Raw genomic sequence first — 72,089 nt, 5'->3', positions numbered from 1 at the left:
TCTTCTCCTTCTCCTCCTCCTCCTCCTCCTCCTTGTTTTACTTCTTCTTCTCTTTCTCTTCTTCTACGTAGCTTAGACTCATCCAAGAAAGGCTAAATTGGCTAATTATCCTACGAAATGACATAATTAGCTTAGTTAGCTCCAAAATGACCTATTTAATAAAAAATGACCAATAGTTAGCTAAGTTCTCTCCTAAATGACATAATAAGGCTTACGTAGCTGCAAGATGACCTATTCCCCCTAACTTGGGTATTAAATGGCCTATAATTAGCCTAGCTAGATCCAAAATGGCTTAATAAGCATAGTTTGCTCCAGAATGACCTATTTTACCCAAGTTAGCTCCGAAACGACGTATAGTTAGCTACGGTTCCACCTAGATGACATAATTAGCTTAGTTAGCTCCTAAGTGGTCTATTTAATAAAACATGACCTATACTTATCTAATTATCCTCGAAATGACATAATTAGCTCCAAAAAGGCATTCTTAGCCAATTTAGCCCGAAGAAGGGGACAAGAGGACAAGTAAGAGGAAAAATGAAAGGAAGGAAGAAGAAGAAGAAGAGAAGAAGAAGAAGGAGAAGGAGGAGGATAAGGAGAAGGAGAAGAAGGAGGCGAAGAAGAAGGAGCTCTTCCTTCTCCTTCTTCTTCCTCCTTCCCCTTCTCCTTCTTCTTTTCTTCTTCCTCTCCTCTTCCTTCTCCCTCTCCTCCTCCTCCTCCTCCTTCTTTTACTTCTTCTCTTTCTGTTCTTCTACGTAGCTTAGTCTCATCCAAGAAAGGCTAAATTGGCTAATTATCCTACTAAATGACATAATTAGCTTAGCTAGCTCCAAAAAGACCTATTTAATAAAAAATGACCTACAATTAGCTAAGTTCTCTCCTAAATGACATAATAAGGCTTATGTAGCTACAAGATGACCTATTCCCCCTAACTTAGGTATTAAATGGCCTATAATTAGCCTAGCTAGATCGAAAATGGCTTAATAAGCATAGTTTGCTCCGGAATGACCTATTTTACCCAACTTAGCTCCGAAACGACGTATAGTTAGCTAGGGTTCCACCTAGATGACATAATTAGCTTAGTTAGCTCCTAAATGGTCTATTTAATAAAACATGACCTATAATTAGCTAATTATCCTCGAAATGACATAATTAGCTCCAAAAAGGCATTCTTAGCCAATTTAGCCCGAAGAAGGGGACAAGAGGAGAAGAAAGGGCAAAAATGAAAGGAAGGAAGAAGAAGAAGAAGAGAAGAAGAAGAAGGAGAAGGAGGAGGATAAGGAGAAGGAGAAGAAGGAGGAGAAGAAGGAGAAGGAGCTCCTCCTTCTCCTTCTTCTTCCTCCTTCTTCCTCCTTCTCCTTCTCCTTCTTCTTTTCTTCTTCTTCTCCTCTTCCTTCTCCTTCTCCTCCTCCTCCTCCTTCTTTTACTTCTTCTTCTCTTTCTCTTCTTCTACGTAACTTAGACTCATCCAAGAAAGGCTAAATTGGCTAATTATCCTACGAAATGACATAATTAGCTTAGTTAGCTCCAAAATGACCTATTTAATAAAAAAAATCCTACAATTAGCTAAGTTCTCTCCTAAATGACATAATAAGGCTTACGTAGCTGCAAGATGACCTATTCCCCCTAACTTAGGTATTGAATGGCCTATAATTAGCCTAGCTAGATCCAAAATGGCTTAATAAGCATAGTTTGCTCCGGAATGACCTATTTTACCCAAGTTAGCTCCGAAACGACATATAGTTAGCTAGGGTTCCACCTAGATGACATAATTAGCTTAGTTAGCTCCTGAATGTTCTATTTAATTAAACATGACCTATACTTAGTTAATTATCCTCGAAATGACATAATTCGCTCCAAAAAGGCATTCTTAGCCAATTTAGCCCGAAGAAGGGGACAAGAGGAGAAGAAAGGGGAAAAATGAAAGGAAGGAAGAAGAAGAAGAAGAGAAGAAGAAGAAGGAGAAGGAGGAGGATATGGAGGAGGAGAAGAAGGAGTAGAAGAAGGAGAAGGAGCTCCTCGTTCTCCTTCTTCTTCCTCCTTCTCCTTCTCCTTCTTCTTTTCTTCTTCTTCTCCTCTTCCTTCTCCTTCTCCTGCTCCTCCTTATTTTACTTCTTCTTCTCTATCTCTTCTTCTACGTATCTTGGACTCATCCAAGAAAGCCTAAATTGGCTAATTATCATACGAAATGACATAATTAGCATAGTTAGCTCCAAAATGACCTATTTAATAAAAAATGACCTACAGTTAGCTAAGTTCTCTCCTGAATGACATAATAAGGCTTACGTAGCTGCAAGATGACCTATTCCCCCTAGCTTACGTATTAAATGGCCTATAATTAGCCTAGCTAGATCTGAAATGGCTTAATAAGCATAGTTTGCTCCGGAATGACCTATTTTACCCAAGTTAGCTCCGAAACAACCTATAGTTAGCCAGGGTTCCACCTAGATGACATAATTAGCTTAGTTAGATCCTAAATGGTCTATACTTAGCTAATTTCTCTCCGAAATAACCTATATACACTTCTTAATCTAGTATTATTCTTCTAACTTTCTTATTTGTCATATTGCAGATTACCTTCACTTCACGGGAAGCTTGGATTATATTGACGGAATGCTTGAAGATAATTTCTTGTACCATGGCTTGTATTGAAACTATTATAGTATATGGATATATATGAAACTTTGTATGCATGTGGATGAAACTAGTGTAATATATGGTTTGGTACGGATGCAAATTGCATATGTGTGCACTATGAATGAGAGTTATTTTAATATGGTTATGAGTACGGAAAGAAATTTATTTGTGTCAAATATATATATATATATATATATATATATCCTGATTATTGTTAAAAATGCTGGATATAATAAAAAATAAATTAAAATGGGGCAGGTTCCCCTCTTTGCCGTCTGCCCCCACATGGCAAAGGGGGGTCGGCAGACGGCAAAGGGGGGAATCTGCTCCCTCTGTTTCCCCTCTTTGTCGTCTGCCCCCACATGGCAAAGGGGGGGGTGGGCAGACGGCAAAGGGTTGAATCTGCCCCCTCTGTTTCCCCTCTTTGCCGTCTACCCCCACATGGCAAAGGGGGGTGGGCAGACAGCAAAGGGGTGAATCAGCCCCCCTCTCTCCCCTCTTTGCCGTCTGCCCCCACATGGCAAAGGGGGGGACGACAGACGACAAAGAGAAGACGCCTGCCGTTAACACTTAACGGGGACGTTGCAGTATATGCCGTCCGAGTTAATCTGCCGTCTGCCCCCTCCTGGCAAATATTCTTTGCCGTCCGCTTTACAAAAGCAGACGGCAAAGAACCTCTTCATCGCATTTTTTTTACCGTCTAGTTTGCCGTCTGCTGACCGATGGCAAAGCCTTTGCTGTCCGTGGTTGCCCCCTTTGCCGTCTGCCATGGCAGACGGCAAATTTCTGAATTTTAGTAGTATATGTCTAGAGTTAAATTTGAGCAACTTTACATTGCTAAGTTTGTCCAATTGGCCCCAAAGTTTACTAGAGTGAACAAACCCCGAAATAAGGATGCTACACCAAGTTGTGCATTTATGGTAGTTGATTTGATCACTTTTGTTCATCGGAATAAGATTCTGTCCATTTCTAGGGATTTTCATGTTTACATTGCCAACTTTGCTCAAATGAGATCATGGTTGGTGATCCCTATTGATTCTACCCCAAATATAATCCTGTTAAGTTTCATATCATTTGGGCAAAGAAATCTTGCCCAAAACCCAATCAAACACCTTCTGATAGATTGCCAATTCTACTCCTAGAGCATTCAAAGCTTTTCCAATTTACCCTAAATATTTACCATAGCCCCATAGTGACCCCAGGCTTCTCCAGTAAGCTTCCTCGCGCCCAGCTCCATGAATGCAGGGGAGAAAACCCACCTGCAATCCCTTGGACAGGCACTTATTTCCTCTCTCTCTGCTCTCCTCCACTCCTAGCTTTACCAGAGCATCCCAAGCCTCTCCCCCTTTGTTTATTCTCTCATGCGACCACTGGACACTGTTGGATATGTCAGAGCATGACAAAGGCGCAATCATGCCAGCCAAAGTCGCGCTGTGGAGCACGCTACAATGATGGCTGAACACAGGTAAGCTCCGCGGCTTTCCCCAGCCTCCTCGAGCCTCCCCCTCGCGCGAGATGACACGCCTTGGCATCCGCGACAAGCCAAGTTGTCGGCCCTCTCCTATCTCCCCCTGCAGCAGCTCCCCTAGTCGCACACGTCGCTGCCCAAACCAGCCAATGCATGCACTCGCTCATGCGCACTCTCCTCTCTCCTCTCTCTTTCCCCTTCCGTCATGGACAACTGATAACTCACAAGTATAGGGGATCAATTGTAGTCTTTCTCTATAAGTAAGAGTGTCAAACCGAATGAGGAGCTAAAGGTAGGACAAATATTCCCTCAAGTTCTATCGACCACTGATACAACTCTATGCACACTTCACGTTCGCTTTACCTAGAACAAGTATGAAACTAGAAGTACTTTGTAGGAGTGAAAGGATAGGCTTGCAAGAAAGTAAAGAACATTTAGATAAAATTAGGGGCTGGTTAGATAATGAAACAACTACGAGTGTCTAATGAGTGTGGAAAAGTGGTGGTAGGAGTTGCGGAATTGTCCCTAAAAAATTGACTATGTTACTAGATCGATAGCAAGTGTCATGTGGGAGAGGCCTCTGCTAGCATGTCATCCCTTACTTGGAATTCTAGGCACTTATGATTGGAACTATTAGCAAGCGTCCGCAATTACTAATGTTCATTAAGGTAAAATCTAACCATAGCAATAAGATATATTGGTCCCCCTTCAATCCCATATGCATCAATTTGTATGCTAGGTTTGAAGCTTCTGTCACTCTAGCCTGCCAATACATAGTCCTATCAACATACAACTTACCCTATGGTGTGATCCACACGCGCTATCATATGATGGGCACCAAAGGACAACAACATAACCACAAGCAAATTAAAACAATCATAGCAATTCATCAATCACCCATAGGACAATGATAATCTACTCAGACATCATAGGATAGCAACACATCATTGGATAATAATATGTAGCATAAAGCACCATGTTCAAGTAGAGGGTACAGCGGGTTGCGGGAGAGTGGACCGCTGAATATAGAATGGGAAAGGTGATGGATATGTTGGTGAAGATGACGGAGGTGTTGGTGTAGATCGCCGTCACACGATGATGTCCCGGGCGGCGTTCCTGCATCTCCAGGAGAGAGGGGGAGAGAGCCCCCTCCGTCTTCTTCTTCCTTGACCTCATACATAGATGGGAGAAGGGTTTCCCCTCTGGTCCATGGTCTCCATGGCGGCGGAGAGGCGAGAGCCCCTTGGGATTGGATCTCTCTCTCTCTCTGTGTGTCCTTCTTTTTCCGCGCTCCCAGATTCCGCGTTACACCGTTTCTTAAATTCCTGGAGATCCGTAACTCCTACTGGGCTGAAATTTTAACATCATTTTCTTCCGGATATTATCTTTCTTGCGGCGAAAGAAGTGCTCCTACCTCCTGAAGCAGTGGCCACAAGCTTGCCAGCCGCCACCGTACCTCCTCGTGGTGGCTACAGGGCTTGTGGGCCCTCCGTGCATCGCCTCGCGTTGATTCTTCTTCCCAAAAATCATGAATATTCCAAAAAATCCCCGTAAGATTTTATTACGTTTGGACTTTGTTTGGTATGGATATTCTGCGAAACAAAAATCGTGCAACAAACAGGAACTGGCACTGGGCACTGCATCAATATGTTAGTCCCAAAAATTGTATAAAAAGTTGCCAAAAGTATATGAAAGTTGTAGAATATTGGCATGAAACAATCAAAAATGATAGGTATGACGGAGATGTATCAGCATCCCCAAGCTTAATTCGTGCTCGTCCTCGAGTAGGTAAATGATAAAAAAGATATTTTTTGATGTGGAATCTACCTAGCATAATCTTGATCATATAATCTAATCATGGCATGAATACTAAAACACGAGTGAATCGAAGCAATAGTCTATCATTTGACATAAAGACAATAATATTTCAAGCATACTAACAAAGCAATCATGTCTTCTCAAAATATCATGGCCAAAGAAACTTATCCCTAGAAAATCATATATTCTGGCTATGCTCCATCTTCCCCACACAACGTATTTAAATCATGCACAGCCCCGGTTTTAGCCAAGCAATTGTTTCATACTTTAGTGTTCTCAAACTTTTTCCACTTTCACGCAATACATGAGCGTGAGCCATGGACATAGCACTATAGGTGGAATAGAATATGGTGGTTGTGGAGAAGACAAAAAGGAGGAGATAGTCTCACATCAACTAGGTGTATCAACGGGCTATGGAGATGCCCATCAATAGATATCAATGTGAGTGAGTAGGGATTGCCATGCAACGGATGCACTAGAGCTTATAAGTGTATGAAAGCTCACAAAAGAAACTAGTGGGTGCGCACCCAACTTGCTTCTTCACGAAGACCTAGGGCAATTTTGAGGAAGACCATCATTGGAATATACAAGCCAAGTTATATAATGAAAGTGACAACATAGGAGACTCTCTCTCATGAATATCATAGTGCTATTTGAAGCACAAGTATGGAAAGAGGATAGTAGCAATTGTCCCTTCTCTCTTTTATCTCATTTTTTGTGGGCTCTTTGGCATCTTTTTTTATATTATTTTTTTATTTTGGTCGGCATCTTTGGCCTCTTTTTTATAAATGGGGTTCGCTGGCCTCTTTTATTTCCTCACATGGGACAATGCTCTATTAATAGTGATCATCACACTTACAACTGAATACTTAGAGCAATGATGACTCTATATGAAATGCCTTCGGTAGTGTACCGTGACAATGATCTAGCATAGCAATGACACCAAAAAATGGACAAGCCATGGAAACATCATGCTAGCTATCTTACGATCATGCAATGGCAATATGGAAGTGGTGGCACATGTCATGAGACGGAACGGTGGTAGTTGCATTGCAATATATCTCGGAATGGCTATGAAAATGCCATAATAGGTAGGTATGGTGTCTATTTTGAGGGAGGCTATATGGTGGGTGTAATGCACTGATGAAAGTTGTGCGGTACTAGAGAGGCTAGCAATTGTGGAAGGGTGAGAGTGCGTATAATCCATGGACTCAACATTAGTCATAAAGAGCTCACATACTTATTGCAAAATTCTATTAGTCATCGAAACAAGGTACTACACACATGCTCCTAGGGGAAAGGTTGGTAGGAGTTAACCATCGCGCGATCCCGACCTCCACACAAAGGATGACAATCAATAAACAAATCATGTTCCGACTTCATCACATAACGGTTCACCATACGTGCATGCTAGGGGAATCACAAACCTTAACACAAGTATTTCTATGAATACACAATTACTCACTAGCATGACTCTAATATCACATAATCATGTCGCAAAACTATTGCAAGGGATCAAACATATCATATTCAGTGATCTACAAGTTTTATGTAGGATTTTATGACTAACCATGTGAATGGCCAACTCCTGTTAACTCTCTAAATAGTTATAAGTGAAGCATGAGAGTTTAATTCTTTCTACAAAAGATATGCCCCGCTCTAACAAATATAAGTGAAGCAAAAAGAGCATTCTAGAAATGGCGTTTTCTATGTGTAGGGAAACAGGCAACCCAAACTTCAAAAGATATAAGTGAAGCACAAGAAGTATTCTATAAAGCCAACCAAGGACTATCTCATACCAGCATGGTGCATAAAAGAAAAAGGAAAAATAAACACAAAAGGCACTCCAAGCATTTGCACATATCATGTGACGAATTAAAATATAGCTCCGAGTAATATTACCGATAGATTGTAGACGAAATAGGGGATGCCTTCCGGGGCACCCCCAAGCTTAGACGCTTGAGTCTTCCTTGAATATTACCTTCGGGTGCCTCGGGCATCCCCAAGCTTAGGGTCTTGCCTCTCCTTATTCGTCCATCCATCATGCTCTCACCCAAAACTTGAAAACTTCAATCACACAAAACTCAACAAAACATCGTGAGATCCGTTAGTATAATAAAATAAATCAACACTTCAAGTACTGTGGTGAACTCATTTGAAATTCATATAAGCATTATATCTACTGTAATCCAACTTCACCATGGTTTATACCCCCCCGATACTACCCATAGATTCATCAAAATAAGAGAACAATGCATAGAAAACAGAATCTTTCAAAACAGAATAGTCTATAGCAATATGTATATTCCGTATACTTCTGATATCACAAAAAATCTGAAAAATTACGAACATCTGGAAAATTTGCATATCAATCAGAAGCAAAATGAATCAACTCAAAATCTCTTCCAGAATAAAAATGAAAATTAATTTCGTGAGAAGCAAGTTTCTGTCTTTTCTCAGCGTGATCAAACAACTATCACCCAAACTAATCGTAAAGGCTTTGCTTGGCACATTATTTTTAAAAACACAAAGCAATTGTAAAAGGGGATAATTAGTTTTGTGAGAAACTTCCATGAAAAGTTCTACATTGTTTCCATGAGCATGAACACAAGTGTTCAAGGTTGACCCTCACTTCCACAATGCATCACCTTTCAATCACTTCTCATTTTGAAAAAGTTTTAAGTCCCCCTCTATATTTTTTTGTTGTAAAACTAAATAAAAGCACTCAACAGAAATAAACGACTCTCTAAAACTGCCGGGTTGTCTCCCATGCAGCGCTTTCTTTAAGGCCATTAAGCTAGGCATAAAGTGCTCAAGTAATGGATCCACCCGGATCCCAAGGTATATCAAAGCCAATTTTAATTAGCAATGATTTGTAATTTAGTAGTGAGCACAAGGTAACATATACCATGCAATGACGAACTCTAACTCTCTTCATATGCATTGGCATGTCATAAAAGAACAATTCATGCACATCATGTAAAGGCCAATACATAGCATAAGCAGTTTCTTGCAATTTTATAGTATTGGAAACATAGAGAGGTGGAGATGTAGTTCCTCTCTCATAATAATTGCAAGTAGGAGCAGCAAGCACATGCATATTATATTCATAAAAATCATCATGTGTAACATAAGGAACTATAGCTAGCTCATCTTCATAAGCATCATTCATATAGGCATCATGGCCACAAGCATAGCAAGCATCAAGTTCATCAAAAAGGGATATTTCAAACGAATCCAAGGGATCATATTATTCATCCTTCGGTAAGAACGAAGGGAAATTAAATAATGTATGAGTAGAAGAGTTACTCTCATTAGAAGGTGGACACGGGTAGCTAGTCCCTTCTTCCTCCTTTTGTTCTTCGCTCTCCTCGTCATCTTTTTCATCTAATGAGCTCACAATTTCAGCATTTTCTTCTTCCATAGTTTCCTGCAAAATAATAGTCTCTTCTTGGGCAGCATAGGATTTCTCCTTAATTCGTTCAATATGGGCATTATATTCATAATTAGTATAACAATAACGAAGCATAACCAAATTTTTAGATCGGTAAGGAGCATCATCATTATCATCATACCTTTTAAACAGAGCCTCAATTTCATAAGCACCCATAAAAGCAACAAACTCTTCTATTTGATCCACGTCATAGTAATCATATATACCATTAGCATAAGAAGCCAAGGTTCTATGATCATTAAACTCACAAGAAAAGGGAAGGTGTGGAGCCTTAATCCTAGAGCAACAAGTAACACCATGTCTCTTGCATAGTTCCCAAGCATACCATTTCAACAAATGGATTTGATCCCATAAAAAGTTGCCTTTTTGAGTCAAGCGATAATCCCTAAAGTATTCACGTTGATCCAACGTGTATCCCATTATATAATTGAATGCGGCTTTCTCAGGATTATTAAAGAAGTATATAATATTTTCCACGTAACGAGCATCGAGGGTTTTAGGAGGTTCCCCATCTCCATGAGTAGCAAGTACACCTAATGTTTTTGGTATTTCGTGTTCCATATCCATAACTAAAGATAGAGAACAACTTAGAACAACAAATAATTCTACTTAGTGATAAAGCAAACAAGCACACACGAGAATATTCACCCCACGCTATTGCTCCCCGGCAACGGCGCCAGAAAAAGGTCTTGATAACCCACAAGTATAGGGGATCAATTGTAGCCTTTCTCGATAAGTAAGAGCGTCGAACCCAACAAGGAGCTAAAGGTAGGACAAATATTCCCTCAAGTTCTCTAGACCACCGATACAACTCTACGCACACTTTACGTTCGCTTTACCTAGTACAAGTATGAAACTAGAAGTACTTTGTAGGAGTGAAAGGATAGGCTTGCAAGAAAGTAAAGAACACGTAAATAAAACTAGGGTTGGTTAGATAAAGAAACAACTACGAGTGTCTAATGAGTGTGGAAAAGTGGTGGTAGGAGTTGCTAAATTGTCCCTAAGCAATTGACTACGTTACTAGATCCATATCAAGTATCATGTGGGCGAGGCCTCTGCTAGCATGTCATCCCTTACTTGGAATTCTATGCACTTATGATTGGAACTATTAGCAAGCGTCTGTAACTACTAATGTTCATTAAGGTAAAACCCAACCATAGCAATAAGATATATTGGTCCCCCTTCAATCCCATATGCATCAATTTCTATGCTAGGTTTGAAGCTTGTGTCAATCTGGCCTGCCAATACATAGTCCTATCATCATAGAACTTACCCTATGGTGTGATCCACGCGCGCTATCATATGATGGGCACCAAAGGACAGCAACATAACCCAAGCAAATTAAACCAATCATAGCAATTCATCAATCACTGATAGGACAACGATAATCTACTCAGACATCATAGGATAGCAACACATCATTGCATAATAATATGTATCATAAAGCACCATGTTTAAGTAAGGGTACAACGGGTTGCGGGAGAGTGGACCGCTGAATATAGATGTGGGAAGGTGATGGAGATGTTGGTGAAGATGACGGAGGTGTTGGTGTAGATCGCCATCACACGATGATGTCCCGGGCGGCGTTCCGGCTCCGCCACGAGAGAGGGGTGAGAGCCCCCCCCCCCTCCTTCTTATTCTTCCTTGACCTCCTCCCTAGATGGGAGAAGGGTTTCCCCTCTGGTCCATGGTCTGCATGGCGGCGGAGGGGCGAGAGCCCCTCCGAGATTGGATCTCTCTCTCTGTGTCCTTCTGTTTCTGCGCTCCCAGATTCTGTGTTTCACCGTTTCTTAAATTCCTGGAGATCCGTAACTCCGATTAGTTTCTTAACACGATTTCCTTACAGATATTATATTTCTTGCGGCGAAAGAAGGGATCCAACCGCCTTAAGAAGTGGCCACAAGCCTGCCAGCCGCCACCGTACCTCCTGGTGGCGGCTACACGGCTTGTGGGCCGTCCGTGCATCGCCTCGCGTTGATTCTTCTTCCCAAAAATCATAAATATTCCAAAAAATCCCCGTAAGTTTTTATTATGTTTGGACTTTGTTTGGTATGGATATTCTGCGAAACAAAAAACATGCAACAAACAGGAACTGGCAGTGGGCACTGGATCGATATGTTAGTCCCAAAAATAGTATAAAAAGCTGCCAAATGTATATGAAAGTTGTAGAATATTGGCATGAAACAATCAAAAATTATAGATACGACGAAGACGTATCAACGACCCCCACGAAGGCCCCCGGGCCATCCCTCTCTCCTCCTCTCGCCCGAGTGGTTGTTGCAGCCAGCTCCGACACATGGTTCCATGATGGTCTCGTTTCCTGCCTATATAAGGCTTCCCGAGACCCCCTCTCGAATATGGTCCGTCTCCTCTCCTCCTAATCAAGCTCAAGTTCCCCCGTTCACCCTCAAAGCTGCATGAGCTCGAGATCGAGCCAAAGCTCTGCTGCTTCTGCCTGCCGTCGATCTCGTGGTAGGCAGCCACTCCGACCCTCCTTCTTCCTCGTTCGGCTCCCCCCTGTACATGTGATGCGTTTCCCCCTCTCCCCATCCTTTTTGCTATAGGAAATGGCACCGACGACCATCTCCTGAAGAAGCTACACCGGGATCTCGTCGACGACGACTCCTCGCGCTCCAACGACCCTTTCCCCCTCCACTAGATCGTGGTCCCTATCGCCGCTGATGAGCCCCACTACCCTCTTGCGAGAGGTTGAGAACGGACCTAGCGGGTGGGGTCTAGCCGTCAGCATCCCACGCCTCTCCATCTCCCCTCTCTCTCGCTGGCCTCGGGGCCCTGCGAGTCAGGTTTGAACCCGGTGCGGCACTGTGGCCTCGCTCGCGTGGGCTGGACGGCCTCTCAGCTGGCCGAGTTGCTGGCAGACTCTGGCCCGGATAATGTAACCTTTTTCTTTTTCTCTTCAGCTCTATTTTGCAAAAATTCGAGAAAGCTGAATATTTGTCTAAATCGAAATTTGCCTCCGCCGAAAACCTTGTAATATTATGTAGTATTTTATGGTGCCACTTGTGTAATTTTTATTGTAGGTTGCATGGATTGTTTTATTTTAAAACCTTTTTAGGGTATTTTAACACTTTGCTAAAATGAGTTTTACAACTTTTACACTCAAAAACTAAAACCCAACAATTTTGGCAGTACCTATGCCCACCCTAGTATTTTACAAAAATGTTATGTCATTTTTCTGAGTAGATTATTTTCTTTGATTTTAGTTTGAGTTCTTATTTTTTCCCGTTGTTATTGTGATGATTGATTGCGTGGTTGATGATTAACTTGGACCAGAAGACTTTGAAGACCTCGGAGACTTTGTTGATCAAGGCAATCAGCCCCTTGATCATGTCGAAGAAATTATTTACATGCATGTCATATTTAGCATTTCGTTCATGTTGAATCAGTAACTGCCTCAATGGTATGTTTCCGATAGGCTCCTCGTTGACACTTACACATGAGCATAACCTTACCTATCTATGGGGGTTGTGTGGGTGGAATATAGTTAGGTTGCTAGTAGTGCTACACGTTGGATTGTGAACATGCATGGTGATGATAAAGGGAAAATGTTTCAAAGGTTTTACAAAAAACCCGTCGGGTGCAATTAATGCCCGAGGGAGATGTGTGAGCTAGGTAGCCACTTGAGAAAGAAGTGGTGTACCCAGGCTAGTGAGTGTGTGGTTTTAGAAATTGGATTGGTTTAAGATGCAACCATTAGCCCAACCTTACATGCACGATGATACCCCTTATGAGACGTGGCTTCGCTGATTACTATGGTTTGTGCTAGTAAAGAGCCCACATTACTAATCGCGGGGGTGACATGGTCATTCTCGAGACAGGGTCATGCCAAGAAAAGGGCGACCATGGGCACATTGTTGCATGCTCTCGTGGATGATACATGTCAAGTACACCACAAGGGATTGTCACGAATGAGTGGTATCTTTTCTATTATCTTCAAGGGAAAGCTGATGTTCGGATACTTACCTCGGGTGTGAGAAATCCGCGAGTCTTGTCTTCACACGGAAGTTTCCCGAGTGTTATGGGTAAATTGGGCAACCTCTGTAGAGTGTAAAACTATTCGAATAGCCGTTTCCACGATCATGGACAGTTGGATGACCGCTCGTGGACTATGTCCATGTATACTAAATAGAGAGTGTGTGTGAGAAAGGTGGTTATTTGAGTAATATGATACCTGGGTCAATTCGGATAACTTGGCATGATGGGTAAACATGGGTTGTTCAATCCTCGGTTAATACTGATATTTGTAACCTGTTCATATGGTATCACTTACCTTATGATGCATGCTCGTATAATAAGTTGATCATGTTATTGCATGAGGGAAAAATCTGCTTTCCTCAAAAAAGAATTGCCTACTAGTGTTATATCATGCTTCATTATTGCCTTGTTCCAAATCATGGGTTGCTTGCGAGTACATTCAAAGTACACATTGGCTTGCCACTGATTATTTCATTGTCCACGCATTGAAGACCGGCAACTTGGAGAAGAGTTTGTCGGTGACAAACATGCGAACTAAGACACTTCCCAGTCAGAACGCATATAGGTTAGGTCAGATGGCATGGGTTCACGCTTTCGTTCAACATTTCTGATGGTAGTCCTATTTGTCTATCGGCCTTCCAGGCCCTATCTATGTAAGACTCGACCGTAATGGTCTTATTTGTATGAGACGATATGTAAGGATGTAAGACTCTTGCATTTTAGCTTCTGTGATCTCTAGGACCACTATACACGTGCATTTGGTGACCACGACTTATGAGTCGGGGTCCCCACAGGCGGACATACCAAGGCCGGCCTACCGGCGTTGCATAGTCCAACCCCCCACATGGGTGACGTGAGCCACGCTACGTGCCGCCAGGTTAGGTGCGAGCAGGCACGGACAGAGAAGCTTTTTCCCTTTCGTGTTAAGGGAGTCAAGCCAGCCACAGGTTTCCAAATCAACCCCCAAAGGTTTCCTTATCGGTGCAAGGGGGCCAAGGTTGGGGGCTCGGCAGGATGGAGGTCACCCTCGAGCCCACCAGCGCGTCATGGAGAAGGGCTTTTGCAGGAAAAGACCACCGTTGTCAGGGAGGCCCCCAGTCCTCTCCCCTTTCAAAATGGCCGTTGTGGAAACCCTTCCCGACAATTGTGTTTTCGGGGAAGAAGACCAACGTTAATATAAAAGAGGGGACCGACCTATGTAGTATGGATCCGAGGCTGACAGGATCCCCATTGTTCGTGACTAGGGCAAGAACCTGCCTTTGTACTCATCTTCCACCGCAAGTAATCTATACAAGTACGAGTAGGGTTTTACACCACAAGGTCGCCCGAACCTGGGTAAACTGCTCGCATGTTCTTGTTCGCTTTCCTTAGCTAGAGCCAATGGAGAGTCGCGGTAAAGTTGAGAGGTAGAATAGGGTAGGAGAGTGAGCGCACCCCAGAGTTTGAAACTTTTATGGGTCTGCGGAGCCCCTATTCTGACATTTGGCGCGCCAGGTAGGGGTGTGCAGCCGTTCATCATCTCCAGTTTCACCCTCGGCTTCACCAACCCCATTGACGACCCTCGCATGTGTGCACTGACCGCAGACTGCGCGGGTCGTGGTGACTCCGCCCGCAGGCCCAGGTACCCTCCATCACTCCACCGGGGCCAAGGCCGCGACCACTGATCCCACAGCCCGTGAGCAACAACCTTCATCCGTGGACCCTTCTATGCAGCGGGAGGGCCGCACTGCCACGGTTTCCACCTCCCACACCCGTCTAGAGTGGGTGAACACGCAAGCGGCACTGCTCTTGGCATGCGAGGTGCTTCTCTACCATCCGACAAACTCCAGCTACGACGTGTGGCCGGCCCGCATCACCCAGCCCGTCTCTGCCGCAGCAGAGGCCCACGCACCCTCTTGCTCACTTCGCCCACCTCCACCCCGCAACGCAGAGGAGTCTCACAGAGCACCGTCGCCTCCCCCCGCACATGGTGACTAGGTCAAGCCCAGGTGTGGCGCGCGCGTGGGGAACCTGCCCGCGAACCACCACCATGTGCCCAAGAAGAAGGAGACATCTGCGAGATCGTCCAGCGCAAGGCTCTGGTAAACACACGTGTGGTCTTCAAGCAGTAGCATTAGTGCATGGACTGGGTCATCCAGGATGTCGCGGCGGCTGGGCACCAGAACCGGTCTGCCCTCTCACGGAGGCCACTCAAGCACCGTGGGTTAGCGGGCCTTCACCCGTGAGCTCCGCAAAGTGGTTTGGTCGGTCAAGTTCAAGCCCGACTTGCCCCCGCGTTATGACGGATCCCTCAACCCTGCAGAGTTCCTTCAACTCTATGCCATGAGCGTCGAAGCGGCGGGTGGCGACCACAAGGTCATGGCGAACAGCCTTTCGATGTCACTCAAAGACGGTGCACGGTCCTAGCTCCTGAACTTCCCCGAAGACTCGGTCTCTTCATGGAGCAACCTCTGCCAGTTGTCCGTCGCCAACTTCAAGGACACGCACGACCGTCCCCTCTCTGTCAATGACCTACACCGCATGAAGCAGATCCTTGGCGAAATACTCCACAAATACATCCAGCGGTCCAGCCAGGTGCGCACGAAGATCCCGCGCGCCACACACGAGGCGGTCATCATGGCATTCACTCAATGGCGTCAAGGACCTCAAGATGTGCAATAAGCTCGTGGTCAACGACAGGCTGAGCACATCCATGGAACTATTCAACCTCGCGGACAAGTGCACCAAGGCCGAGGAAGGCCGCCTATTTGCCCGCGACAACCCAGACGACGCGCCGGAGGATGCCAAGGCCAAGGCCATGGACTTCAAGAGTGAAGGACCTGTCGTGCTTGTAGCTGAACCCGAGCAGAAGCGCGGCTGCGAGCGGGGCATGCCCGAGAAGTAACGCCGCTCGTTCTACATCTACAACTACGTGCACACCCAGAACACCGAAGACTACCACGAGCTCAGGGTCCTCTAGGACGAGCGGGTTGGTTTTCTCCCGGAGCACAACCACCACAGTATTGAACGCTAAGGTGACCGCGGCGGTTGCAGATGGGACAGTTGCAATGAGAACCCTCATTGGGTTTAGTATGAGCCGCCTCGCGATAACGGCTGTCGTGACCACCTCGTGAGATGCGCCCCCGTGACAACAAACTGCTCCCACCGCTGCCCCTCCGCCTACGAGGAGGAATGAGAACAACCATCACGACGAGGAGGTCGGGGCTGATCAGGGGCCTCCCGCAGTGGCTTTCTTTCTCGGCGGAGCCCATACCCATTCATCGAACCGCCAGTTCAAGCAGCTCTCTCGTGAGGCAAACGATGTCCTCCCGAGATCGGGAGATGCAAAGCTAAAAGCACAATTCCTCCCTAGGGTCGTTTTGGTAATTGACCACAACATATGCATCATTGGACTAATATGTTTTCTCAAGTATATTTCAGAAAAGTTCAAAAGATGCTTTGGCTAAAGGATTAGTGGAGATGCCCCTTGATGCAACAAAAGAATAAGATTAGCTCAAGCTTCAAGCTAGAAGACTCTTCTTTTTATATTTGTGAGAAATCAGTTTTGAGTCCATAGGAAAGCCAATACTATTAAAAGGGGGTGTGGTATTAAAATGAACTGATTGCTCAAGTGCTCAAAGTTAGCCACCAAAATACTCAGTCATTTTTCCCACATAACCATTCTGCCCAATTCCACATACTCAAATTTGGTGCCACCAACTTTCCTATTTCGGCCCCACCGAGTTTGATCTCACACAGAACCCTAGACATTCCTACCAAATAGGTGCAACCAAAACCATATTGGTGCTACCGAGTTCGGCGTGACCAACTTTTTGTTGCCTCGGTACAAAAAAATCAGAATTTCCGAGTTTGCGTATTGGTGTCACCGAGTTGTGTCATCTATCCGTTAGCCACCTTTTCGGTGCCACCAAGTTATATATATCAGTCCCACCGAGATTGAAAAGTTGTTGCCTTTTGTGCCTATCGGTACCATCGATTTTATGACTTTCGTGTCACCGAGTTTGCTACTTTAGGTGTAACGGTTGGATTTTTTGTGCTATCTATATATATCGCTTCACCCACCTCTCATTCGTGGGAGAAACAGTCGGAACACACACTTCATTGCCAGATCCATTATCTGAGAGAGAACCACCTACTCATGTGTTGAGACCTAGATATTCCAATCCAATCATTTGAAATTTGATCTCTAGCCTCCCCAAACTACTTTCCACCAAATCAATCTCTCGTACCCATGCCTATTCCATGAGAGAGTGATTTTCGTTGAGGAGACTATCTTTAGAAGCACAGAGCAAGGAGTTCATTGATCTACCATATTTATTACCTTTTGGAGGGTGGTGCCTTCTAGATTGGTTAGGTGTCGCTTCGGAGCCTCCTACTTCGTGTTGTGGAGTTGAACCAAGATGTTTGTAAGGTCAAGGATATCGCCCACTTCATGAAGATCTACCGTGAGTGAGGCTAGTCCTTCGTGGATGGAAGCCGTGGTGGAATAGACAAGGCTGCTTATTCATGGACCCCTTGTAGGTGGAGCCCTCCATGGACTCTCGCAGCCATTACCCTCCGTGGGTTGAAGTCTCCACTAACATGGACATACGATAGCGCCACCTATTGGAACCATCCAAAAAACTCAATATGTCAACATCATGCATTTGATCTCCCTACCTTACTCCTTTACTTTACACTTGCATGTTTTACATTCTGTTACTACACTCTTAGAACTGGATGTGTAGGGTGTACTTGACTTGCTATAACTGGCAAAACTGCCCCTCAACTGAAATTGGGAAAAGGCAAAAAAATTATCTTGTCAAGTATTCTAATCACCCCCCTCTACACATACTTTCGATCCTATGAGTGGTATGAGAGCTTTGGTCTCCATTGCATTGGTTTCACAACCTAGGAGAGTATGGCGTCTAGTGAGGGAAATTATCACCATAGAGGTCCATACTTCGATGGCACTAATTTTTCTAGTCGGAATCATAAGATGAAAATGCATATTCTTGGCTTTAATCCTCACGTATTGGATGTTATTCATGTTGGTGTGCAAGGTAACTTCCTTAGAGAAGGGCATGGACTGGATCGTGATGCGACAGCTGATGAACTGAGGATGTTCCAACTCAATGCTCAAGCATGTGACATCATCTTCAACTGTCTATGCCCCGAAGAATTCAGCAAAATCAGCCGCCTTGAGAATGCAAAATAAATTTGGGATACTTTGATCCATATGCACGGATGTACTCATTCTGTAAGAGAATCTAAGTTGGATGTGCTTCAAAGTTAGCTTGACAAGTGCAAGATGAAGGATGGTGAAGCTGTCGCTGGAATGTACTCTAGGCTAGATCTCACTACCAGTGCGATTGCCGGCTTAGGAAGCGAAGAGATGACCGACAAATTCAACATCAAGAAGATACTTAGAGCTCTTGATGGAAAATAAGACACTGTTTGCACATTCATCCAAATATTGCCAAACTACAAATATCTCAAGCCAACTGAAGTCATTGGTGGGATTGTTGCTCGTGAGATGTCACTCAAGGACAAAGATGAGTTATACAACAAGTCAAGAGGTGCTTACAAAGCTTCATGTGATGATCCCGGTACTTCAAAGGACAATATTGTCACTGATGAGGAGATAAGCCCCATGGTCAGAAAATTCAACAAGTTCTGCAAGAGTAGAGGCAAACAGAGAAGCTCAAGCTCGAGGCATGATAAGAAGCGTTCATCCAGTAGTGACCGAAACTGATACAACTATGGGAAGCCTGGGCACTAATCCAATGAGTGCTCGTCACCCTACAAACGAAGAGAAGAGTCACCTCGAATACGAAGCTCAAGAGATGAGTCACCTCACAGAGAGAGGAGTAGAGAAGATCGTTATGAATGAAGACACTCACAGAGAGGCAAAGAACTGGAGAAGAAGGACAAATACACCAAGAGCAGCTCAAGAAGAATACATCAAGCTCATGTTGGTGAATGTGTCTCTGGCTCCGAGTGTGACAACCAATCCGAGAGAAGCTACCACTCCAACTCCGACTATAGTCAAGATGAAGATGTTTTGGGCATTGCACTTGTTTCCTCCAACTCCTATGACCTATTTGATTCACCAAATCAGGGGTTCGGAAACTGCTTCATGTCTAAAGGCCCCAAGGTATCACACCCCGAGTATCTTGGTTTTAATAGTGATTCAGATGACTTATTAGGAGAACATGACTTTCTCTTTGATAAAACAAGTGATTGCAATGAAAATGAACTTGTTAATTATCATGTTATTCAAGAGAAATCGAGTGATGATGATAATAAAGAAATTGAAAAACTAACTCAAGAATTAAAAACTCTTAAGTTAGCTCATGAAAATACTGTAGAAGATCATAGTGAGCTTGCAAGAACTCATGAGAAGCTACACTTCGAGAAGCTCAATTTGGAGCAAGAGCATGAGTTCCTAAAAGCGATCAACGATGATCTTCGAAAAAATAGTTCTTCTTATGTAGCCAAACGATTACTCTTGTCTAATTTTGTTCCACAAGTTAAACCTAAGAACATTAGTAAAAAGGCAAGAAAGTTTCTTCATCTAGTAACAACAACAATAAAGCTAATTCTAATGTTGTTGATGCTAGTAGATCTCTTGATTCCACTAATGATTCTCTTAGCCAAGTTACACTTGAGCGAGAAAACGATTTGTTGGAAGGGATTATAGAGAGAGGTGTCTTCAAGAGTCTTTCCGGAAGTAAGCAATTTGAGGAAATTGTGCGCAAGCAAGGAGGGCATCAGAAGAAACAAGGTGTTGGCTACTTCAATATTAATGAAGATGATTGGGAAGAATGACCATATCCTATTTCTAAGTTTGTTCCTCAAGAGTAGAAGGATGATCCTACTCTTCCTAAAGCAACAAGCTCACAAGATGGCCTTCTACCACTATCGGATTTCGGGCTTCGCAAAACCCTAAGGATTCGAACACTGGGGCGTGTACGAAGATCTCCCCTGCTTCGACTCGCATAACTCACTACTCGATGGAAACAATGAAGGACTCACTTGATGGCAAGGGGAACACAGAACACAACACTTTACCCAGGTTCGGGCTGCTGCGAAGCATAAAACCCTACTCTTGCTTTTGGTGGATTGCTTCTCACGGAGGTGATGGGTGCGTTAGTACAGTGTTCTTGAGCCTCCGGAGGCTGAGTGACTAAGTGTGATGTTCTGCTGTCCCAATGAACTCCCCTTCTCAAGTATCCTACCCTATCTATTTATAGCGAAGGCTCGAGTCCTCTTCCCTCATAGCTTCGGCGAAAAGGGATCCCACAACACCCAATTTTGAAGGGGGGCAGGGGAACATGCTCCCCTGCCCAAAGATGGTCTTTGCTTGCAAAGTAATTGTCCGCCCGCAGAGACGGGCCCGTGGGTGACGTTTGCCATACTGGTAGGAGGCTGCGGCTTTGTTGCACTAGAACGGAAACCTTTGGAGGATGCCTTGAGGAAGCCTGTGCGCCCCCGCCTTCTTTGCACCAAAAGGGAAATTGTCCCATCCTGCCATCTACTGCTCGCATGTCCTTTCCTGGCGTCACCCTTGACTCCTGAGGCCCAACCCTGCCTCGGAATATCCGCCGCAATGGAGGTGTCCTGTGGAGGCCCTCTGCGGGTCTTGACACTCCTCCCTTTCGTGAGGCTTGGCCCCTCAGGAGAACCTTGTTCATGATGGTGCTGCTCCTTGTCGATCCTGTGTTGATGAAATGGGCCAGCCCTGGGAGCAGGCAGGTAGGTCTGGGTACCCCCGTTCCCATAATGCCGACAATAGCCCCCGGGCCCGAGGCGGGCTTGGGTTGGCATCCCGGTGAAGCCTTCGAGGCAGCCCAAAACGTCGAGGGCCCCATTCGTGTGCGGACCAAGCGTTCAAAACGGAGAGCCGACTCCATCCACACTGTATCTCCTTATCTGAATCTGTTGCACGTCTCCGCCCCCTATCCATTCCTCTACTGGTTCTTCCTCCTGATCCGCGTGCGCCGCACCGCCTTTCCCTTGTCTTCTCTATCATGCCTCAGAAGGGATGAGCTGGTGGGGGCCCACGGGCAATCCTGGCGAGCTTCCCCAGGACAGCCAGCCGTTGTACCGCCTCAAAGATCTGAAGGATCTCACCATGGAGATGCCGCTCTTCAACGAATGGGGGCTCCCCGCTGAGAGGAGGTTACATTCCACGGGTCGTGCCTACTTTGGTTCAGCCCCGCGAGGATCCTGATCCTGCCGCTGCCTCTGGGATCGTGGGAGGCGACGCACCGGTGTATGTCCCTCTAGCTCTGGCTCCATGCCGGGATGGGGTTGGTGATGATGATTGGTCGACAACGGAGAGCGCTGCCCTCGCCACCGAGCCTTACTTGAGGGTTGCAGATCCCCTTTGTTGGGGAGCTCCTGTAAACCAGAAGAGTAAGTCGTCCAAGGGTGGTCGTCCCCTGGCGCGCGGGGCTCTGGCACAGAAGAGGTGGATGGCCATTGATGAGTAAGCACCCGCCCCCCTTTCCTACTTCATTTACGCGCTCGTCTTCTAAGCCTCAGCTCTTCACATCTCCGCTCGACAGCCAGGGGGCAGATCCGTGTTGCCCCTCCGGAGGCCGCTGGGCGTCCCGTGGATTCTTCCCTCGCACTCCGCCTAGCATGGCCCCAAAACTTCCTGCCCGCGAGCCCCCCGCAGTCTTCTTCACTCGAGGCCTTCTGTTCTTCAGGGGGTGCGTTTCCCCTCGCCCGTGGCACCTCCCGTGACCATGCCGCGTCCTACCCGTGGGCCCCTCAAGCGCGATGATGAGGGGCCTCATGGGGTTCCTCATGTTGAAGGAACGGGCCTAGGGAAGCCCCCAGCCCCCTTGAGTGCTTCTTTTGTCTACCGTTCGGGGAATGAGGACCCCCGCCTGCCTCTGGAGCCTGTTGCAGATTCGCCCGCCTCACCCTGGGGCCTGTTTCGCACTGTTGCGGATGCGCTTTAACGTCTGGGGGCAGAGCTTGCCAGTCACGAGGCCCACTACGAAGGTGAATGCTAGTAACTTGCCTCCGGGTGGCGCCATCTTAAAGTCGCCGTGAACCTCGGTCGTCTATAGCGGGAGCGCGCCCACGTCGTGGCAGAAGCATCACTTACTTTTGTGGTAGAAACCCGTGATCGCGCCCTTGCTGAGGCTCACGACGCTGATTGTCGTCGTAGGGCCTACGAGGAGCGCCACAAGGAGCTATGCGCCCTCATCACCCGTCTTGAGGCGCAAGCTCCACCGATGGCTCCCGGGGGGGCCCACCAGCGGAATTCTTCCTTGTCGGTCCTAGAGCTTTCATAGTCTCGCTGGCGCTTGAAGGGGTGGATCAGTGCTTGGAGCAGTAGCGGTTGGAGAGGCAGGAGCGCCTATTGTCGCTTGCCAAGGAGTCCCTTGCCTCTCATGAGGCGAACCTTGAGGAGGAGGTAGACAGGAGGGTGGCAGAGGCCCGACGTTCCCTTCTCCTTAATTATTGCGCGAAGTTGAAGCTCCAGGAATCCGCTTCGGAGGAGGTTAGATCAGGAAATGGAAAGCCGGAAGGCCGTGCTGGATGCGTAGGCCATCACCAAAGGTAAGGTCCCAAACATCTGCAAACAGGTGAAAGGAAGTCTTCCATGGTTGAAGATGCTTCTCAAGAGGCCGCCCGCGCTCGCAGCCTCCAACTTGAATGCTCCAAGATGTTCCAGTCCCTTGAGCATAGAGCTTCCTGCGCCCTTGGTGACAGCTGCGGGGAAGGCGTTTCAGGTCCCCCGATTCCCGATGACTCCGGGTACTTGGGCTATTTCTTCCGTGTTCTGGAGCGTCTTGAGGCGAGCACCGGGAAGGTCCTTGCGCTCGCGGAGGAGAAGAGCCGAGAATTTTTAGGCCAGGCTGCCTCGGACGTCTTTAGTCACCTTCTTCGCCATGACCCTGATTTTGACTTTGCTTCAGTGATGGATCAGGTGCCGGAGATGATCCGCGCCGCCCTGGCTGAGTGGGTCGAGGTTCATGTGGAATACTTGGTGGCAAGGCTTGCTCCGAAGGGCCGTGGCATGGACCCTGATGAACACGTGCCCTCTAATCCTCAACCCTGTCCTCGTGATAGGTTCCTGTGTTAAGTTCAACATTAGCTAGGTCGTGTTTGGTGGGTACCTTCTGACATGTTTCCTGGTGTCTAAGTAAGTGTGGCGCTTCTATTCTGGCCGCGGTCGTCATTAACCTGAGATGTTGAAATGCTAATGTTTTGTCCTGCGAGCGTGGGCTCGTTCGCATGTCTCCTTCCTGCTTTTGGGATGGCTTGAAGACCCTTTCAGCACTCTGTGTCTGCAGGTCCCGGTCCTGCACATCTCTCTGCCGCCATGCAGCGCAACCTGTTACCAGGGCTACTCCTTATGGGGCCAAGCCCCGACGCCCTGGGGGGCCTGGTGGCATTGTGACTGGTGAGGCTCCCGAGGCGCACTGCTCAGGAGCCCCCTTTGACTCCCAAGCCGCTCTGCATCATTAGGTCCCAGTCCTGTACATACCCCTGCCACCGTGAAGCTCGTGCTTCACTGCGCGGGCCTCTCCGCTCCCGACGTTGATCCAGTCTTCGCCGATAGCGGCGAGTGGCATTATGATCGGTAAGGCTGCTGAGGTGGGACCGAGGAGCCTCCTTTCTAGCGCTCGAGCGATTCCGCATTCCATCCCTTTTGCGATTTCCGCGGGAGTACCGAAGATCCCCGAGGTTCTCGCGAAACATCAATCACAGCAAATGGGAAAAGGGAAACGAGTTCGACAAGATGCGAGAACACAAAAACAAAATCCCCACCCTACTTTTTTTTCAAAACGTCAAACTGGGAAACTTGCAAGCCCTTAACAGCTCAGGATAGAACAGAAAGGAAAGGCCTTTAGAGGGCCTCAATTGAAAACACAAATGACGGAACAAAAAGAAGCCGCGTCCGGCATCCTAGCTATTCACCACCTGTGTCCCCACCCAACGCGGAGCTAAGGTCTTCCACTAGGCATGGGGTGGAACCCTTCCGCGTCCTCAAGGGCCCCTGGGTGAATACAACCTCGGCTCGTTATTACGTGAGAGTGTCATGGTAGGGGTGTATCTAGTAGGTCGCGAGGACGCTTTGGCCTCGCGAGTGTCCCTACCCCCGAGGCATTAGGCGCCTGATTCCGGAAGTCATTGGTGGACTGTGTTGATTTTCCGTCGTCTTCCCCACCAGCGTGGGATGGGCCCCTTCCGCGTCCTCGGGGGCCCCTCGGCATGTACCACCTTGGCTCGTTATTACGCGAGAGTGTCACGGGATGAAGTAGGTTCCGGAAGGATAGATGCGTTGGTGGCGCTGGGGCCTTGCGGAGCTGCGCCTAGGTGCTACGGGTTGATGCGGGACCCTGGGAAGCTTTGAGGGCTCCACAACTCATGAGCGTGGGCCCTGCTCGTGATCCCCAAGCTGGTGGCGTGACCCACCCTGAGCGAGCCCACGAGCATGTAGGGAGCCCGTTGCGCCCTCTGGCCGAAAGACTCGCCCTGGCGGTGGGTGTGGGACCCCCGGGGCGGTGCCCCAGTGTGCCTCGCTGGAACCCCCAGGGTTCCCTGGCCGATACCCTGGGTCGCGCCCCAAGGCCAGTCTGACCCAGCCTAAGGGCAGCGACGGTTATCCAAACACCTACTGGTAATCAAACGAAGCCTGCACCGATGACATGCGCGCGTGTTCCACCCTCCGTTGCCAAGTGAGCATCGCGCGCCGTGTGGGCGGGAGCAAGTATACCACCCCCGTCCGCCAGGTTGGGTTCGTCCGGCCAGGGAACATGGGCGTATGTTCCACCCTCCGTCCCCATCTGGGGCCTCTCGACCTGGACACGAGAGTGCGTCCACCATGTCCAAGGCGAGAGGTCCACGGTCCCCAGACCGAGATGCCTGCGTGAAGCAGTCCTAAGCCAGCACGTGTGCCCCACGAGCGTACCCGCGCTTGGCACCCTCATGGAGCCACCCCCTTGGATCACCCCCTCAATGTTGTTCATACTTGTTCGTGTGGGGGCGGTCCGTAGGGTCACGCTCGTGTCACCTTTTGTAGTGATGGACCGTGGGGTCTCCTCCGTGGCGCATAGACGGGCCGGTGTGGTTGTCGCCGGCTTGCGTGAGCCCTTGAGGGTTGATGTAGTCCGGCCTTTGATGCTCTCTCCCTGCTCTGGGAAGCACGTCGGTGAACGCTGGATGACGTTCCCAAAGCGTAACCCAGTCTTGCACCCCCATCTGCTTTCGCCGAATCCTCCACGGGGGTGCGCCCTGACGGAGGTTTGAGGCGCGCTCGTGGGCGCGTTCGCGCGGTCCTTCCGTTGCAGGTTTGGGCGGCACGGGCTGGTGGGGCTCGCGTGCAGATGACGTCGGGCTTCTCCGGTGGCGGAGAGCCCAAGGTGGCGTGCGTGACCTCTAACGAGGCGGTCACGCGCGGTGCGCTGGCGCGTGAGCTCGTATGCCACCAGCAAAGCGACATGTCGGTGCGTTGGGTGTTGACAAACTCGGACGAGGGTAGGTGCCAGCGGAACGCACGGAGGAGCATGGGCGATGTTGGGATGCCGCACGGCTCGCTACGACGGTAGACCCCGGCGCTTGTTTGGAGTCTGTCCAGCATGGCTGTCGGGCACCAGGGCGGAGGGGGGCAGCTGGGTGCCGTGGCCTGCCCACGCCGTCCGTGCCATGCGGGCGGCACGTTTCTTAGTGTGGACTCGCCATTCCCTCGCCATGGACGCGGTAAACCGCGGCGAGACGAACTTTGGGGAGGTACCTCGACACGCCCCTACCTTGTGCGCCAAATATCAGATTTCAAGCTCCGAAAACCCTAAGGATTCGAACTATGGGGCGTGTATGAAGATCTCCCCTCCTTCGCCTCTCCTAACTTCTACTCGATGGAAACGATGAAGGACTCACTCGATGGGAACACATAACACAATAGTTTACCCAGGTTTAGGCCACTATGAAGCATAAAACCCTACTCCTGCTTTTGGTGGATTGCCTCTGACGGAGGTCATGGGTGCGTTAGTATAGTGTTCTTGAGCCTCCTGAGGCTGAGTGACTAAGTGTGATGTTCTGCTGTCTGAATGAACTCCCGTTCTCAAGTATCCTATCCTATCTATTTATAGCGGAGGCCCGGGTCCTCTTCCCTCATACCTTCGGCGGGAAGGGATCCCTAGTGGCCAATTTTGAAGGGGAACAGGGGAACATGCTCCCCTACCCAAAGATGGTCTTCGTGTGCAAAGTAATTGTCCGCCCCGCAGAGACGGCCCCGTGGGTGACGTTTTCCGTACTGGCAGGAGACTGCGGCTTTGTTGCACTAGAAGGGAAACCTTTGGGGGATGACTTTGGGAAGCCTGTGCGCCCCCGCCTTCTTTGCACCAAAGGGGAAACTATCCCGTCGTGCCATCTGCTGCTCTCCTATCCTTTCCTGGTGTTACCCTTGACTCTTGAGGCCGAGCCCTGCCTCGGAATATCCGCCGCTACGGAGGGGTCCTGAGGAGGCCCCCTATGGGTCTTGACGCTGCTCCCTCTCGTGAGGTTTGGCCCCTCACGAGGGCCTTGTTCAAGGTGGTGCTGCTCCTTGCCTATCTTGTGTTCTCGGTGATGCAGGCAGGCAGGTCTGGGTGCCCCCATTCCCGGAACGCCAACAACCACAAGATCACAAGTGCAAGGGAAATCTTCAAGGTGACATTGACTTATATAAAGAAGAAGCCCAAGTCAAGTCCATGTGGATTCCCAAGGACACTCCTAGCACTACCTCGTCTAGTGCTACCACAACTCCAAGGATTCACATCAAGTTGATGTGGATCCCCAACAGGAAGAACTAGAAAGTTAATGAGGGTGACTCTGCCAATGAAATTCACTCTTATTCATTCTGGCAATAACTATATGCAGTCAACCTCAACCATATGCATTAGCTCAAGGAATCACATATTCCCTCAAAGGTAAGCAAGGAACAAGGTAATTAATGCATCTTTGGACATCATCCCATGTGTGTTTCACTTAATGTCCATAGATATTCTTACATATGTTCCTCTTTCTTTGGGACTAACCCATGTAGGTAAGAAGAGTAAGAAACAACAAGGATTGCTCCCAACTCAAGATGATCTTCATCAACATTGAGCATCCAACACTACTTCACCTACTTGAAGTCTTCTACGACAAAACCCAAGGTTAGTTTATCCCTCTTAGGGGGGATGTCATATCAAGGCGGAGTGTTACTCTAAATCTTTAGTATAAGCATCTACTAACGATATAAACACATTAATGCTTATGTAAAAGTGTTAACCCCACTTGTGCTTAACGATGAGTATGACCTATGTTCAAATATTCTTACTTGGCTCATAAGTCAATATACTCATATATAGATGACTTTGTCATCGCACAAGTGCTTGATAGATGCTAGGATGTTTGATCATGTTCACCATATTTTATCTATGATCTTATTGTGTGAGAATGTTGGTCTGCATTGTTTTGCTCAACCGAGGACATCCAATTGTTATTATTTGGCTCTTGATTTATCTTTTGCCAATTGGATGGACAAGAATTCCTAGGACCCTCCTCTAGCTATCTATGCTTTCTCATATCATGTTCTATTCATGCTTCATCACAAAATTTGAACAAGCACATGTCGATCCCTCTGTGTGAAGGAGCACTCGGAGTTCCATATCATCAAAGGCTGCCTTCCAAAACCTCTGTCTGAATCTCGATGAAACCAACTTCACAAACTCGATTCCATCGAATTTCCAAAGTTGATTTGGTTTTTCAATCTCGGTACCACCAAAATCACCAACTCGGTTACACCGAGTTTCCCTGCCTGCTCACAGTACAGGAACTCGGTGAAACTGATTTTGTAATCACGGTGACACCAACAACGAGGGGGTATATATTATGGCAGATGGGTCTTTAAAATCAGTTCCTCAAAAACCCGTCGTCTCAAACCCTAAGCTGCCTCGAAGGACCCCTGGTCATCGCCTTTGTCTCCCCGAGCGCCTCAACCGTTGGCAATCGCAGCCATAGATGGACCGCCACCAAGCTAGGGTATGGTTCCGATCTCTTTCTGCACTCCCTTAAGCCAACTCATGCGCATTAGGAAGTTTTGTCTACAAGCCACCGTGTGCAAACCCTTCCTTCCATCGAAGTATCTTGTAGCATAGAGAATGATGAGATTTTGGATCTGATCTACCACAGCATGCAACCCGGTGAGACCGAGTTACTAGAATCGGTTCCATCGATTTCACTATTCGAGTTCCTGAGAAGCAACTCGGTGATACCGAGTAGTTCTTTTCGGTGACACCGAAACAGACTGCCAAGTTTCTGTTATTCGAGTAGACATCCTCGGTGACTCCGAAGTTACCAACCAGTGGTACCGATTTACATCCCGCAAAAGATCATACCCTAAGTTTTTCAATTCAAAATTTGAAAAAGCCTTCTGTGTTTTGTGATGCTCAACCCTTCTACCTTTCATATATATCTGTTTAACAGGATTGTTGTTTGTTGTTTTTCTGCTGAGTTGTTGCTTTTCCTCCAAGATGTTTGGATCTGAGGATAGCTAGAATGATTTAAGGGAAAACAATGTTGAGATGGACTCGAGCACAAGTCCTGCGAAGACTAACTCTAACCCTGGATCTTACATCTCCCATGGCTTTCCCAAGACAGCCAGCAGAGAGAGGAAGAAGATGAACTCTGACGAAGAGGACTCAGATTTTGTGCCAGAGGAAACTTCAGCTCCTCCAAAGGCTCCTAAGAAGACTGTCAGGAAAGAGTATGCAGGACCTCCTGATCTTAGAGCTCCTGAGTCTACAAGGCAGGGCAGGACACTCTCCACTGATAAACATGCCAAGAAGGCTGGTGTGAAGAGAGCATGGAAGAGGATAGTTCTTGTTGTTGGAAGACCTACTTCTACGTATGAGGATCGGAGAAGATGTTGCTGGAGAAGATGAAATCCCAACTCCTACTAAGAAGAAGAAGCTCATGGCTGATGCCATGCCCAAGAAATCTTCTCCTAAGCCTCCTTCCAAGGCTAAAAAGGTTGTAGCTCATAGGAATACTACAAAGGATATTCATGGAGCTACCAAGGAGAAAGGCCCTGCTTCTAGTGACTTTGCTGCAGAGTAAGAAGATGAGAATGCACCAATTCTGAGAAAGCTCCAACCAAATCTGTGAGTCCACATTGCTGCTCACCCAGTAGGTGAAGATATGAAAAAGAGGAAAGATGCACGTTTGACGAAATGGAGAGTTGCACATCCATATGCCATAAGGAGAAGAATTGTTGTTGATCCAAGGTTTCACACCAAGGAACAACAAGATTTTTATGACACTGTCTTGTATGACAAAAGTCCATCTCTAAGTGACATGAGATATGTTGACTGGGCTTACATGAAAGCAAATGAAGATTTCTTTCCCCGTGTGCAAGAAAATTTCAAGTCTGTGGACATTGAAGATTTTGATGGAAAAGAGATGACCCCATGGAATGATGAACTAATCCTGAAATTTTACTCAACTGTTCATTTCTATGGAGATGGTTCTATTGTCTTCATGATTGATGGTCATAAGAATGAGTCTATGATTGATGAGTGGGACACTATCATTGGTGCCCCTAAATAGAAAGAGAGTGATGTTGATATGTATTCTGAAGCAAAGATTAGCCAGAACTCCATGGCCAACATGTACATGCCAATTCCTCACAAGTATTTGGCAAGTGACAAGATGGGCTCAGTACACTTATTGCAAGCAGGCATACCCACAACTAACCCCATTTCGAGACACACCTTGATGCCTAATTCAGGTGATGATCGGATGATTCGAGGACACTCCATCAATCTATTGCACCATTTGTACTCTCACACTAGTTTCAGTGTGATGGACATGATAGTAGAGACTGTCCACAGGACTGTTGCTTCTCAGAAAACATCTTGTGGATATGCCACGTACATTCAGATGCTTATCAGTGCCAAGCTAGGAAAGCATGCATATCTCCTTGATCGTCCCCATCTACCCCTTGAGCCAGAATTTGAAAACAATGTAGTTGTGATGGATGAAAATGATAGCAACTCAGTTGCAACTAGAATGGTAGCAGAGGCAGCAGAAGCTGAGGCTGCTAGAAATGAGACAGCACCAGTTCCACACCTCAGAACTCAAGCTGAGCAATTGGCATTTTTTATTAGCTTTGTCCAAGGTATGGAAAAGAACATTCGGGAGATGTTGCAAAATCAGAAAAGCCTTGAGAGAGTCGTGGAAACGAAGTTTCATGACATGGATGTGTGGGTAACGGAGTCAAACAACGTCAACATGAAGTTGACTCAGTGGAGATTCCACACTCAGATGATGACGACGATGAGTACGACTTATGATCAAGTATTCTTACTAGGCTCCTAAGTCAATATACTCATATATAGATGACTTCATCATCGCCAAAGTGCTTGATAGATGCTAGAACGTTTGTGCATGTTCACCATGTTTTATTTGACATCTTATCGTGTGAGCATGTTGGTACGCATATTTTGCTCATTCAAGGATATCCAATTGTTGTTATTTGGCCTTCTATTTATTTTGGCCAATTTGATATACAAGAAGTATCCTTCGCTAGCTATCTACGCTTTCTTGTCTCAAATTCTATTCATGCTACATCACAAAATTTGAGCAAGCACTTCAGGGACACTCTATGTGAGGAGCACTCGGAGATCCATCTCGACAAGGGCTCAATTCCAAAACCTACCAAAGCGCATATCGGTGTGACCAACCTCAAAATCTTGGTCCCACCGAATCCTAGGGTTGATCAGGTTTTATCATCTTGGTGCAACCAAGTTTTTCGTTTCGGCCTCACCGAGTTTCACTTTTAGCTGACAATTCTGGAACTGGTGGCACCGAAAATCTCGTCTCGGTGTCTTCACAGCAAAGGGATATATATATCCGCGAAACCCGACGGTTGAAAAATTTCTTCAAACGTCGAACAGCCGCACCCCTTTGCTGTTGCGCCCTAGTCCCCGAACGGCCACTTGATTCTCTCGTGTCCTTCACGAGGAGTCCTCGCTGCCGACGGATTCTTCATTGTCATCGCCGCTGTAGAGAATCCACGCCGAGTTAGGGTACAAATTTGATTTCCTTTTGCACTCCAATCTTATTCTTTGCGCAATTAGGTTCTGCCATTATCTATCCACTATTGCTACAAGTTATATCCAGCAGCGAACTCCATTAGTCTATCGAAATTTTTGGTTTAGTAGTCCGTGAGATTGAATCATGGTGTCACTAAGGTACAAAATCGGTCTTACTGATTTTGGTTTTAGGGTTACTGAGAATGTTCTCGGTGGAACCGAGTTATCCTTTTCGATGAAACCGGAAAGGTTGCCAAGTTTCTGTTAAAGAGAACATGTGCCTCGGTGGCTCTAAAATTTGTGACTCTGTGGAACCGAAATCCTATTTTGCTGAAAGTTAAAACTAAAGTTTTTAGAGTTCAAATTTGACAAAACTTTTACAATTTTGTGATGCTTATCCTTTCTTGCCCTTCTATATCTTTTCACAAGGTTAGCTTGACTGCTTGTGCGCTTGTCTACCAGTCTGCTTGTTTGTTTGGTCTTGCAAGATGTGAGGTTCAGAGGATAGTCAGAACAACTTCAGTGAGCCCGATGCTAAAACTGACTAAGGCAGTAGTCTTGAGACGACCCCTTCTAACCCAGGTACTCCCAACTTCCATGGCATGCCCAAGGCAACTACCAGGTCTAGAAGGAAGCTCAATTCCTTTGAAGAAGATGCGGAGTTCATCCATGAGGAATCTGCTCCCCAGAAGCAGAAGCAGAAGACCACAGTCAGGAAGACTATGAGGAAGGAGTATGGTAAAGCTTCTGAAGCTAGGATTTCCAAAAAGCGAGGTGTGAAGAGAGCCCGAAAGAGAACTATCCATGTTATTGCAAGGCAAACGTCAATGTATGAAGGTCCAGCAAAAGCTGATCATGAGGAAGAAATTCCAGTTCAGGTTCCCCCTGCAAAGAAGACAAAGCTGATGGTTGATGTTATGACAAAGAAGCCTTCTGCTCCTAAGAATCCTGTAGCTCCCAAGAGGACTAGAAAGGATTTTCCTGCACCTAATATAAACAAAGGCTCTGCGTCGTGAGATTTTTCTATAGAGGAAGATGACGATGCCCATGTGCTTATGAAGCTGAGACCTCATCTGCCAACCCATGGTGCATCTCACCCTACTGCTGAAAACACGAAGAAGAGGACAGATGCACGTCTGAGGAAGTGGAGACCTGTTCATCCATATGCTATGAGAAGGACAACTATTGTAGATCCCCGCTTTCACACAAGGGAACAACAAGATTTCTATGAGACAGTTCTACTTGACAAAAGTCATGCAGTTAGCGACATGAGATATGTCGATTGGGAATACATCAAAGCCAATGAACACTATTTTCCTCATGTGAGAGAAAATTTCAAGATGGATGATATTTAAGATTTTGTTGGGAAAGAGATGATTGCATGGAATGATGAGATGATCATGCAATTATATTCCACTCCTCATTTCTATTCAGATGGTAGAATTGTTTGGATGACTGAGCGTCACCGGTATGAAGTTATTATTGATGAACAAAGAATAATTGGATGTGTATTCACAGCTCAAGATGAATCACAACTCCATGGCCAACATATACAATGTTATGCCCGATGAGTTTCTGTCGTTTCACAAACTTGGTTCTGTCTACTTTTTTCAAGCAGGAATACCCACTACAAACACTATCATGAGACACACCATGATGCCCAAGTAAGGTGATGACAAGATGATTAGAGGTTATTCCATCAACATGCTGCATCATGTAGACACCCACACTCGGTTCCAAGTGATGGACTTGATAGTTGAGACTGTCAAGAGGATTGTTGTAGATCAAAAGAGGTCTTATGCTATGCTCCATACATTCAGATGCTCATCAATGCCAAGATTGGCAAGCATGTATATCTACTTGATCGTTACCACCTGCCACTCCAGCCTGATTTCGAAGACAATGAGGTCGTGATGGACGATACCCATCCCAGCTCAGCTACTGCTAGAGAGGCAGCACAGGCAGCAACTGCAGAGGCTGCAAGGAATGCTCCATCTCAACACCTACAACTCAAAACCAGAGATGAGAAGATGTCCTTCTTGGTTAGCACCATCCAAGGGATGGAGAAGAAAGTTCTTGATATTTTGCTGAACCAAAAGAGCCTAGAGAGGATCGTGGATACAAAATTCCATGACCTGTATGTTAAGGTGACAGAGTTGACAACCACTGTTCAGCAACTTCAGCATGAATTTGATTCAGTGAAAATTCCATGCTCCAGCAGTGATGATGATGATGAGTCGCCTCTTCCTACTACCACTCAGTTCACGACCCAGACTAGGTCAGCAGCTATGCCAATTCCGGAAACAAGACCATCTTCGTCACCTCAAGCATCAGCGCTTGCTCCTGCACATCCACTGTCTACACCACCTCTAGTGACACTTGCAGAAGTCTTCGTCTATGCTCTATTGTTCACTCCATCTTCAGCTATCGGAGGAGATCGTGCCCACAGAGATGCTTAGTTCTACACCTTTGAACTATTTGGTAACTTGTTGCCAAAGGGGGAAAAGTGTATACATCAAATAGGGCTTCGAGAGAGAGAGCTTTTCATTTTATTTGCTCTCTTTTGATTTTTCAAAACTTTTGGTATTTGGAAAAAAGAAGAAATGGTGAACGTACGCTATCCAATAGAAGTTCCGACCGATATGACTATTCCTATCCTTTCATCCTTAAGAGAATGCTGGAACGAAAGTAATCCCTCGATGTTCAATAAAAAGGGTATTGCAAATCAACTAATTGTTTGCAAAATACAACCTCCTCCTATATGTACTATTGGTTTCCTGAAAATCAACCAAAAGCAAGAGTATCCTTCGTTGCACATCTTCTGAAAAGATAACGACTCGGTATCGGCTCAATCGAACAAGCTGAGGTATATAGGGAATAGTAGAACATATTGATTATCTTATTGGATTGGTTCCGCTCAGTCGAGATATGATGACTCAATGGGCATTGAGAGTTGAGATGAAATGCAATATCGTTAATCTTTAAGTTGCAGAGATTTCAGTTTATATATTATTGATGCCCACCTCTTTATCCTTGTGAGCGAGGTCTTCCCTCTGGATGGGTAGAGCGAGAGGGATAGCAAGGACTTGAAAATGGAAGATTTTTTACGGTTAAGATGTTTAAGTTCACCCCGGCATGAAGCTACCACTTCTCTTCTATTGTTTCAAGTTGTTATCTCATTGCCCCCTTTTACTAGCACCTTTGACCTCCATCGCTCAGAGCAGAAATCGTTGTGCTCCTCACTGCTCAAGAGACTTCTTATTTTATTATTACCCTTCGAGAAAGAGGCCTTTATTTCGCACAAGAAGGAATGAATTGACTCGGGTAAGTAAGCCCTATTGGGGATTAAGGGCTCGAGTATGATTAGAGCGCCTTTTTTCTGCTGCGTAGGCTGACCATTTTAAATAGGGGTAAACAGGAGGCTATAGAAGATGAATATGGCTAGTCTACTACTACTGTTTGATTGGCAATCCTTAGACTATAGGGATGAAGCAAAGGAGCATAACCTACCTACAACTATGCTTTAAAGCAAAGAAATCTATCGAAATTCTTATTCCAGTCTGAGGGGATATCTGAAGCTACTGATCCGGGATCTCAGTCAAATCCAAACCTTGCACTTTTATATTTATTGCTTCTCCTTTTAGAAGGTCCGTAGCCGAGTAGAAGAGAAGAAAAGAGATTTCCTTATCTGCATGCTAGCTTTCATTCCTACTTTTGATGAAAGAAAGGTCAGTTGCTGCCGACAAGTCGACTAAACTTGGTTTTCACAACTGTCACCTATCTTTAAGCACCTTCTAGGCCGCTCCCCAACCTAATACATTCAAGTCTGCCTTTGGTACTAGTACTTCGGAATCAAGGGCCCACCAAGCGATATCAGGAGTCTTTGGCCGAAGAACTAGCGGATAAAAAGGTTATTCCATAACTATATAAAATCTATAGTCACATTCAGCATGCGAAAGCTTGTAAAAATGACATCCCCTGCGAAAACCAATAGGATTTGTTGGGCCATCGAACACTAGTTTCTCGTTTCTCAAGACCTTGAGGCAAGGGAAGTTATGCAACATTCTCTCAATATTGAATGTGCATTTTTCCCGCATTTTTTAATTCCACTTCTGTATCAGAAATTAGTGTCAAGCGATGGAGTTCCTGTTTCGTTAACTAAGTCTCGCGTTGTTTGCTTGAGGAAGGGACGGCTGTAGCTATATTTCCATTGCTAATCTTACATGTTCCCATGAAAAATAAAGAAAAGAAGAAAAGGATATTCCTTAGACACAGAGGTGGGATTAAGACGTCATGTGGAACTGCAACAACATAGACCAGATGACTTATTTATTGAAAATAGGTTTAGGAGCCTGATCCTGGAGCTGAGCAAGCATGGGCGCTATCCACATCGAGTGGCAGTACTATAACTATATCTGTGGAAGGAAGGTTGAACCTTCACTGAATCATAGTTAGGTGGCACCCATTCCGCAGTGGGCCAACGTCACACTACCGCTTCAATAGCTAGCGGGTAATAATCAGAAAGTGAATCATCAACCACTCATTTAGACGCTCATGCAACAACGTTTAAGTAAATCCTTTCGCCCTTATTTTCTTTAGTCTAGTTGTTGTAGGAAATGCGCCTTGAGCACATTACATATACTAGCCGAGCTTTGTCCCTAGTCGTGACTAATTGTTATTCGTTTCGATCAATTTTCCCCCCAGTCGGCAATGCGTCAACTTCTCAAAATCTAGGAAGCTCTAAAAAAAGTCATCATTATGAAAAGATACTAGCGGTATTAATAAGGGAAGCTACTTTTTTCTAAGAAAGGAATAAAGCAGAAAACTAAAGAACGAGATCTTAAGTGGGTCCCGCGAGTAGTTTATCTTGTTATAGTCCGTAGAAGAAGATACTTTCAGGGTTGCCCAAGAAGGGACGGGCCTATCTATTGGTGGTACTAGTTCCGCGGGAGGGGCAGGATTTCGGTGCCGTCAGCGTGGGTCTGTCTATTGATCACAAGGGTCTAGATATTGGTCTCGAACGGAAAAGTATGCTACATATTGCTCTGCTCCAGTTCCATCTACTTACACGTGGTCAATTCATTGATCGCCCCTTTTAGTTCTGATTTTTAAAAGGGCCCCACCCTCGTCTCTGCTGACGAAGCCTTTATCTGTGTTGCTGTTATCCTCGTACCTGCTGATCTCTTCGACTGATAGAGTCTATGTTATTGGTGAAGTTGGTTCTACCTCAACAACAGGATCTGCGAATGGATTTTCAACTAACAGCTTCTGCTTCAATTTGTGATGAAAGGTAGACTAGTTTTCACAGAAACTTCAATTACGCACCGGTAACTTTTTTCCATTTTTGAGGCCCACAGGGGAAGACTAAGTACAACCTAGTTCAGAGAGTCATGATTGAATCCAGGTCAATTCAGTAGCAGCTAGAGCAATACTCTGATATTGATTTGATTCTCCGCTACCCACCAAGGGAGAAGACTGCTTGATCCGCAAAACAAGTATGCTTTATTTGCTTATTGAACAAAAGTGTACGCTTTTTCAGGGAAAGATAGACAGTCTATCATATGGAATAGGGCATTTAGCAGTTTGAAGAGGTAGCCTTTTTTAGTAACAGTCTTATAAGCAAGCGTCGTATGTTCAATCTATACTGGTGAGAGTCTTTCCTCTTTTAATACAAAGACTAAGCGCATTGCATTACTTAATGCCAGCTCTTTATCATACATCTTCTGTAGAACCAATAAATATAAGGGATATGTGTTAGCACATCTTGTTCGTGCTCTACACCACGTTTTTCGTGTATACCGGCAGCTAGCATCCCATCAGTACCCTACGGGCGAGATTTCTTGTGGGCGGCTGGCCATGGTTTTTTAACCCACCCTTTCATTCACTTAAGACCCAAAGCAGAAAAGGTTTGCAATCCATATACTGGAATTTGGTTCCATCGAAGCACAAGGACTAAACTGGTCGACTCCACCACAGGGTGCGAGATGTTGAGCTTCCTCGATGCCCACTCTAGGTATCAGCAAGTCTATATGGATGCGGAAGACAAAGAAAAAACTAGTTTTATCGCCCCTTCCTTCTACTACAGGCGGATGCCCTTCGGTTTGATAAATGTTGGTGCCACATTTAAGCGCCTAATGAGCCTCTCCTCAGGTCTCAGTTGGGTCGTAATGCAGAAGTGTACGTTGACGACGCCATCATCAAAACCCGCCTGGCAGGGACTCACCCCAAAAACACCTATTTTTTGCATCTGCTGAGCATAACCAATTACCAGATCCTACTTCTAAGCTCTATGCTCTACTTTGGCCTTGCTCTCACTTATGGGTAGGAGGTACAATAAGCAAGAATTCATGTTGGCTAACTATTCTATCCAAGTGGAAGTAGTTTTTGTAGGAAAGATGGAAGGTTTTGCGCGTTGGTTGTATCAAATTTCCCTTTCTAATAGCATACACAAATAGATAAGAAAGTTACAATGATGATAAGGTAAATCAAAGGTTTTCATTTTCGATTGATATTTTCAGTCAGGGTAGCTCAGTTGCGGATTTCAATTCGTAAGCACGAGATCAAAAAGGATTCGTCGTACCTAGTTTATAAATCTCCAACCCTTTCCTTGGTTCTCCGAATCGTATGTTACTATCGGCCCAAAACCCTGGTTGGCTGCCGTGCCGGGCCTATTGGCACAGAGACAAGCTCTTGTGTGTTGAGCAAAAAGTATAGAGATTCCATGCCTTATACAAACAAATAGCATATAACCTAGAAGATTTTGTTACTATGAGTTGTGATCGATAAAGCGGCAGAGCCGGGGTAATGGCTATGGCTGTGTGCAACGGCCCAGTGGGGCTTGTAGGACCATATGTCACTGCATAATATCTATTTTAGGGCATGGGTTTGAAGTCGTGGGCGATTCCCCGAAAGGTGTGGAAAGTCAGTTATATGCTTGATTTGTTAACAAAAAGAGCTCTTCTCTCGAAAAAAAGAAATAGAAACGATCTTGGTCAAGAGTGAGTTGCGCTATACCCGTGCGAAGGACGGAACGAACTTCACTCATAAACAGCTTCCGCAATGGAACCGGTCCCAGACAATAGGTTCTCGTCTTGAACATAAAGAGGGCAGGCAAGAAGAACCTCCACCAAGTTTTTGATTCTTGGTGATTTGACGGTATCAATGTCCCTCTCCCTTTTGGGGACTGGGATAGCGTGATTTCCCCGGCAAGGTGTCTACTAGGGGGCCGAAGTCAACCCGTCTTCATTAATGTAGGCACAACATCATCATTTACGATATTATTGGAGCTTTTTCTGTTTCTTTCTGGGCCATGCACCGACCTACGTCCATCTTTTGTTTAGCAAGCCCTCTATATGTCTTTGTTACCTCCAAGCCTCCACGATATCAGAATAATTTTTCTTTGAAGTGTCAAATCCTAACTAGGCGGATAGATAAGTTTTATTTCGCACACGGGTGGGACGTACATGAACGCTTGCTTAGGCTTTGTGCGTATACCTCATAGCAATCTTTCGGAAGCAGCTCTAGAAACCTTTTTTAGTGCAACGGTTTAAGCAGCGCGACGACTAATAACAGTTAATGGAATGATCGCTCCATGGACCAGGAAGAACCTTGGTAATTGTAGCCACGAGTTATTTTGCATAATAAAACTCGAATTTCACCTGATGCTAAGGAGAAGATGTGCTAATAGAAAAAGATCGGGCTTACTACTCCTGGGGCTAGGGGACTGGTATCTACATCCGTGGCCACACGCAGTTGTTCTAGTTGTGGGTCCAGAATTTTTGTATAATGGCTTAGACTAAAACAGCACCGAGACTAACTAAGAGCTAAGAGTCCTAACTCAATAAAGTACTTATAGGATTTAAAACATTACCTATTACTGCATTATTTGTTGTTGCGAGTCAAGAAAAGAAAGTGTGGAGCCCCTGAAGAAGCAAGTTCAATTACTCAAACGTTGGAACTATTGTAAAACACATTCCTTCGCCCAAGTCAGATCATTGCCTACTGGCCACGAGGCTTATGAGGCCAGCGGAGGAGGTGGAGGGAAACGTATGAGATGAGGGATTTGGACTTCCTACACTTACCAGATGTGAGGTAGTTAAATTCTTTCCTTCCATAGCGAACTTTCTCATAGCCGTAGTTCCAGTCTGACTCTCCTACTCCTATGACCAAGAGTAAGGGCACTCAGCAGGCTGCACCGATTAGAGAGAGTACGTCATCTATTCTTTCCATTCATTCCTTAACGTCCAAAGCTCAGAATTCATAAAGTTAATAGGTGGGTAGGTGATCTTAGGTTCGTAACATGCCTTTCTTGCTCGGAAGCCTTGTTGAATTAATGGAAAGGGAGATATTAGCTTAATGTCTTGGGGTAAGATGCTATGCTTGAGTCAACGAAAATTATTTATGACGAAGAAAATAAATCATAGGGCTCTCCAGTAGCCAGGTATGAGAAGTCTAGTTCTGTGAGAATAGATAGGGAAAGCAAGACCATCCTGGTGCACATGCTATGGGTCTTATTGTTTGTTAGTAAAGCAAGGAAGACTAGCTTTGGCGTGGGAAGCTTACCAATTGATGCGATGGCTACTCGATCGAGAAGAAAGAGCAGTTGTTACCCGCCTCCACTATTAAGCAGCATGAGCCACTAGACTGACTCGATATCCGTGTGTGGATCTGCCTAAAGGTAGTCGATTGGAAAAGATGAAGACAAGGAAGAGCCATTCTTCATACATAGGAGCGAGTGGTCGAAATGAAAAGCGGATAAACAGAATTCTGTACAACTATAGGGTTCGGTTCTTTCTTCTGTCCCAGGTCCTTTCTTCTATTCCGGATCTTTCCTTGAGAGATATACGATGTTCTCCGCAATACGGTGGCTGTGCACTTTAGCACTTCTTCTTTCACTTGGTTTTTCTTCCTGAAGTTGGCTTGAAGACCTGTCCAGCCTTGATTTTCCCAGTTATTACTCGAGCGCGCTGAGGCAACTCTGAACTAAGCTCAGGGGAGGGGTAGTAGGTATGCTTCAAATCCTCCGGCACCTTGAAGAACAATTGCACTAGATCGGGAAAGATGAATGACCAATGAGAACATGACAATGGGTGATGTTGGTAATAGAGAATCCTCCCTTCTTTTTGCTTTCTTGCCTGAAAAAATCCAAAACTAACCATTGGAACATCATGGGCTACCGAGTTAGGAGATTCATTTTATTTATTACTTTGACTTTTTTTGACTAAGTTATTCTAAAAGATAAGAGCTAGCCGACCATCCTGATTGAATGTTTGAGTACTCGGAGTCTCTCATAAGTATGGAAAGAAAGTCTCTTCTTGCCACAACTCCTAAGTTTCCCATTAGCCTATCCAATCTAATTCCAGACATAGTCAGTAGACCTTACTTTAGTGTAGGTAGTGTCAGATAATTAGGAAGTCTTTATAGTCTTTCGTATAATCTCTTCTTCAATCCTAGGAGCAAAAAAGGAATGTCCTTTAGGGACCTTTGGATACCAAGATTTCCGACCTCTTACTTTCGTAGTAATGAATTGCGGAATAGAATCAATTATGAAATTAAGAAGGATATACCCCTCATCCCTATTGGTATTGGTATCGGTTTGGGCCACTACCCAGAACCCTGCGAGAGCCCCATTTTTAAGAAGAAATTGACAGTCTTTTTAGAACTAAAACTATGGTAAAATCCAGTATCGACAGGCCTAGTTGTTTTCCTTTGCTTATGCAGGGCAAGAATTTGTCGAGTTCAATCAGTACAATAAGAAATCCTAAGTATTTATTTGTTCAGGCGACACCCAGATATGAATTGGGGATAAAGGATTTGCAGTCCCCTGGCTTACCGCCTGGCCATGCCGCCAAATTCGATCCAAAATCGAGCAAAATCTTATTCATCCACATTATTTTACTAATTAATATTCATAGGATGGGATTACTAAACCCTTTTTTAGTTTTTTAGATCGTTGAATCCCTTTGTACTTATCCCTTTCCTATCCCGTAAAACAAATTCATTCCTGTTTTTTATTGGACCCGGTTTTATACTCTTTGATTGATTGTATCTCAAAGCATGCATTGCTTAAATAACTTCTGTTTCTATTGAAAAGAGAAAGGATTTCCAGTCACAAACTGCCAAATTTACGAAAAATTGGAACCATTAACTATATTATTTGCTATTATTTGTTATTTTGATATTTTCTATTTGTTAGTAGTGAACGGTTCTAAAATGGGTATTGTATCCCAAATAGTGTTTCCTTAATGGCATAACAAAATCAAATTGATTTACGGCTAATCAATATCAATTAAAAAAGAGAATTATGATATTGATATAGTGTGACCTGACCCCTGTTGCTCCAAGTGAAATTCTTTCTAGGGTTCTTAAAGATATTCTCCATTTTTCCCTTTCCCTACAATAAAGTATAGTCTGAAGGCTAGCACGCACCATTCCTTGCTTATGATAATCTAAGGGCAAAAAGAAAGAAGGCTGACACCATAATAATACATACCCTTTGTCCTCGATCGACAAGATTGTGGATTTGGATCGATTTTGGTTTTACGGGCTTCATACATTGTTAAGAAAAGTACTCGGCATTGGAAAGCATCATGTTCTGGCCACACACAAAAGAAGTCGGTGGAAGGTATGGAATTTCTCGGCTGAAGGTCAGAAAGAAAGCAATCGCCAGTGCTCGCGGTTCCAGCAACAAGTCTTTTCTGTGAGAATTGAGGAAAACTAACTAACCTTGTCTGTCTATGTTCCCCTTGACATGAAAGACTCTTTTCCTAACCTGACTGTTCTACCTGGCTAGTTCACTTTACTTTTCGAGGGATCCTGGATTGGAGTTCACTTGTCTATGAGTGTTCGAACAGCTTCACATCCTTCCAAGGCATAGGGGTTCTCTCTCCATTCACTTTGAGCTTGGTTTCTTGTGATCTTTGTAGTAGTTTTTCCATCCAATATTATGGTAAATTAAGTCTTACACAACTGTCCCCAAGGATGTCCATTCCATTCGGCACGGACTCCATCTCGCATTCGATCTCCCTCCTTTCCCTGAAAGAGTCGAGGTCTCTCTGGACTTCTCTTTTTCCTCTCTCCCAGATTCAGAAAAAGGGAGGAAGAGGGCCTCTTGACGGGAATGATTCCCTGAAAAGAGATCGTTCCCAGCATCCTCGAGCTCGTAGTCAAACTCACCTTCATCCACCTTTCATGGACTCGCGCGGGCAAGCGCTAATGTCTGGAGCAGGAGATGGAAGCTTGGGTTGAGGAGGCTGTCAATGAATCATCAAAGGCGATAGATTGGTTATATTCGGATACATTTGATTTTCTTTTTTCTTTTTTTGGTTGTGAGAGGTCTGAGTCCAGAGCTGGGGAAGAGTCGTCAGATGACAATTGAAGTAGGGGTCTGCCTCTTTGAAAGGGAAGCAAGAGTCTCATAGGGAAGGATATCCTGCATAGACCAATCCCAATCAGGAAGAGAGTCTTGTTGTCAATGAAAGCTATTTTTCTATGTCACATATCTGCCTATCTCGTGTTGTTAGCTATAAAGTACCCACCAAGGCGGGTGGACCAAGAAAGAGGCAGACGATTGGGTCCTTCCCATCCTTTGTGATGTCAGTCTCTTTCTCAATCTTTTACCCTTGCTAAGTAGCGAAGTGACCATACTCAAGATCTAATTCATCAATCATTTGAGTTGGTACGAACATAGGAATCCACACTCCGCTCGATTCGATCTTCAGTTTTTACCTTCATCAGTCAGGAAAAAGAAGAAGGACCCACTTCTTCCACTCGGAGAGACCGAACCAGGCAACAAAAAAATAAAAACTATAGGAAGTTATCTTTCCATTCCAACTAAACTAAGTGAAAAAAGGGGGAGAGCAAAACAGAAACACATGAACAAAGAAACTAAGTCCAAACCAACGAGTCCTTTCGTCGACTCTAAAGAATGTATCGGGAGTTGGGAGTTAGCCGTCTCATAGGAGTGATAGCTGGGTTTTTCATGGAGTTTCTTCGTACGATTGAGAAAAGAGTGCTCTAGGTCGGAGAAAACAAGAAGAAGATTGTTCCCCAGTGTATCTCCCAACCTCTTTAAAGCAGCTACCTACCGTGATCTGGTCTTGGGACAGCGTTGGCACCCCCGTTTGTTGGATCTTCTAGGCACTCTAAAGCGCTTCCACGAGAGATAGATAGACTTTGAGTTATAGACGGAGAAGAACCTTTAGAGGATCAAGAGTGATTCCTCAATAAAACAAATGGGATTTTGAGGGAGAGCTGAATGCGATGTACTGAAGGGTTCGATTTCGCTGATCGGCGCTAGTCTTTCCTGCTGTGAATTTCCTAGGTCGGGAAGGGCCCTTTCCTTCTACCTTACTGAACCCATTCATCAATGATTGGATCACTCAAAGCTAAAGACCAATTCTTTCCTTTTAGGTGGTCTAGGTGGCTGGGATACTATGCCCTTCTTTTTAGAGGCTCAAAGACGAGTTCTTTGAAGGAAGCAAAAGAACCCATGTGTCTCGGATGAAGTCTACCCTCTTTTTGTGCCGTGAAGAAGAATGAGATCCAACACAAAGTCAAGGAAAGCGGCCTAGACCACTAACTTTTGATGGAAGGCTTCTGAACTTGGATTGGTCTCATAAAGACAATTTTCCGGCGAATCAAATATTTTCTGAGAGAACTAGACCTTCTCTCTTTCAGGATTGATTCCCACTCACTGCCTGATAGCAGGTTTGACCCATGAGACCTATTGTCTTATTGTACTGGCTCACTTCACTACTTTGGAGGATGGGTTTTCCCCTTTTTGGTTCGCAAACGCTCTAACCCATCGAGAAGCTCCATCCAAATTGGAGTTGATTTGAGCATTTCCCTAGAGGCAGAGGCTTTTTCTACAAAAGGGTGGGAGCATGGAAGGTAGGTGAGTCAATTGCATGTGGCCTTCAAGTATTTCGTACTGTAACAATATTAGATACGGCATTCAAACAATGGAGCATGTACGGTTCCTAAGGGATACAATTTTGTCCTAATCATCGAGAAAGAGTAAATAAGTTGATACTGCGATCTCGTACTAACACATACTCTCTAAATATTGAAGAACTTGCATGCGGCCTTCAAACCACAACTGCGGTATGAGTTCTGATCTCGAACTTTGGTTTGGGGGCTGCTGGCCCCTTCGTGTCGACAAGAAAATTGTGGACGAGAATGGGTTTAGAATTAGTAGAAAACTAAGTCCCTATTGAACAAATAGAGGAAAGGCCGAAAGGGGAAAATGTAAAGTCTAAGAGACATATGGCACGAAAAGGAAATCCAATTTCGGTAAGACTTGATCTGAATCGTAGTTAAGATCCAAGTCGGTTCGGTGAGGGTGACCGCAAAAGTCACCGAATGGGTTCGGTCCGTCTTTTCCTAATTTTCGTTTGTCCCCCCAAAAAAGGCGTGAGAGGACGTTGCACATGTCCGGGACGGACACGACTTTTTCTAACGCTAGAAGACCACAGAAAGAAACTCGGGACTAGAGCATGTCGTGAAAGACGCACACGGCGCGAGGGTGCTTCGTCCGTGTCTCCGGGGCACAGTTGAATGTAGATATCATAAAGGAGAGGATAAGGATACCAGGCCGAGAAACCCGGGAAAGTACTCCCCTAATGTGCCAATCACTAGCGCATCCAGGGCCCCGACGCCCAGCTCTACTGGAGAGGCCGTCACTGATCTGAAAAGTGCGTCTGCGGTTCAGATAGACTGATTCTGCAAACGCCTAGCCCCAGGAATCAATAAAAAACAAGTGCTAAGTTTCATTTCAGATCAGTGAATAAACCAAAAAAGAGACCTTTCTCGCTCGACGCCACTCTATGCTCCGCTTCAAAAAATGAGAGTTTTTGGTGGAACCGGTGAACCACGCGAGCTGGTTAGATGCGTGGGACAGAGGGCTCGTAGTACGTGATAGCGCAGCTATGCAGTGGAAGGGAAGGAGCCTAAATCGACCCCTTTCTTTATTTTTTATTTAAAGATACAAAAGCAAGCACAATACAAATAGATTGGACTCTCGCCACTAAGCAGCTACCGTTCCGACGCGCCCCTCACCCTATCTTGATTCAAACAGAAAACCCTCTCTAAGGTGGAGCCTAGTTGAAGCTGTCATTCAAAGAAAAAATGGGAATCCAAATCCACTTTTAGGGATATAGTTGAAGTCTTGCTCAGTAAAGAGAGTTGTAGATTCGTAGAAGAGGATCAGAGTACGCGCGCTATAAAAGGCAGCTAGCCAATGAAAGTAAGTGGAAAGGATATAGTACTTTTGTACTAACCCCTCCGTAGCCCCGAATTGTTTTGGCGTGCCCTACCCCAACGTTAGACTATTGCCTTTTTAGCCTACGCTTGCTGCTTGCAACATGGATTTGATAGATCTATCGAATACATGCTTCCCCCGCCCCGAAGCAAGACTCTATCCAGATATCAAATAATAACGAGCTAGGCGGCGGGCGGGCAAAGAAAGGGGGCGGCGTGTTTACTTTAAAATGAAAACTGCATGTTCCAGCAGCGGGGCCTTGCATGAAAGCTAACCTACGATTAAGTAGAAGTTGCGTTTGCTGTTAGGCCCATTGAGGGGGGCATTGTCCCTCAGTTCTTACCAACCTCAGGTGTGTACATCTAAGTTATTATCTTATTTTTCATGCAAGCCTGACCTCAGTTGTCCATTTCTTATTCATTAAGGGCGCCCCTAGTGGACTTGGTAGTGCTCCTTTCTCAAACCAGAACAACTCTGAACGTTAGGGAAAATAAGGGAAGACCACTTGAGCGAACCGACCGAAGGGACTTTACTTATCTGAACCGAACGTTAGCGGCTTAAGCTAAGCCTATCACGAGTTGTGTTGCTGCTTGATCGGTGGGGAGGAACATCTCAAAGTATGGGGCAAACGATCAAGCGCTTTGACTTTTCTTTGTCCCCCGGGATCCACCACAGGTTGGGTTTGACAGCCGTGTGATGGGTGACTATCTAGCACGGTTCAGAGAGCACGTGTATGTAGTCTGTGCTGGTGAATGGAAGCCCCCGCCCCAAAAAAGAAGCAGCTCTTCCCACGGCTCTATCACCATTGACTCTATTTATTATTATGGTAAATCATTGTATCAAGATGTCAAACTTATATCTTATTTTAGTTCGATACGTCCACCTATGAAACTCGCCTTTGGCTTTCGTCTCGGTAGGTGTATTATTCTACATTTTCCCAAAAGGACATTCATTCATTTCTTTCTTCCCGGGCGATCACCACGACTAAAACAAAAACAAGACAAGAAATCAAGACCCGTACTACAAGAAAAGGGCTGGTGGCCGACATTTGGGAAATTTGGGACGATCGGGTGTCTTCATTCAAGCGAGGGCACACACAAAGAACGGAAGGAAATGAGAGGCCGGGGGCAGGGAAAAGAGTCGAGTCGATCGACCGGGAGAAGCAAAACGAAATCCGAATTTGGCCGAAAAAGATGCAACGTTACGGATACCATGACCAATCACCATCAAGAAAGAAGAATTTTGATAAATCACTTCGGGTGAGCGGGGCCTTCAAGCGGCCTCAGTACGTCGGGGTTGTAAATGATGTACCTTTCCTTATGGGAAATGTCGCCTCCTTACTAAAAAGGAATAGAATCAAGTTATTTTTACCAAAGAAGTCCCGCTCTGATGGCCCGACGAGTCATCTACTAAAAAGGACCCTCCCCGCTGTGCGCCCCTCCTTGAATTATTCGGCAATGCAATATATTTTTAATACTAAGAATAAAATGCATTTCGACCCCGTCCTAATTCTCAATCATTTCATGGCACCGTGTGTGGGTGAACCATCTACGATGGGGGGAGCAAAGGGAGGAAGCTTAGATAAGAGAATACACTCTCGCATCGCTTTTTTAGAAAGCTCTACCAGTGAGAAAAGTATTTGGCCCGAGCCAAAAACAGGTTGATCCAATTCATTCGCCAAGAAAATGATCTTCGCTTCGCGGGAACAACAAAAACCACCATATCGCTCTTTCCTTCCTTCGGTGCTACCTTATTTTTTCCAAGGGATGGGGTTTGGGTGTATAATAACCCTTTTTTGAGTATGCCCGGGAACTACTCCTAGCTCAATTTAAGATCAAATATAGGAACCTCATGGGTAAGGATAAGGTAATGGAATTGATAGAGAAATTCATAGACCTAGGTAGGATAGGCAAATTGATAAAGGGAATAGAGATGATGATATAGATCATACGTAGAATCGTTGTTGTATCGGGCAGCGGGACGTTATGAAGGGCAGCCAAAACATGACTCTTGCGATGCTAATCATCGATTGATAGAGTTGCTGAGAGGGTTGTGACTACAGTAGCCTCACTTCACTTTTTTCCACCATCACTAGTACGTGGGGTCCCGAAAACCAAACAAAGAAGAAAATGCACGCACTGGTAGGTGGATTGGGTTAAGCATCTAACTAACTAGATTCCTTACTCCGAGCGATGACCTATAATAGAATATGAAAAGCAATGTTTCCCTTAATCTCTCCCATCTTGATAGATAAATCAAGGTCATGTGTAGCTCATATAAAAAACTAGAAATCAATTATTGCCCTCTGGCGAAAGGAAAAGATTGTTGGTACGAAAGCCGCTATTACACCACTTGAGGGCTGAACCAACCTCATGCTCCATCAGATACAAGAAACAACCCAACTCTGAGCTTATCGATCTGAAATGCACTTTGAAACCAATGTCTTAGCGAGAGAATTGAGGAGTAGACACCTCTTCTTATAGATGGACTATGTTTTCTCTTTTTATATGATTATTCGAGTGAGGTGGTTGAGATGCTTCTACAGGGTGGTTCTTGATAGGGCAGCTTCTAATACAATCAGTTAAAGACGTAGTTCAAGTTTGGTATCTACTTGAAATCGATTGAAAAGGAATGCACTCCCTTTGATGCCTCAACCAAAGGGATTATTGGAGTTGGTAGTATGAGCCAAGATAGTCGTGAGATACGTTAAGCTGTTAATATGTCCATCTTTGTATCCATACAGAGAGAGAAGGGAAGTCCCATTGATCCTCTTATGAGTCACTTAACTGAAGCTCGAACCATGTCCCTTCTGGTTCGCCCGAGATTCCTGTAATAATGCTTGATCCATAGTAACGTAAGTAGAAATAGGGAGGTTGAAGCTAGCGATCAAGCTGCTCCATTAGTCCCGAAGCTTTCTTCTTATCCCTTTTGTCTTCTTACGTAGGATGATTTCATCCGAGTGTGTGTAAGGGGGGTGGCATTCTTAGCCATAAGCTCTAAGCAACCACCTACTTGTAATATGGTATCCTTTCTCTCTTCCTCGGACTTGAGGGGAGGTTAGTACCGCGAATAAAGTAGTACACGCTATCCAACCAGTCATCTACTTGACAAGTTTGGAAAGAATCTCTCGGAAAAGAGAGCGCAATCCGTCGGAAGATATATATGAGTCGAGCTCGTCGAAGAAGAAACATCTACCGACATCGAGGGATGAGGGCTCAGATCAGAGTGAACAAACAGTGCGAAAGAGACTGAGAAGGGGAAGCATGCGCCCGAAAGGGGGGCCATTTCTCCATGTATAATATAACTCGGGATGTTTCACTATATTATATCCCCATTTATAAACAAAATAGGAAGGGCAAGAAACGTTTCTCCTTCTACACATTTATTAAAATGTCTTCCCGTCGCTCACCGCAGCTTCTCTAGTTTCATTATCGCGAAAAACAAAGGAAATCAACTTAGTCGCTCGCGTGTACCTCCATTTCCAATGGCCAATTCACGCATGTTGTACTTCTCCATAGTTTTCTCGAATCGAACTTGTCCGTATCGACATAATCAGTATCTCTCGGACTACCAAGGTAAAAAACCTAGTAAACTAGTCACTTGAATCATACTTCCTTCCTCTTTGATTGAGGAAACCTAACTACATGAACTACTTCAGTCAAGAACAAACAGATGGAGTATTTCTTCCTTTCGAACTAGAAAAAGTTAGTCTACAACAAGCGCAAGGCATCCCCTTGCGAAGTGCAAAAACAAGGGAAATCTCACTTCATAGAAACAAGTTGAGCTATCGTTCCATTCATTGACCTACTAACTCGAATACAGCGCGCGTTTCTTCCTCAGAATCTCATTTCAAAAGGCTTGAACTATCCCCTAACTTTAAAGGGGATAGGAATAGAAGACACATGACAAGCCTTGTTTCCTACTTGCTGACCCTAGAACAACCAGAGGCAACAGGCTTGCTTAACACTCGAACAAGACGAAGTCGCTTCGTATTTTTGCCCTTGGTGTGCCTTCTACTTCTGTCGGCACAACTTCGTATTTATTAGAATAGTGCTTTGGTCAGTCCTTCTTTGGACCTACGATCAACTGGTGATTAATCAACATCTAAACCTTTCGCTTTGGGTCGGGAATTTGGAGAGATTGGGTCTATAGAAAGGGAAGTGAGTATTTCAACTATGTTAGCGCCGAGGGTTCACTAAATCTACTGTCCTTCTGACTTTCGTGTTTCGTAACTCATTAGATTCCTAGCTTCTTAGCGGGGGCTTTGGCACAGAAATAGGTAGATCTGTAACAATCAAAATAACTTGGTGCTCAGTTCATTACAGCAAGGAGAAAGTGCAATAGATAGACAGGTTGGACAATGAGGGCTTTTACTCTCCCTATCTCGAGTAGGACCATTTAAAAAAACAAAACTAATGGTTACTCGGCATGGTTTCCTCAACTGGCTTGTGCCACAACTCATAGCTTGAATCGGGATTGAAAAACGGAAGGAAAGTAAGGTTCTAGAGCCTCTAATGAGGAAGACCTCGGATCTTTCAGAAGGAATAGGCCTACCTGCTTTAGCTTTTATGGTTTACCGTGGTCTTCTTCTTCCTAGCCCAAGGCGGTTTCTCTCTCAAACTGAGTCAAATCCGTAAAATTGTAATGAAGAGGAAAGCAGCGACTTTGACTCTCTCACCTAACAGGTCGGTATTCATGTCCACCAGAATTGTCTACTAATTGGCTGTAGTTTACTTCCCGATCAGAAGGATCCGAATCCTGTTTAATAAAGACCCATTGCCACCTAGGTATTCTTTATCTTCTCTCATTCCTCTTTTGACAAAGCTTTCAAACCACCAACTCTTGAGAAATCTCTGAGGAGTATGCATCTGGGTAAATCAATGAGTAGGATGTAGATGAAGCATGGTATGACTCAACGTTTTAACTTTTTGCAAGGTCTGATGATCAACGAGCTAAAAAAGGAGGGCGGTGTGCACGCGGGTACCAGTGCAGTTAATAATTGGGGTCAATCGACTAGAATCTTTTTATTCTTCTCCCATTCAAACTAAACAGATTAGAGGATTCTAGCGATCCAGGCGGGTAAAATGAAGCAGACGTGGCAGCCGCATGCAATGATCCAATACCTTTCGTTCTCTTTAGCACTCATTTCTAATGCGTTTAGCTTGGATCTTTTGAATCTGGATAGTTATGAGCGCAAAACTCAATAATCTTTCCTAGGATCCCCTAAGGAAGAAACAAAAGCAGATGTCGACGATGCTGGAGGCAAGCCTGCAATGTGGGATTATGAAGCGTACTTAGTTCAGAACTTTTGTGATGATGAGCAATCACATGCATACGCAGAACCAAAAATCTTAGGTGGTGTGACCAGATCAAATCCGTTTGGCAAAAGAAAGACATGCTGATACAAATGATCGAGCGAAGGATTACGTACAAAGATTTCACCATGCTTTTCGGTGGTTGCTGAATCCTACTGGGTAGACCAAGATGTTTGACTTGAGGACTCTTCCTACTATTCCAGATTCCATTTCAATGGTACCTTCTTGGTAGACTTACTTTCTATGGTACACAATCCAGTCAATAAGCCTGGCTCATAGGACTTTACAAGTGACCGTGCATCTCCCACTCCTATGCCTTCTTTTCCTCGTCCCGATTTGCACTATGTTAATGATTTTGTTACATTGGACCATAAAATGGAATTCAGCACGCATCCCTTCGTCCAATAGATATTTCCTTATGTGTGATAGAACTTAGGTGCACCCCAACTTGGGGCTAGCGAGCATGTCTCTCATCTTCCTAGTAAGAGCGTCCTAGGTGCATTAACGACTGAACACCCAACTGAATCTCAATTAATTGCATCTGATGCGTTTGCCTTTGCTCTTCCACATTGATAAAGAAATTGATAACAATAGAAATTGGGCTTAGAATCACCTCCGTTAGGAGTTTGCTTCCTTTCTATTAATGGCGGGTGATACGTCTCAAACGTATCTATAATTTTTTATGGTTTCATGTTGTTATCTTGTCAACTTTGGATGTTTTATATACCTTTTATATCTTTTTGGGACTAACTTATTAATTCAGTGCAAGTTCCTGTTTTTTCTGTGTTTTTGACTATTTTCAGATCTGATTTTGGAACGGAGTCCAAACGGAATAAAATCCCAGAAATAAACTTTTCCAGAACAAAAGAAGATCCGGGGACTTGAGGGCCAAGGCAGGAGGCCCACAGGGAGCCCACAAGCCCTAACGCCGCGTCCAGGGGGGCCCGTGGCGACCAGGCTTGTGGCATCCCTGCCACTCTCCTGCCCTATCTCTATGGCCTATATATTCCCTAAAATCCCAAAAAAAATCAGGGCACCCACGAAACCACTTTTCCGCCGCCGCAACCTTCCGTTTCAGCGAGATCTCATCTGGAGATCCTTCCCGGTGCCCTGGTGTAGGGGACTTTGGAGCTGGAGGGCTTCTACATCAACATCATCGCCTCTCCAATGACTCGTGAGTAGTCTACTTCACACCTACGGGTCCGTAGTTAGTAGCTAGATGGCTTCTTCTCTCTCTTGGATCTTCAATACAAAGTTCTCCATGATCTTTATGGATATCTATCCGATTTAATCCTCTTTGGCGGTGTGTTTGTCGAGATCCGATGAATTGTTGATTTGTTATCAAATTATCTATGAATTATATTTGAGTCTTTGCTGATTTCTTATTTGCATGATTTGATATCCGTGTAAGTCTCTCCGAGTCTTGGGTTTTGTTTCGCCAACTAGATCTATGATTCTTGCAATGGTAGAAGTGCTTGGTTTTGGGTTCATACCGTGTGGTGACCTTTCCCAGTGACAGAAGGGGCAGCAAGGCACGCATCATGTTGTTGCCATCAAGGGTAACAAGATGGGCTTTCATCATATATTTGAGATTGTCCATCTACATCGTGTCATCTTTCTTAAGGCGTTACTCTGTTCTTATGAACTCAATACACTAGATGCATGCTGGATAGAGGTCGATGTGTGGAGTAATAGTAGTAGATGTAGAAAGTATCGGTCTACTTGTTTTGGACGTGATGCCTATAGATATGATCATTGCCATAGACAACATCATGACTTTGCGCGGTTCTATCAACTGCTCGACGGTAATTCGTTCACCCACCGTCTACTTGCTTTGATGAGAGAAGCCACTAGTGAACACTACGGCCCCCTGGTCTATTCACAACTATCGTCTTCGCTTTTACTTTTACTTTGCTTTGTTTACTTTTTGCTTTCAGTTCTCACTTTGCAAACAATCTATAAGGGATTGACAACCCCTTCATAGCGTTGGGTGCAAGCTCTTTGTGTTTGTGCAGGTACTTGTGACTTGACGCGATCCTCCTACTGGTTCGATACCTTGGTTCTCAAACTAAGGGAAACACTTAATGCTTCTGTGCTGCATCACCCTTTCCTCTTCAAGGGAACACCAACGCAAGGCTCCAAGGCCGCGGGGGAATCCTTTGCATATTTTCCAGGGAAGTCCCTGTAGGCGCAGCCAGCAGCAGAAGGACCTCTAACGCTGTTGCCGAGGAAGGTCTTTTGTTGCATAGCAGAAGGATCTCTGGCGCTGTTGCCAGGGAGGAGAGATCAAGTCAAGATCTATCCAAGTAAGTGTCAGAAACTCATCTCTTGCATTTACCTTTTTTGCCAGTTGCCTCTCGTTTTCCTCTCCCCCACTTCACAATTTGCCCTTTTCTTTGTTTGCCTTTTTAGTTTGCCTTTTTCGTTTGCCTTTACTTTGCTTGTGTGCTATGTGCCTTCAATATGCTTGCATCTTCGCTTGCTGAAAATCTAGTGATATGGATCCTCATCCACTTACTAATCTCTTTAAGAGATCCAATTATGTTTATCCAATTGCTAGTGAGTTGAGTGCACTTGACTATCTTTATGGAGTTTTGCTTGAGATGCGTGAATCTGAAAATTGTGAGGTAGAAATTTATGAAGTGATTCACGAGGGCTCCTTGGATGAAAAGCATGATTGCAATGGTTTCACTATAAATTCTATTAGTGACAATCATGCTAAAAATATGCAAAACCCTAAGTTGGGGATGCTAGTTTGGCTATGTCCACTACTTCTTGCAATAATCATGAGTGGGCGATGACTTTTCTTATGATCTTGAAAATTTGTTTAAGCCTCATGATGAATATGATATTTGCAATATTATAGAAAGTGGGTTTGGAGAAGTCATGACTTTAGTTGATGATAATCCCACTATTTTTTAAGAGCGTCAACTTTGCATGCATGTGGATCATGAAAAGAATATCCTATGTGATAGTTCTATTGTTGAATTCGAATATGATCCCACATGTGATTTCTATGAGAGAGGAAAATATTGTGGTAGAAACTTTCATGTTACCAAATTACATCTCGTTATGTGGAGATTGCTATTGTCGCTTTCTTCTTCCTTGCATATGGCAACTATTGGTTGTCTTGTCAATTTTTTTTCCTATAAAATGCCTATGCATAGTAAGTATGTTAGACTTAGATGTGATTTTCACATGTTTCATGATGCTCTCTTCGTGTCCGATTGCTATCTTTTATGTGAGCATCATTAAAATCCTTATGCCTAGCTAAGGGCGTTAAAAAATAGCACTTGTTGGGAGGCAACCCAACGAATCTATCCTTTTTATTTCTGTTTTGTGTTTTCCACACTTTCATAATTCTGTTATGATTGTGTTTTTTGTGTTTCTTTTGCGTTTGTTCCAAGTGAAACCGTTATGATTAATCTTGGGTATGATCGTTCGATCATGCTGGAAAAGACAGAAACTTTCTGCTCACGAAAAGAATTGTAATTATTTTTCTGTGAGAGCTTTTGACTTGATTCTTTTTTCTTCTGATTTCTACACAAATTCTTCACACTGTCGTAAGTTTTCAAAATTTTTGAAGTACTACAAGTATAGGAAGTATACAGATTGCTACAGACTGGTCTGCTCTTAACAGATTCTGTTTTTGTTGAGTTGGTTGCTTCTTTTGATGAAACTATGGATAGTATCGGGGGGTATTGGCCATGGAAGATCGAAAATATAGTAACCCAACATCAACATATATAGAGTCTAAGTTTTCTACGGTACCTAAGGAAGTGGTGGTTTGCTTTCTTATACTAATGATATCACGAGTTTCTGTTTAAGTTTCGTGTTGTGAAGTTTTCAAGTTTTGGGTGAAGTTCTTATGGACGAAGAGATAAAGAGTGGCAAGAGCTCAAGTTTTGGGATTCCCAAGGCACCCCAAGTTGATTCAAGGATGCCGAAAAAGACTAAGCTTGGGGATGCCCCGGGAAGGCATCCCCTTTTTTGTCTTCAATCCATCGGTAACGTTACTTGGGGCTATATTTTTTGTTCACCACATGATATGTGTTTTGCTTGGAGCGTCTTATATCATAGGAGTCTTTTATTTTTGTTGTGTCAAAATCTTCCTTGCTGCATACCTAGAGAGAGAGACATGCACTCACCGTGATTTTGTCGAGCTTCACTTATATCCTTTGGTTAGACAATTCAGCTCACATGTGCTTCACTTATATCTTTTGAGCTAGTTGATTTTGCTCTATGTGTTTCACTTCTATCTTTTAGAGCACGGAAGCTCGTGGCGTGGTAGTTGATCTATGCTATGAAAGTAGTCTCAAAAGGGGTAGTTATCCAAAGGGATATGAAAACTTCCACCTTCATGTGCATTGAGTAGTTAGAGAAGTTTGATTTATCTCAATTAGTTTTGATTTGTGGTTGTGGTAATATTGAAATTATACTAGTAAGGTGTTGTGGATCTAGAAATGCTTGTGTTGAAGTCAGTGATTCCCGTAGCATGCACGTATGGTGAACCGCTATGTGATGAAGTCTGAGCATGATTAGTTTATTGATTTCCATCCTTTGTGTGGCGGTCGGGATCGCGCGATGGTTTATACCTACCAACCCTTCCCCTAGGAGTATGCGTCGAATGCTTTGTTTTGATTACTACTAAAACTTTTGCAACAAGTATATGAGTTTTACATGACTAATGTTGAGTCCATGGTTTAGATGCACTTTCACCTTCCACCATCACTATATTCTTTAGTGTCGTGCAACTTTCACCGGTGCATAAAAGCCACCATTAGCCTCCCTCAAAATAGCCACCATACCTACCTACTATGGATTTTTCAAACCATTCCGAGATATATTGCCATGCAACTACCACCATGACATGTGCCACAGCTTCTACATTGCCATTGCATGATCATAAGATAGCTAGCATAATGTTTCCATTGATGTCTATGCCATGCTAGATCATTGTCACGGTACACTACCGAAGGCATTCCATATAGAGTCATCATTGCTCTAAGTTTTGAGTTGTAAGTCTGATGATCATCATTGATGGAGAATTGTCCCATGTGAGGAAATAAAAGAGGTCGGCGAAGCCCATTTACAAAAAGAGGCCAAAGATGCCCAAAAAGAGGCCAAAGAGCCCATCAAAAAAATGAGAGAAAAAGAGAGAAGGGACAATTCTACTATCTCCTTTCCACACTTGTGCTTCATATTAAGCACCATGGTCTTCATGATTGAGGGTCTCTCGTTTTGTCACCACCATATAGCTAGTGGGAAATTTTCATTGTATAACTTGGCTTGTATATTCCAATGATAGCTTCCTCAAAATTGCCTTAGGGCTTCATGAGCAAGCAAGTTGGATGCACAACCACTAGTTTTATTTAAGAGCTTTCACATACTCTTAGCTCTAGTGCATCATTTGTATGGCAATACCTACTCATTCACGTTGATATCTATTGATGAGCATCTCCATAGCTCGTTGATATGCCTAGTCCATGTGACCATCTTCTCCTTGTTTGCCTTGCAACCTCCATCACACTCCATTCCACTTATAGTGCTAAAACCATGGCTCACGCTCATGTATTGCGTGAGGGTTGAAAAGTTTGAGAAGTACAGGTGTGAAAACAATTACTTGGCCAATACCGAGGTTGTGCATGATTTAAATTCGTTGTGCAAGGATGATAGAGCATAGCCAGACTATATGATTTTGTAGGGATAACTTTATTTTGGCCTTGTTATTTTGAAAGTTCATGATTACCTTGCTAGTTTGCTTGAAATATTATTGTCTCCACGTCAATAGAAAACTATTGTTTTGAATCTAACCCATCTCAACATTCACGTCACATAAGAGGAGTTACAAAGGCCATCTATGCTAGGTAGCATGAAAGCATCAAAAATTCATTCTTTATCACTTCCCTAGTCGAGGACGAGCAGGAGTTAAGCTTGGGGATGCTTGATACGTCTCAAACGTATATATAATTTTTGATGGTTTCATGATGTTATCTTGTCAACTTTGGATGTTTTATATACCTTTCATATCTTTTTTGGGACTAACTTATTAATTCAGTGCCAAGTGTCAGTTCCAGTTTTTTCTGTGTTTTTGACTCTTTTTAGATCTGATTTTGGAACGGAGTCCAAACGGAATAAAATCCCCGAAATAATTTTTCCATAAGGGAAGAAGATCGGGGGACTTGAGGGCCAAAGCAGGAGGCCCACAGGGAGCCCACAAGCCGTGTCGCCGGGGCCAGGGGACCCGCGGCGAACAGGCTTGTGGCCTCCCTAGCGCTGCCTTTCCCTAGCTCTTTGGCCTATATATTCCCTAAAATCCCAGAAAAAATCAGGGCGTCCACGAAAGCCCTTTTCCGTCGCTGCAAGCTTCCGTTTCCACGAGATCTCATCTGGAGACCCTTCCCGGTGCCCTGCCGGAGGGGACTTTGAAGCTGGACGGCTTCTACATCAACATCATCGCCTCTCCTATGACTCGTGAGTAGTCTACTTCAGACCTACGGGTCCGTAGTTAGTATCTAGATGGCTTCCTCTCTCTCTTGGATCTTCAATACAAAGTTCTCCATGATCTTCAAGGAGATCTATCCGATGTAATCCTCTTTGGCGGTGTGTTTGTCGAGATCCGATGAATTGTGGATTTCTGATCAGATTATCTATGAATTATATTTGAGTCTTTGCTGATTTCTTATTTGCATGATTTGATATCCTTGTAAGTCTCTCCGAGTCTTGGGTTTTGTTTGGCCAACTAGATCTATGATTCTTACAAAGGGAGAAGTGCTTGGTTTTGGGTTCATACCATGCGGTGACCTTTCAAGGGTAACAAGATGGGATTTCATCATAGATTTGAGATTGTCCATCTACATCATGTCATCTTGCTTAAGGCGTTACTCTATTCTTACGAACTCAATACACTACATGCATGCTGGATAGTAGTAGATGCAAAAAGTATCGGTCTACTTGTTTTGGACCTGATGCCTATAGATATGATCATTCCCATAGATAACGTCATGACTTTGCGCGGTTCTATCAATTTCTCGACAGTAATTCGTTCACCCACCGTCTACTTGCTTTCATGAGAGAAGCCACTAGTGAACACTATGGCCCCCGGGTCTATTCACAACTATCGTCTCCGCTTTTACTTTTACTTTGCTTTGTTTACTTTTTTCTTTCAGTTCTTACTTTGCAAACAATCTATAAGCGATTGACAACCCCTTCATAGTGTTGGGTGCAAGCTCTTTGTGTTTGTGCAGGTACTTGTGACTTGACGCGATCCTCCTACTGGATCGATACCTTGGTTCTCAAACTGAGGGAAATAATTACAGCTTCTGTGCTGCATCACGTTTTCCTCTTCAAGGGAACACCAACGCAAGGGTCCAAGGCCGCAGGGGAATCCTTTGCATATTTGCCAAGGAAGTCCGTGTAGGCATAGCCACCAGTAGAAGGACCTCTGACGCTGTTGCCGGGGAAGGTCTTTTGTTTTCATAGCAGCGGGGCGCTCTAATGTCTATTCAAACCTCCTAATGAGGGACCTGCGCTTTCTTCAAATCACAACTCTATTTGGGGAGACGAAGCAAAATGTAAATCGAACCTCGTTGTGCGCGTGGTGCTTCTCTTCCCTCACTCTCAAGTGCATTTGTTTACCACTTCCTTTCTTGAAGCGGCTTGAGATCCAAATAATCACTAAAGGCGATGCGTTTCCACTTCAACAATGGGAAATGGTGGTGCAAAGGGAAAGCGAAAACATTTTCCCGATAGGATTTCTATAATAATTCTAATGATTAGGGCCGGGTCCGGAGTAAACTAGAGACGAGGAAGGTTTTGAACCAACGGTTGGGGACAATGTTGTGGGTGGTCATTGCAATTTCTATTCCTATAAATATAGCTCTCATGAGCCAGGGCCTAATGTTAATCACAGAATGTAGCTACTATCTCCCTTACTTTTCGGTGTTGAGAAACATGTTCGGATGCAACTTTAATTAAAAATAAGCATAAGGAATTAACTGGCCACTGGAATTTTATGAAATGAGGGCTCTCGGGAAAGAAAGACTTAAGGAAGGTAGGCAATTTCATACCAAGAAGAGCATTTAAGAACAACTCATAAGCAATTCCAAGTGGCAGAGATGACTCGAGGGACCTCGTGAGGTAAGCATATCCTATAGTAAATGTGGTACCTGGTCCAGTCAACTTGGAAGTAGAAACTGACCACCAGTGGGAGTCAATTCAAAAGTCACTCTATGGCTAACGCTTCTACTGCTATCGGCAGGGCTTAGTCTCTCGTGGTTCATTTCTGCCTGAGAGCATCTGTTTGAATAATTACCGTATATAGTTCATCACTCTAATGACAACGGATTCTATTCGCAAATTTCTCGTGATTGACCGAAGGAAAGGTTAGTGACTGCTCTCCCTATGGAATCTCAAGTAGAGCCATTGCATAGCTCGCAGACATGATGGGCTCAGGGTTTCGACTGCTATTCATTCCGATCTTAGGTCGCTGTAACACCCTGTGTTTAGCCTTCCTGACTAATTTACTTGTTTCAAAAATTAGGACCAATTTCAAAATTTTGTAAATGCTTGTGATGCTTGAAGTGACTATTATTTGCCTGCTTGTTTGTATGCATGTGGTTGCTCCCCTATAATTCTTAATATTCTCCAACTCACCTCCTTATCCCATGTTCTCCTGCGTAATGATCAGGCCATATGTTTAGGGCGAGTATCTAATTTTTACCAAATATTATTTTCACCAAAAAGCAATTCTTTGAATTAAAAATTTCAAACCCCTAAGATGAGATTTGTACTACAAGTCCTCCAATTAGGGAATTTATTTTGCACCAATTATTTTATTCAATCACTATTATCAAAATGTTTTAGAAAAACCACAATATTATTATTTTAATTTTTATTTTATTTTATTGAAATGCCTTTCTGTGAGGCCAGAAATGGTCTCTTATGAAGGAAAGTTATTATTATTGCTTTCAAAATATTTAAGAACATTTAGGGAAACGCACTGGATATATTTATTCCATATATATGAGTTTCAACACATGGTCATGTTCAAAATATTGGGCAAACTCCTCCAAGACCATTCCTGCCTATTTCAATCTTTTGGAATATTTCTATAAGAAATATTCTCAATAAATTGAAGTAAAATTCCAGCATGTCACCTACGATATGTTTCATGATCTTGCCAAATTTCATCTCAATCCAAGTTGATTTGACTCCCCTAATAATTCTAAAACCCTATATGTCCAGATTCAAATTTGATCAACTCATTATTGTCAAGTATCTCCAAATGTGCTCAAATTTGGTGGAGATGTTCTAATACTCCAATAAAGCATCCACACCAAGTGGTGCATCAGGGAGAAGAGAAGAACTTGTCCCAAGCCCCTCAAAACCCTCTCTGTTGATTTCTGAGTTTGGGAAACTTTACATTATAAAGTTTATCCAATTGACCCCAAACTTTTGTGCATGCATTAATGCTCAAATAATGCCCCCACACCAAATATTGGATTTGTGGGAATTTATTTGAATGGAATTGTAAGCAGAAAGCCATTTCTGTCCATTTCATGGGTTTTCCATGTCTACATTGGAAACCTTCTACACCAAATCCCAAATTTGGTGTCCAAGCTTATTTTCATCTATTATTTGGTCCTGTTAAGTTTCACATCCATTGAAGTCCATCTGATTGCTCTGCCACTTATCAAACACCTTGTGTGTATTCACTTTATTGGCTACTTTGGCCCCGTCCACTTTAACACTTGAGCTCAACTTTCTACCACAGCTTCATATAGTTACATTTTACCTCGAGTAACATTTCCATGGCAACTGGTAAATTATTGGAGAGAGGCTCTATATAACTATCTCTCATTTTACCCTTGGAATCACTATTTTATCCTCTTGCCTCACTTTTGCTTAAGCCAAAGCCCCCATCTCTTTCCAAAGGGTCCCTGGCATCCCAAGGCATTGTTTCAAGCTAAGAGATGGCATGCTCATGTGGAGAAAATGAGCAGCACATCCTCAAGTTTATTTATGGCTAAAAGGTAGCTTTGTACAGCAAGTGCTAGCTACACTTCTTTGCTTGAGTTAAAACTTTGCAGAAATGTAGTCCTTCCATGCCTAAGACTGCTAGACATGCTTTTTCTTCTTTTATCTCTCACGTAATTGCCCTCACCATTAGCCCTATGTTTGCTACTGCAAACTTAACCTCAGTCAGCAGCCACTCAAATCAACAACACTAGAGACCAAACTTCTCACTCACCTTCCATATAGCATGCCCCACCTCCCAAACAACTTTGACTGGTCATTAGGGCCCTGTTGGCACTCGTGCCCGTGGTGACCACCAGCCTAGACTGCAATATGGGTGCTCTGCACCTTCTTGCTTTCCTCTAGACCATTTCTTGCCAAACCAGCTTGTCTAAGCATATCTCAGCATCTTAGTTTGACCGTTCCAAGCATCTCCATCGATCAGCTAACCTCCAAACTCCTTCTATGGTGCGTGGCATCCGTGCACAGAAAGCTCGAGAGAGCTCTCGAGCTCTCTCCTCCTCTTCCCCCTCTTATTCCATCTCTCCCCGAGCCTCTACTACTCTGGTATCTCTTCCCCTCTTCCTTGGGCTCCTCAGGGGGTTCTCCCTGAGCCCCCTCTCCTCCCAAGCTCTCCCCTCTACCCCATGGCCGCCGTGTAGAGCTTCGGCCTCCTCTCGAGCCGGGCCAACCAGTGGCCTTTCCCTCGCCCCTGGCTTCCCCCTAGGCTTCCTCCTAGCTGGTGTTGCTCCACCCAAGCACCTCCGGCTCCCTCCCTTCGCTGCGGGTGCCGAAACCAGGGAGATCGTCCCGCATCCGTCGTCGCCCGCCCCCCTGCAGCCTCTCCACGGGCGCTCTATTTGGGAATGGGGGCGGCGCGGTCTCCTCAGCCCGCCGGCGCTCTCGCCTAGGCAGGGGATGACCGGAGGCGCTGCGCCATGCTGCTACCTTCCTCCCCCGCTGTTCCTCCAGGCCGGCGTGAGGAAGGGGACGACCCTACGGGCGGGGCCCCCGGGTCAGCCACTCCAACCGGCCCTGCTGGATTAAGTGGCCGAGCCCCGGCCACTGGACGTCTTTCTCACGCGGAGGCGCAGGCCGGGAAATACGCCTTCGGCGTAGCCAGTGCTCGCGGCTGGAGCCGTTGGGAGGACCCATGTTCCTATCTAGCGTCGCGCGCGCTGTATAGCCTTAGTAAAAAAAACCCATTTTCCATTATTCTTTTATCAGGAGATTGATAAATCTACATAAATTTCATTTTAACTCCAAATTAATTGATTCAAACTCCTGCAGGTTCCTAAAATCAAGACCTATCCAAATATGTGCCTTGCACATTTCTCCAAGCAATATTTCTGTGGTGTTTTTATTTAAATCCAATTCTGGATGATTTAAACCCCACTTTGTGAAATTCCTAGTAGATTCAAATCAACTCCAATTGGAGTGAATCCAATTTCTAAAGCCTTCTAATATCATGCCCTAATTTTTGAAGCCTTGGTCAACATTTTATGAAGCTTTATTCTGTTGTATTAAATAAATAGCTTCCTATTGGTATTTATCCCATATTAGAAAATTCCTAGAATATTCATTTCAACTCCAAATCCAGTAAAACAACTTCTCTAAATATTTCTAAAGTTTTTCTCTGTTAAATGAGTTCCACCACTCATTTTTATCATAATATTTTCTGTGGGCTTCATAAAGAATCCCCTACACGTCCTTTCCTCCATTCAGAAGTCCCTGATGATCCAAACCTCCTATGGAAAGCTTCAGGTTTTTTTCTTATGGCCAAAGAGGTCCAAGAAAAATATAACTTCTATTTTTGTAGCACTTTTATTTCTGCCTGTTGTGTGGCATACCATGGTTGTTTCCGACGATAGTTGACGGGTAGATGGAGTACTCGGAGTTGGAGCGGAAGGCCTCGAAGACCCGAGGACTTATGTGAGCAAAGGCAAGCAGCCCTTTGACCATGACTGAGCATACCTTATATTGCATGTTAAGATAGCAAGTATTTCCGTTGCATATGATCACAAGTGCCGGTAAATCATTTGGTATGATGTTACCGATGGCTCCTCCGAAGCACATGCATTGAGCTTGATCCTACCCCTTTTGAGGATCATGTTATTATCATGTTGACAAGTAATGCTAGAGTAAATAGCATGAGCATGTTGTTGGTATAAATCAAAGTCTTATGAAAACCCCGTCGGGTGCCACTAATGCCCGAAGGTGATTATGAGTTAGGTGGCCACTTTGGGTGAAGTGGTTCACCGGTTATTTGTGTGAGTATGGTTTCGGAAATGGGATTAGATTTATGATGTGTCGACCGTCCCAACCTTACCAGTACGACCACGTTCTCCTTATGGGACGGGGCTATGTTGATTACTCTGGTCGGTGCTAGCAAAGAGCCACATTACTAGTGGTAGGAGTGATGTGTGGTCACTCTCATGATGGGGTCGTGCCAGGTAGGACGACTAAGCCATTTTTGTGAGTTCCAAGCACACTGTTGCTCCCCGCATGGTTGATACTGTCCAGAGTCGGTGCTCGTAAGACGTACAAGATGTGGGCTGGGTACGAATCGAGTGGACCTCTTTGTCTTGTATCGTCAGGGGAAATGCATTGATCGGGTACTTACCTCAGGTATGTTATAGACCGCGAGTCGTGGATGACACGGAAGTTTCCCGGATCTCGTGGGTCCAGCGTACTACCTCTGCAGACTGTAAAACTATTCGAATAGTCGTTTCCACGGTCAAGGACAATTGGGTAATCCTTCTTATACTACTTCCAGTTGTTTCCGCATAAACCAAGTGTGTGTGAGTAGTGTTGAAAATGTGTTGTTATGGAAGTAATGATATGATCAAGTTCGGTGACTTGGCATATAGGGTGAACCCGGATGGTTCAGCCCCCGACAAATACGTGGATATCTGTAACCTGTTCTTCAAAAGTAATTCTTTAACTTGATGCATACCTGTGATCATGTTTATTTACCACCAAGAGACGTCCACAAGATGCATGTTATTGTTATCCTTCACTTGCATTGTTCATATCATGGGCTGTTTGCGAGTACAATCAAAAGTACTCATCGGCTTGCCACTGCTTATTTCATTGACCAGCTATGAGAACATGATGTGGTGAAGAGTAACTCGGTGACGTTCTTGCAAGCTAGGACACTTCCCAGTCAGAATGCCTGTAGGTTAAGGCTGATGGCATGGGTTCACGCTTTCCAACCAATAATTTTGATATTGGTCCAGATTGGTGCGTTGGCCTTCAAGGACTATATATGTAAGACTCGACTACAATGGTCGTTTATTGTATCAAATGGTATGTATGGATGTAAGACTCTTATTATTCAGTTTCTGTGTGTTCGGTGAGCATTGATCTCTGGGATCACTTTGTACTATTATTTGGTGATCTCGACTCGTAAGTCGGGTGTCGGGACCCCGATCCTAAGTCATAGGAATCTAGCCTGTAACACATCGCATCTCTTTGCGGTCTCACGCACGGTTATCTCCACGGCTGCACCGTTACCTTAGCCGGGACCGTTTGCGTCGTTTGACACACGTATGCAATAATGTCGCTAGCATTCCAATGTCAACGAACCCGGATCGACAAGTCTAGTCACAAACCAAAGTGACAGTACCGCACAAGGACAGGCATACATGACCCAACAAAGCAGGTGTCGGCCACCAGCGAGTGTAGACGAGTCGTAGCAAGCTATAGGGACTCCATTACATCGCGTGACATTTCCCCCGAGGGGACAGACACAGCAGCTAAGAAGGACACATGCCGGTCAACCAATGTGTCCGGAGCAGTAGCGAACTACCAAGGCTCGTTGGATCACAGAGGGGCATTTCCTTGTAAGGAGTGCTACTAAAGTTCACGACTAGGTAATCGAACCCCATACATATCAAATACGACACACGTACGCATGGCATACCGATATGTATAGATACATCGATGGCATCACAACATAACCATAAACATACAAGCTTTATTTAAGATGCTCACTAGAGCCCCACACATAATATTACACATTAAGGGTCTCACGACCCATAATAGTAGTCATTCAGTTACAAGCCAGCGGAAGAGTTTAAACTGTCTGAGTACAGACATGACAACTAGAAGGCACATGGCCCGACTATACTACAGACCCAACGTAGGGCCGGATCGTAGCTGGGACACCAGCTACTCGTCGTCGTTGATGTCTACGAAGAACACCATAGGGTCATTAGCAACCTCTGCAACATTTATTAAGCAAACATGAGTACGAAGGTACTCAGAAAGACTTTAGGATAACTAACTACTCATGCAAAGTATCAATAAGGTATTGTGGGGTTTCATGCGGAAAGCCAGCATTTGACTCGTGGCTAGACAACTTGCATTTTGAAATAATTTTGACAACTTGATTTTTCGCACACGAGTCCACTAACACCACAACAATACACTATCGTGGAATCATTCCGTCTCCATATGGAATTGCCGTCCACGACACTCACGCTTATCTTGACAATTTTATGAGTCGCCATTGAAGTTATCTATGAACAACATATGTCTCCAAGTAGTCCATATCCGTGGACGCGGCTATTCGAATAGATCATAACCCTGCAGGGGTGTACTTCGTCACACACGCTCTCGCCACTTATCGCCATGTGCACGTCATGCACCTCGGCAACCTTCAAGCGGAAGCCCAGCGAGGGAGTCGGCCACGACCGTTAACCACACTAGTACCTAGTCCAGGTTTATCGCCTATCTGAGAGTAACCCGTACGGAAGTCCGGCTGGGGTTTCCGCCACGGCCTCAAACGATGTGCGCAGGGTTCCCAAGCCCACCACCCGGGTGCCACTTGGTACACCGTGCCACTGCCTACCGCATCATAGCCCACCTCTCAGTTCAGCACTATGCACGGCCTCCAGCATAACTATAAACACCATAAACTACTTGCAACTCCTGGACCGGATACTAAGTGATTAATAAGTCGAGAGGGTCAATTAAGTATCCCAACGTGTGGTAGTATCTAGTCTTGGATTACATTCACGGAACTCAGTTCCTAAGGACGGTTCCAATGAAACAACCCGCCATGTACTCCTACACAGCCTTTCACCGGTACCTTTACCAAATCAAGTTCAACACACAACCTTTCCTTACCGAACACATTCTCACAATTCTGTTCATCTCCCAAATGACAGACCATACACAACTCTAAGCATAGCATGCATAGCAGGATAAGACACATCATGGCTCAAGCAACTACCAGGTATGCTAGGTTGCAAGGTTCGGCTATTGAGTGTGACAAGGATAGGTCATGCAAAGGAAGTGGGTTCAACTAACGTGGCAAAAGCAGTTGAAGCATTTGATCCTAATGCAATAAGTAAGTGTAGGAGCAAGAACATGGGATTTATCGGGATGATCAAAATGGTTGCTTGCCTTGTTGCTCAGAGGAGGGACAATATCCGTCAGACGGATATTCAGTGGAATCCGGGGGTGCGGAGCCTACCGAGATGAAGGGCAACAATCAATAACAATCATATGCAAACAAGATGATGCATGAGCATGGCATGAGAATGCAAGGTGGTATACTAATAAAATCAACATGTATTAGGTTTGAAGTTGATTTGAATCACATTCAAATATCAATTCAAACGAGGTATTCTCGGGTACCGATTTAATTGATTCGACCTGATGCTCAGATCAACTTGATGTTAGCATGCATGAGATGTCATGTTAAGGTACTGGTTTGTTATTAGAACAATGTTTGATCATGTCATTCATAATGGATTTTGAATATTTTCCAAATTCCATTTATAAAGTATTTATAAGAATTGACTTATTCATTAATCTACATGTTTGGGTTCTGTAACTTTTTCAAACATGATTGAAAATAGCATATTCAGATTCCTTGAATTTGTCTGATACTTTTTCATATATAAATTATTTTCATTGGAGTTACAGATTAATTTCTATGAATTTTTGAAGTTTTAAACATTTCTGAAATTATTTTTATACTGGAAAATACTTTTACTGCATCAGCATGACATCAGCAGGTCCAACTCGCCGTTGAAAGTCAAACCTGACCAGTGGGACCCACTGGTCAGTGTCTCTGGTCAATTTTAGATTAAGATTAAACTTAATTAGCTGATTAATCCTACTGGACCCACATGTCAGTGACTAATTAATTTATCCGATTTATTTTTATTATTTCTAAACTGTGCAGAGGCTGGCCCCACACGTCAGTGGCTCAGGCCAGCTGAGATCCACCGGCGGCGAGGTCGTCCTCGCCGGCGGGGAGCCTCCGGCGACCATCAGAACGGCGGAGGGGCTCGGAAACGGCGCACAGGGGGCCAAACGCTGCGCGGAGAGCACCAGAAGAACGACACTTCTCCCGCGGCTCCATTTCTGCACTTAGCCGGGGCTGATCTGGCCGGAGATGACGGCGGCGACGAGCTTGGCGGCAGCCAAGGTTCGGGCGTCATCGAGGTCATCGATACAGAGGGAGTTGCGCACGGGACTTAGCTCCTACGACATCTACGTGACGGCCTGAAGCTGCTGGTGCCCTCGGAAGGACGAGCTGATCACCGGAGGGCTACCGGCGACGAGCTGCAGCGGCGGATCTTGTCAGGCTCCGGTGGAACTAGGCCTAGAGGAGGGGATCGACGGGGAGATCTTAGGGGAAATGACCGCATGCTCACGGGGAGTGCAGTGGTGGCGCTAGTTTGCTCGGGGACGGCCTGGAGAGGGAGAACGTCGGCGGCGATCTTTGGTGACCCGAGGAAGAAGACGACAGCTGCTCGTCGTTTCACTGCATCTCGGCGTCGGGCTCGTGGCTAGGGGCTTCAGGGGGATGCGGCGGACCTACTGCGTGGCTCAGAAGGAAAGAGGGGAGGCTAGAACGACGGCGAGCTCGAGCTCTGCTCGGGCTCCAATGGCGGCAGAAGGAGGGAGGAGAGATCCGAGAGGAGGGGGGGAACTGGTGCTGGGAATGGATAGCCACGGGCTCGGGGAGCTTATCCCCGAGCTTGCCAGCGCGAGGCGGCGGCCAGGCAGGCGCATAGGTGCATGGCCGTCCGGAGTACGCGGCGGCCACCTCCTGCTGCCCACTGGCGGGGGAGGAGACGACTGGAGGAGATGGGCTGGGCCGGCTAGGCGACAGGTAAGGGTTTTCCATTTTTTTCTGTTTTTGTTTCTGTTTTAGCTACTTCAATAATTTTCTATTTATTTCAGCTCCCAAATAGTTTGTAAAAATTATTTTAAGCACCCTAGAATATTTGTTGGAATATTTCCAACCATTCCTAAAGTTTTCAACATTTTTTAAAGTTTAAAGTTTCTAATTTCAAATTTAAAGCTTGAAACCAGTTGCTTTTTGCATTTATTTAAAATGCTTAAAGTGTCAAGAAAATGGTTTTCTTTATTGCTAATTTACTTTCATGATTTAAAAGAAAGTTTGAACTTTTCTTGAGGCCATTTTGGGTTCATTGATTTTAACTCGGTTTGAGATTTCCCTTATTTAAAGAAGTGGCTAGGGTTTGAGTTTTTCCTTCACCACTTTCTTTGTTCTTGTTGCAAATTTCTTAGATGCAATGCAAAGAAGACATGAGCACAAGACTAACTTGCTTAAGGTGTTAGGGATGTGACATCGGGGTACCCACAGAGCTGGTATTAGAGCCATACTGACTGTAGGAAGCCCTTAGTTAACACGGACGTTAATTAGGATAGAACTGCTTTCCAGAATTTTTAAAAAGTATTTACAAACCTGTATCATTTCCACCTCTTCTAAATTTTTAAAGGAAGCAAGGTTTTGCCTTAGCACTCCCACTCTTATTTTCTTGACATCCCTCGTCTGCATCTTCAAAACTTGCAAGTAGCCCCTAGCACCCTTATTCTTGACCATGTGATTACTTAAAATCCTCTTGAGCGATTTCGAGGGAAGCAAGCTTTCCAAACAATCACCCCTGTACTGAAGGACAGGGAAGACAACTCTACCACAAAACGACACTAACAGAAGTACCTCCACGAGGAACAAGGACATCGAGGCTTAGGAGGTGGCAACACCCTCGGCATTGTTCCAGAGTGATGCCACTTCCACTTGCGATGATCAGGACATAATATGTGCAAGGCCATGATCTGCATCGCTAATGGAGCGACCCTGACAATGATAAGGATTGTGTCGACCAGCAACGGTGGATGAGAACCTCGCCATTTGGTCTGCCTCACCTTAGTGAGCAGGAAAACGGTTCTCTTCATCCCCCACTCTAGGTGTCGATATCGTGATCCGTATGACTGACAGCCCGGAACTCTATCATGTCTTGCAAATATCGATGCATGAAGATGTCCACTTGAAACTCTCGAAGCCTCAGAAGACAAGAAGGAAATTACAAGATTATTAAGACAACGGAAGATCATGTCAATGACCGCCAGGAAAAACCACCTTCGTCAGTAACTCCCAGACGAGAAGACATCAAGAGCTTCTTCCAACTCAACCAAGCTGCTTCGGCAAGCAACAACAAGAGGCGTGACAACACCATGAGAAGATCTAGAAGACTTAGCGGACTCCTCTCCGAGGCATGAAGCAAGCACGACTCTCGAGTCCGACAACCCTTGGGTAGGATGAGTCGTAAATTCCCTACGCAAAGTCAAGTCCGTGAAAAGGGGTCGGATGGACCATGTTGAGAGTTGGTTGTTTTGTTGTTTGTGCTTGGCATAAGTCGCACTTTTGCTTAATTAACAAGCATGCGGTTATATCACCTGGCTTATTTCGATGTTCAAAATGATTTTTGGCACTTTTTTAAGTTGACTTTCCAACGCTTGTTTGATTGCACTAAAACCCTTGGACACTCCCCGTTACGCTGCTCTCTCTCTCTTTCACCCCTCCTAACGACCGAGGACCAGCAAGACAAGATACACCCAGGATCCACTTCGAAGGACGACTAACACTGAAGACACTCACTATACTATGCTTAACCTCACGCAAACAATAGTAGTTATGCTTTACCTTAAGATTGGAATACCCCTCTAGACCAGACTAACATCCACAAGCCTTTCCGACTCAAGTATTCTGGTCGCGTGTCTAGTACACGGACTTGCCAGAACAGCTGTAGATCCCAGATAAACCCCGCTTAGCACCGGCTTCCTTATGGAACGGGTGATCGCAGTGAACAAGTATCCTTCAATCTTAAGATAGCACCATAACCCTAATGCCATGAGAAGGACCGTTTTCAGATATGAGAGTGTTAGGGAAAGATTAATGGTAGTTGTCTTGAAAATATAGCAAGACTATCCTGGTGGATCATGAGACGCCTATAAAGGTAGGTGAACTTGCTGGAACAAGATGATGTAGTAGCATGACCTACATATTCCTGCATTAAGGATGGATTTGGTAGGAAGATTACAATCGCGAACATTAAATTCTTGGTGGTGTACCTGACTTTATAATGTAGTTGTCTTGACTTGCTACTTTTACCAAAATGACTTGGAGTATCGAGCAAGCGTTCTTATTGAACTTGAGGTTGGGTTTAAATAGGTAGATCGATAGACTATTGATGATATAGGAGGCCATATGGTTCGCAGTAAATTGAATTTAGCCCGACAATCTCGATTGTGATACCATGTTTCTCGGTGGATAGAGAGTATGTATACTTGGAGTTGTCAAATTGATTTACAAACCTATGTGGATTGGCCTTGGAGATTAGATGGCAATGATTATTGAAGTTGTGGACATGTAATGACATAATCCTAGCAGTAATATGTGAATTATGAGGACTCTGAAGAGTTTATGTAGAACCCCATCAATATTGGATTTGTAGGAGTGAAGGGTCTAGAAATGATTGATCGGATTGATGGATCACTTGATCAAATTCATAGGAAGGAAACAAGATATTGGATTGGTTTACTATGTGTTTCCTTAATATAGTAATGCAGTACCTGTCCGTTGGATGACTTCGATGGACATATGGATTTGTTGTGTTTAAATTCAAGCTTAGGAGCTTGCATGCCTCCCCGAGGTTCTTGTTCAGGAATGCATGTGTATCGTAGCCACACCATACTGTAATGTTGGTTTAGTTTTTCCCTCAGCCCCTGAGTCGGCTAGCTTGAGTAGTGTGGATATGACCCCTGTGAGATGGTATCTTGATGAGATAAGGTGATGTCGTCCCAAGCTAGAGGTCGAACTACTTTCATCTAAGGAATGTTCTTAGATATAAGATGATAACTGTTCACCCACATCCTAAGTTCCTTGAGACCCTAAGCTTCACCAAACGAAGATGGACGGATTACGACCATAGAAATCGGCTCTAAGTCGTTGGAATATGGCCAGTGCCCGCCCATATCAAGATTCCGCTCCCCTCAGCTCTCTCATGAGCACTGCGCTTATGTAATGCGTGGGAACAATATGTTGTTGTCCTCACGGGTGGCATGCTCATTCCCAGTAAGAGGACAAGTGCCTCAGTCCTGTTTAGATGGGCCACACACACCACAGACTGCGACCCTCCGGCAACCGAAGACAGTTTCCCCAAAGATGAAGAAGCATCAGCATGATCAAGGAGCCGCGACGACGCAGAAGAAACAACACCTTTTATTGCATCTCCAGCATCAACTACGTCAACTGCGATAGGCAAGACAATAAGACCAGCCAGGGCAGACGCACTGGGAGCAACCTCCACCCGGACAACGGCAGCATTCACAGCCACACACATCAGCACCTAACCACTTGCCACTATGGCATACCACGGTTCCTCCATAAGAAGAAACCGCACAGACACCACTAGAACACTAACACCACACGTACACTGAGCAGATGCCTAATCATCATGGACAGTGCCACCGCGGAGAGCAGCTGTGCGGGCAACAGCATCATGGCGATCATCATGGACGATCGCGCGGTACAGCGTCGAGACCCCGACCAGCAACGCCACCATCCCGGACAGGAAGATTATGAGCCACCCCGGGGTCTCGTCCGCCATTGGCATCCCTCCTCGAGCACGTGCAAGGAGAAAAAGAAGGAGGAAGAAGAAGACCGGAGCAGCAGAGAGGAGCGAGGCCCGGGGAGAGAATGAGAAGGACTCCCTGGCCAATTTATAGCCAG

General features: G+C 44.9%; 1 pseudogene; it reads left to right on the top strand.

Annotated features, from left to right (window-relative positions):
* The first annotated feature begins 46,391 nt into the window (after positions 1 to 46,391).
* On the top strand, positions 46,392 to 47,684 carry LOC123397958 (annotated as a pseudogene).
* The last annotated feature ends 24,405 nt before the right edge of the window (positions 47,685 to 72,089 follow it).

Source organism: Hordeum vulgare, chromosome 1H, assembly GCF_904849725.1.
Source record: "Hordeum vulgare subsp. vulgare chromosome 1H, MorexV3_pseudomolecules_assembly, whole genome shotgun sequence".
Classification (NCBI taxonomy): Eukaryota; Viridiplantae; Streptophyta; class Magnoliopsida; order Poales; family Poaceae; genus Hordeum; species Hordeum vulgare.
Note: the sequence above shows the minus strand (reverse complement) of the source record. Positions and strands in the feature narration are given on the sequence as shown.